Raw genomic sequence first — 71,119 nt, 5'->3', positions numbered from 1 at the left:
CGTTCCCGAATCCATCCTTGTTTAATAGGTTTCGGGAAATCCCCATCCCCGTCCCCGTCGGGGGACTATCCCCCATATCGGCCTTGAATCGCCGATTTCTTTTTTGCATAAAAAATATTTATTATACATTTTAACATTAAGTTTCATATTAAATTATCATTCAACACATCCAAATGAACTATAAAGTTCAACTCAACTATTCAAAATCATATCAATATGAAATTCCATAGAAGATTAGGAAGAATTAGGAGATGGAGGTTAACTTAAGGTTAAACATAAATATTATAATTATATACATATTTATTTATTTATTAAAATATAAACATATATATTTTCGGGTCAGGTTCAGGGATGGGGACGTCAATACCATCCTCTCCCCATACCTGTTGGGGATTTTTCAAGTTCGGGGATCCCTATACCCGATACCCGTTTGGCCCCGAAATCTCCCCCCGTTAGAGCATTTCCACCAGTTAGCCCCTTGCCATGGCAAGGGGAGCCATAGGGCAGCTACTATTCATGTGAATAGTGGCTGCCCTAGCCCCCCCAGCAAAATGTGTTTCCAGTAGTTTAGGCTTGCCATGGCAAATACTATTCATTTTTTTTGTTTTTTTTTTCACAACTTTGTTTACTTAAACAATTAATTTGGATAATATTTTCGGATAAGATTTTGGGGTTCCTACGTGTCAATACTATTCATATCGGATAAGATTTTCGGTTTCAAATTTCAGATAAATTTAAGATACATTTCAAAATTCAAATTTCAGATAAATTCAAAATGTCAAATTTCAGATACATTTCGAAATTCAAATTTCAGATAAATTTCAAATTTCAAATTTCATGTGAATTTCAAATTTCAGATAAAATTTTCACCCTCTAAGATTGCGCCGCGTGTCATATCTATCTGTCTACATTTTTCTATAAAACCAGAGGTTCAGCTCATACCTCCCACACCAGTTCTTCTCTACATTTCCATTTCTCATATTTTAGATTTCATTCTCCATTCTCAATGGCAGACATGCAAGAGGTTTTGGAGAGGCAAGAGCGAGAAACTAGAGAAAGAATGCGTAGACGAGCTGCAAGCAAAAGGGCGCAGAGAGAACTAGATGAGCAACTTGGCATAGCAGTTGCTTTGCTGGAGGAAGAAAACCAGAGTCGCCGTGGTTCACGAGAAGGCCGTGGCCAAATGTGGACAGACATAGACATTCTCGGGGTAAGAATCTTATGGAAGATTATTTTGTCCCACAATCTCTGTACTCTGATGTTCATTTTCGAGGGAGATATAGAATGCAACCCCATTTGTTCAATAAAATCATGCATGATATTTGCAATTATGATGAATATTTTGTTCGAAAGAGAAATTGTGCTGGAAATTTGGGACATCTTCCAGAGCAGAAGTTCACAGCTGTGATACGAATGTTAGCGTATGGGTCATCTGCTGATTAGGTGGATGAGATTGCCCGGATGGGGAAGCCCACTATTTTGGAGAGCTTGGTGCGATTTTGTGATACAGTGGAAACTCTGTACACCAGAGACTACCTATGCAGACCTACGCCCAGGGACCTGCAACGGCTTCTCCAAAAAGCTGAGTCTCGAGGATTTCCCGGCATGATTGGTAGCATTGACTGCATGCACTGGCAGTGGAAAAATTGTCCAATTGCTTGGCAAGGGGATTACGGAAATAGAAAAGGGCAGAAAAGTATCATCCTGGAAGCAGTTGCTGGTTTTGATACATGGGTTTGGCACGCCTTCTTCGGAGTTGCCAGATCTCAAAACGATTTGAATGTCCTAGGTCAATCCCCGGTGTTCAATGATGTTTTGAGAGGTGAAGCCCCAAATATCACATATGAAATTAACAATACCATCTACCAGAACGGGTATTATCTAGCTGATGGCATCTACCCGACGTGGACAACATTTGTGAAAACAATTCCACATCCCCGATCCCATAAGCAAAAATTTTTTGCTCGTTATCAAGAGGGATACAGAAAAGATGTTGAGAGGTGCTTTGGTATCCTTCAAGCCTGGTGGGCTATTATCAGGGGCGCGTCACGTCTATTTGACGAGGAAGTGCTTAGGAGTATAATGATGACTTGTATCATCCTCCATAACATGATTGTGGAAGATGAATATGATTACGATGCTGATGAAGTGTATGAACCAAATCCCATGGACACGGCCCTAACACGAATTTATGACAAACCAGTGGGGCCAAATGGAGAACCAGTGCAGCATGAACCGTTGGTTAGAGATGGTAGTTTCATGCCCCGTATGATTGATCGCTACACGGAGATGCAATCGTCGTATATTCATGAACAACGTCAAGTTGACTTGATGGAGCATTTATGGGCGATGAAAGGCAATGAAGGTGAATGAAGTGAAGTAAAGATGTTTTTTTTTTAATTTATTATGTTTATGTTGTATTTTTAGTCATGCTTTGTTTTTTTTTATGCTTTATTATTTTTAGTTGTGGGTTGTTTATTTTTTATGCTTTGGTTGTGGGTTGTTTATTTTTTATGCTTTGGTTGTGGTTTGTTTATTTTTTATGCTTTGGTTGTGGGTTGTTTATTTTTTATGCTTTGGTTGTGGTTTGTTTTTTATATATGGAATGTTTTGAATAAAAAGGATTTTTGTTGAATATTTTCTTTATTCACTAAAAGAAAAGCAATACAACTAATAAAATAAAATACATGAATTAAACAAAACAAAAAATACAATGAAATCAAAGGCAAGTAAACTAAGGCATGAAAGGCAAGTAAACTATTTTAATGGTTTTCATCATTTAACCAATCCGTGTTGCTAGGTCCATCGTCACGAAAAAGTCTTCGTCTCATAACATCCCTTCGTTCTAGCTTCCAAAATTGTTTTGTTTCAGGGGACATATGGCTTGTATCCATGGCCATGGTTTCCCGATCTTTTTTTTCAATGTTTTGTTCGCGTACATACTCCCTTTCTTTGCGTATATACTCCCTTTCTTTTGCATATTCGACTTGAATAGCCATATCGTGCTCTTGTTGTTTCAAGTCCATTTCAATTCTCATGGCTTGGTGCTTTGAAAGTTCCTCCAAAAATTTAGATGCATTCTTGCTAGAATTACTCCCTCTCTTCGCCTTCGCCGCCTTCCTCCCAATAGGCCTTCGCTCCTTTTCAACGGGTGAGTCTTGACTCATCGGGGAATCCATAGGTGAATCCGATGCTGGCGTCTCATGAAGTGGAGTCTCGTTCAAGACTACCGTCGGACCGGTTGGAATAATTTGGAATCTCTTACAAGTCTTCATCATCTCCCAACAATGGGTATGGTTGAAACTTTTTTTCCCTTGCCCAATAGCACCAAACCACATTTGTGCTTGCATAATCTATACAAAAAATTAAATGGAAATGCAAGAAGCTTTAAAAAATATTGGCAATGCAATATGTAAAAAAAAACTAATGCAAATTCAATAAATTTAAAAGAAATGCAACATGTATAAAAAAAAACTAGAGACATATTAACAAAATATATAAATTGCAAGAAACATTTAAATAAAAATTAATATGACATAGAAATTAATAGAAGGAAAATGACAAATAATTTATGCAACATGTAAAAAAAAACTAATGCAAATTCAATAAATTTAAAAAAAATGCAACATGTATAAAAAAAAAAAAAAAAACTAGAGACATATTAACAAAATATATAAATTGCAAGAAACATTTAAATAAAAATTAATATGACATAGAAATTAATAGAAGGAAAATGACAAATAATTTACCTCACTGCTAAGGTTTTCTCCGCTTCGATGGTTGTCCATCGCTTTTGCTAAGGCATTTCTCCATTTCGCCAACTCTTTATTAATAACTTTCCACCTACTGGATAACGTCATTTTTGTAAGTGTAGACCCAATTGCCCTTTCACAAAATGAGAAAATTTAATTTCATTGCCCGTTACGGGACAATGACTAACTTGGACCCAAGCCTCACACAAGCTAACATCTTCCATCATGCTCCATGGCCCTCCATTTTCAGTAGAAGAACCCATTATATGATAGACAAAAATACAACTTGAAAGTGAAAAAATATTGAGTAGAAAGTGAATAAATATTGAGGAGAAAGTGAATAATAGTAGAAGGAGAAGAAAATGTAAGAGGATTTGGTGTTAAAAGTGAAGAGTATTGGTTGGTATTTATACAAAAAAAATTCAGTAATTTATGGGTATTTTTTTAAAAAAATTTCAATTGTTTTTCAATTTTTTATTACAGAAAAATTGTCTGCCGTTGGATTGAAGGAAAAAAAAGAATCGGAGAGCTGGAGGGCTGCCACGTGGCATGTAGCCGTTGGCGGCTACTGTAACGCGTCGTTTGAAATTTTTTTAACGTTGGCGTGTGCAATGCACCAACGGTAAAAAAAATTTCGAACGCTGAAGGGCTAACGCCAGCCTGACGTCAGCCATGACGTCACCACCCTCGGGCGCGAGCTCGGGCCGAAGTCGCCCTCGGGCCAGCCCAGTCTCGGTGGCCTCCACCACTTGCCCGGGCTGCCTCACACTGCTGGAATCCCATTTTTTTCCCAAACCCCCCAGCCCGACTCTGCTGGACTTGCTCTTAGGGTCTGGGACCTGTCCACGTGGGGATTTTTGTCATCCCTACTTGGAAAGATCAACCTTCCAGGCAATAAACCCTTTCTTCCCTATAAAAATTCAGAATTTATGCATAAGCTCTTGGGCTATTAAAATATTATTTGTTATTTGCCTGCCAGGGAAAAAATTTAACTGGTTTGGGCTGATTAAATTAGGCATAAGGGGTCTGAGCCGAGTCACAATAATTTTGGAGATAACTTTATAGAGAGTGTAACATAGGCTAATTGGCCTAAACTAAGCCATTGAGATAGGGCTCTCTACTTTAGGAACTAAGGTGATCAGAGTATCATTTAACCCCTTAAGAACTTTACACTCCTCAAACACCCTAACACCATTGCAAAAATATCATTAGCATAGACATGCCATTGATTTTGAAAGAAACTAGCAGGAAACCCATCTACACCAGGAGCCTTAATGCTTCCAATATTAAACAAACTTTCTTTAATATCCACTAGTTCAATATTTATGTTTAAAGAACCAATATCCATAGGAGCAATATTAGGGAAAAGATTAGGGAGAATAATGTCATTCTGAACTGTTTGCGCCTGAGAGAAGAGGTGGGTGAAATACCTAACAGCTAGAGCTCTATTAGCACCAGCATCCTCAATCCAAGCACCGTCTTCACCTTTAAGCTGCTCAATTCTATTCCTTCTTCTTCTTATTAATAGTAGACATATAGAAGAATTTAGTATTCCTGTCACCCTCTTCCAGCCATTGAATTCAGGATTTCTGGTGCTAAAACACAGTCTCCTGATCAAGTAAATTATTGTACTAATTTACCAATTCAATTTCCAGATTATTCAAGAAATGATTAGGCCCCTGACATAGAACCCTCTAGATGCCCTCACTTCTACCAAGAAGCTCGGATTTCCTGCATTTAAGGTGACCAAAGATAGTAGTATTCCACTACTTGAGAGGTTCAACTAGCCCATAAGATTTCCTCAACGCTGAATCGGATAATTGAGACCATCTCTGCTCAATAAAATCTGCAAAACCCCTCATGCTTCATCCACATAGCCTTAAATCGAAAAGGTCTATTATTAAGGGAATAGCGGAAACTAGAAGTCAACCCTATCTTGATAGGATTATGATCTGATTTAGTTCTAGGAAGACATTGGACATGGGCCTTAGGAAATAGACCCCTCCACTGCAAGTTGCTAATAGCCCTGTTAAGCCTTTCGAAGACTCTTTTATTTGTCCATGTATATTTGGGACCATGAAAGCTTAGGTCCACCATCCCATGATCATTAAACCACTGTCGAAATCCTTTTAAATGATAATGAGGAACTCCCCAACAACATCCCCCTCCCCCCCAAATTTATCATTATTATGCAACATTTCATTGAAATCACCCGCTATCAACCAAGGCAAGTTATGACAAGTAGCCACAAAAGAGATATAATACCACATCTGAATCCTCCTGACACCATTGGGGTTAGCGTAAACATCCAAGAAGTTGGACCCATACCATGTGTTTCCCTCTTTTCGGCCGAGGTGGCCGACATAAGGAACTTTTGGTCCTTCTTCTTTTGAGTGCGTGGCGTGCCACCGCCAAACCCCGAATTTGGGCTTAAATGGAATGTGAGTAGATGGGTGTGTTGCGTTTCTAACTTCTGATCAAAAGATTGATCGGCTAAGCAAGGAACCTCCTCTTGGCCTAGGTTCTTTCACTTCCTCGGGCTCAAGGATGGTTAGGCTTCGCACGGATGTGTTTGTGATTTTTAGAGTTTTAAGTAAAAATAATGCAATTAAACTAAATGTGCGTTTAAACGTAAAGACAAAAATTAAGTGGGACAAAATAAATCAAAGCGATAAGTAAAGCAAGAACGAAATAAAAGCAATAAGAACTATACGAACGATAAAATAAAATAAACTTGGAATTAAACTTAATTGAAGTGTGATAACAATGAAAATCAAAGCAATGGAAATAAACTTGAATTTAAATGACAAGAAAATATAAATTGAACAAGAATTTAAACTTACACTAGAAAAAGGAAGAACTCGCTACACTAGGTGCGTGAAAAGTAAAATCCTAAGTCTAGGAAAAGAAAAGTGCGAGATGAAAGATAGGTTTGTCTGTCTGATGTTGTGTGTCTTCTGTCTTCGTTTGGTGAGGTTTATATAGGGCACCCGTTGGCCTATGGGCTGGCCATTGAATGGTCAAATGTCAACTCTTTTAAAAATCTTTCCTTTTGAAGCCCCCTAAATCAGTGGGATTGCATTGATGGAGATATTCCGACATGCTTGATTCTTCTTTGCTTTGGAACATTTTGAATTATTATCAACCTCCTTGATTTCTTTCCTTGCAAGGCCTCCTTCACGTGCATATAATCCTCTGAAAATCCTGGGCTCGAAATTGTGTCTTGGGCTTAGACCTTTGATCTCTTGGCATGACATGAGGGTGCCCTTCATGACCTTTGAATTCCTAGAGCTCTAAAATTGGTCTGCCGAGGAACCAAATTCAATCTTTATATTCATTCATATATATTCATATATTAAATTACGCATGCCGGCCCCTCGATTATTGAAGCCAGCCGTACAAAACATGAATTTTTACATGCACAAAACATGAATCTTTATATATATATATAGAGACAATATTAGACTTTTACCGTCAAACCTTCAACCCGACTTGCAAAATCCCTACAGACTCCAGCCTTCACAAAAACCCACAAGACTCCTGCCCAGAAAACTTGTAGCTTCTGGCCGCCAAAAATTGGGCATCGACCGCAAAAAATCCGACGACATCTTCCAGGACAGCCCAATTGCCAAAGCCCCAAGCCTCCTAGCGGACTCGGTTGCAGCAATTCTTCGAAACCTGGCCAAGATCTCCTAAATTCTCCAGCGGTTCCGGCCGCCTTCTGGCATGCCATAGCCTTTCCGACCGTGCCCAGCCTCATCTCGCTGCAAGTTTCACTGGCTGCCCTGCGATTCAAGGCTCGGCCACAATTCCACGAAAACTCAGCCCCATCTCTTTGGGCTCCATCCATCGAACCCCGGCCGCACTCTCTGAGCACCCAAAATTCAGCCGCAATATCCTTCAATTCGCGCTCCCAATCTCAACCACGAAGCTCCTTCCAAACTGGGCTCCAAACCTTGGCTGCGAAGTTCCTTTAAGCTGGGCCCCAAACCTCGGCCACCAAGTTCCTTCAACCCGGCTGTGATTTCCACCGGCTGTGGTTTTCATAAAATGCCTGAATTGCATGGATTTGCACCACCCCCAAACACCATGCACACAAACTGTAATAGTCTGATCGGTAATACCAAGAACATCAATGCTTACTTTATCATTTTTCCAAAGTAACCATAGACCTCCTGAAAACCTAGTAGCATCAACAATCTCATAACAAGGGAAACCAAGAGACTTCACCATAGAAATAGCTGTTTGGCCACAGATTCGAGGTTCACATAAAAACAACAAGCCTATATTGTTTCTATGATTCAACTCCATAAGATTCACTCTAAACTTGGTGCTAGTAGCACCTCTCACATTCCAACATAACATATTCATAAAAACAGAATATGAAATACAAGTAACCTTAGGGCTACACCCTATAATCCAAAAGTCATATCTCCAGTTGTAGTGAAGGTATTGCTAGCTAACTATCCATGTGGAGCCAGCTCGTGGCCATACAAAAAAGGTCCATATTTTTTGATGGGCAGTCCCTGTCATGAGTCGAATCCCTCAAAGCATCCTCTTCATAATTTGTATCTAAAGGTTCCTCTGGATTAGCACTACTAGTCGCTATATTGGGTGGTTGATGCCCAAAAATGTAAGCCTCTTCTCATGAGATGCATTTTGCCCAGAGAACCAATTAGCCAACTGTTCTGTCACTAACACCTTATTCACAATCCTCTTTCCACCAACAATCATCTTTCCTAAGAAGCCCAACGACTAGCTAAAGACTCGCCATGCCCAACCCCTTTCTTGGACCCAACAATCACAGAGTTTTGTGCTTGCCCATTTTTATTCGATATATCACTCAACCCCGTGCCTAGTCCCAAATTTAGCTGCCTTGGATTTAGTCCAGACTTTTTGCCCAGCACCCTCACCTCTAGTAGGTAATTAAGTAGGCACAATAGCCTGTTTATCACCCCCATGCCCAGATGCCTCAACGTCTCCAAAATTCTCTCTTACTTGCCTCAACTTTTCAAACCTTAAGCCCTGGCTCTGGCCTCCTGAAACCTTACTGTCTCCATATTTAACCACCACCTTGGACTTCCTGCAAGGTTGAACAATCATCCATGGCCCCCTTAGCTCCTCCATTGTATCCACAGAATCAACTTGCCCCATCTTAGCATCTGGACCTGTTGGATTATGTCCTTTGGTAGACCCTTCACCAATGTTAGGAGCAGAGACATCAGCTTTCAGCTCATAGTTCTCCCTTTTGTGTCCATACTTTCCACACAAATAACAGATATCTAGAAGCCCCTCATATTCTATGTTATACCATTCATTATTGATTTAGACAAAGGCCTTTAGAGGCTTTGATAAGTCCAATTTAACACATAGCCTTGTAAATTTTCCCCTGTGCTGTGCAATTGTTAGAGCATCAATTTTCAGAAGCTTACTTAGTAGGTTAACAATTTTCTTCAAAGCACATATGCCAAAGCATTCCAGTTGAATTGCAGAAACATGAATCCACGCCACCATTCTGGTAATAGTTGCAGAAGTTGGACAAAACCCCATTTCAGCATCACCAAATACTGGCCTGCAACGATCTGCAACGATCCAGGGACCGCCAGTCAATACAAAGTGGAGATCCTCTTCTAAGTTGAACTTAACGACAAAGTAGTCATTAACAAGGTCAACCAATTTCCATCCCTATTTTAAGCTCCACTTATGTTGCAGACATGCATGGAGGTAGTTATAGGCATGAGATCTACCAAGAAGCCTAATAATTAGAGCATTCTTACAAGGTTCACAAAGGTGTGACGTAGCTCTATCTGAAAATTGGATGCTAGGGCCATGAACACCTCTCGAAATCACCACATCTTCATCATAATTAAAATCCTCATATTCAACATTCAAAGAGTTCACGTTAGTACCAGCGTTCTTGGTCAAATTAACCTTCTGCATAAGCTTGTCTCGAAAAGTTCCAGACCCAAGAGCCTTTGGGAACGCTTGATTGTTATCCAACTCAATCATCGGACTCAAATCACTCTCAGAAGGCATCGAGTCCTCTAAGGCTCGGCTCCATTTGTGCATCCCAAAATCCTTCATAAATACCTCTGGCGAACCTTCTGTCATGACTCACAGATTGCAAGAACACCAAAATCGAACTTAGGCGAGCTGATTTGAGCCTAGAAACCACCAGCATGGAAGCTTCGAGCCAATGACTGTTTCGCACCCTAACTTCCTAGAGAATATCAAGAGCGTGTGGGCATGTTCTGTTTTAGAGAGTTCTTTATGCATAGGCGGGTTCTATTTTAGAGCGTTCTCTCTTGAATAAATACTTGGGGATGCCCTTATTTCATTCTTGTGTGACTAGGAATACGCACAGGAGCTTGGTAGAGTAGTCCATAAAAGGTTGGCGTCTTGGAAAAGTTAGTTATTATCCCTTGCTGGTTGAGCCACTATGATCCAGGCTGTCATTGCTGCAATCCCTATTTATGATATGTAAACTGTGAGGCTACCTATGAGTACTTGTGAGGAGCTAGATCGCTTAAATATAAACTTTTTCTGGGGAGGAAGTGACAAGAAATAGAAAATTCATTTATGCCAATGGGATTTGGCTTGTCACCCTAAAGCTAAGGATGGTTTGGGATTTAAGAGAACAATTGCTATGAATCAAGCTATCTTGGCTAAGATTGGGTGGCGCCTCCATTGTAAAAACCAAGGGTTATGGGCAAATATTTTTTAGGTAAAATATTTAAAAAGCTAGTACATAATGGATCCTTCCTTGAAAGAAAAAAGAAAAAGAAAAAAAAAAAAGGGGCGTTCTGCTACTTGGAGGGGGATTCTATATGGGGCAAAGCTTCTTGGGCAAGGTGTGACATGGAGAGTGGGTAAAGGTGATATGATCAAGTTCTGGAAGGATCATTGGGTCATTGAGAAGCCCTTATTACATTAGGAGGGTGTATTGAATTCTCATGATTTGGAATGTATGTGGATAGCTTTGTGAAAGATGGTTGATGGGACATTGACAAGCTTCATGGTGCTCTTATTGATGAGCTTGTCTAGAAAGTGATTGATACGCTTGTTCGGTTTAATAGCAATTTGCAGGACATTCAAATTTGGTGATCTGCGGCAAATGGGATATTTACTGTTAAAACAGATTATGAGTAGTTGGTTACTAGGCATGGCTGAAGCGACCCTCTAGGAGCATCTTTGGAGGTTGAAAGTTCCCCATAAACTAAAATTCTTCTTATGGTTGGTTTGCCAAGGGAAATTCTTTCTAATGAGTAGAGGTATAAAAGACAACTTACTATAGATACCTCCTACAGCATTTGTGCTGGTAGTTCAAAGACAGTTCTTCATATCCTAAGAGAGTGCCCACAACCTAAGGAGGTATGGAGAGCTATTTTGCTTCCTTTGCAAGTCCCTCATTTCTTCCAGTAGGATTTGCAGCTTTGGTTATCTTGCAATATGTTTAATAAGAACAAAGGTTGTACAGGCCTGCCTTGGAATACAATTTTTGGTTTTACTTTTTGGTATATTTGGAAGTGGAGAAATCATTGTGTTTTTAATAGTGAGGAGGCTCTACCTTATTGCCCCCAAAATACTATTTTTGGAAGCTGCTAAGGAGTGGTTATTGCATGCTTATGTGTCTCAACCTCAAAAACTGAAAGTGTTGGTTTCTCTTGCTTGGGTTCCACTTGATGTGAGATGGTTCAAACTGAATGTGGATGGTTCTCGAAGATTTTCTAGTGGCACTATTGGGACTGGAGGGGTACTTCGTAACTGTAATGAGGATTGGGTTGAAGGTTTTACTGCTAATTTGGGTCAAGGGTAGGTTTGGGATGCTGAAATTTGGGGTCTATTCTTTGGTCTAAAGTTGGCCGTGGCTCGTAACATCTCTCATCTTATTGTGGAGATGGACTCTGTTTTTTTTTTTTTTTCTTTTGGGTCAACCAAATGGACTATGCTTTAGTGGTGCATCTCATACAAATGACTAATCCCATTCTTTTCCATCCTGTAGCTGGTGTAATTATGGTCTGTAGACATATATGATGGCTTAAATGGGTCAGTGTCAGCTTCATCATATCTATCGTGAGAAAAATTGTGTTGTAGATTGCTTGGCTAATGAGAACTTCAATCGAGATTTGGGCTTCTGTATTTATGATGTTGCTCCTAGTTGGGTAGCTTCTTTGTTAGTTGATGGTGTGTTAGGGGTGTCTTGAACCCGTTTGATTTGTTCTGAGTCTGTTTAGTTTGCTTTTGGGGTGTTTAACCCCCCTTTTTTCACCCAAAAAAAAGGGGTGAAAAATACCATATATGTTATATTTTATTTTGTCAAGTTTCCGATATGGGACTTTATTCTTCAACAAATTTCAATAATTAAAACTTACCATAATAAATATAATATTTGAATTAAGTTGATTCCAAAACCATCGACCCTTAAACCAAGAACCAAAACTATAAATGAAACCAATATATGTAGATTTGGGCTATAATTAGTTGGTCAAGGGTCCACCTTCTTGCCCATGAGTTGGGATCCCCTCCTCATAAATTAGAATAGTTTGGAATATTATCTTGCGAAATAAAAATAATAATGAAACTCGACCAACCAATATAAGGAGGTGTCTTGTGTTCGAATCCACAAAAAAAGAAAAAAGAAAAAGACCAAAACATAGCTAGCCCAATTCAGCATTGTGGCTCGATAATTAGAGCAAGTCCAACGCCCAGGCATGAGGGGCCCTAGGCCTGGAAGGCAACTCCAGCGGGCAAGACCCAGCCCGGGCAAGCCCACGGAGAGATCTGGCTCTTCGTATTGCCTTCGGGCAGTTGACGTCAACGCAATAATTTCAAAAAAATTATACCTTTGGTGCGTGGAATGCATGCGCCAACAGTAAAATTTTTTTGAAAATCTTGTCCTGACACTAGCTTTGCGTCAGCGCTGCCAGAAACCAATAGCTATAAGCCACGTGGCTTTTCCTGGAGGCTGTGATCCGAAAATATCCTCCAATCCAACGACAGCTTGTTTTTTGGATTAAAAAAAAATCAAAAAAATTTGTAAAAAATGTTATTTAAGGCAAAACAAAAAAGAGGAAAATCATTACACATGGCTCCTCAAGTGAACAATGCACACAGTCGGTTTCAGTGGTGCGTTTCGTGTAGGAAATAATGACATTATTGCGTCCTCCGAATGAAAATACTCCCCCATGCCGTGATATGGTGGAATTGCCTCCGCCAATGATTGAGTCGTCCTTGTACTCGATTGTGTCGGACTATGTCACTATGAGGACCGGGAGTATTTCAATTATATAATAAATGAGATATGAATTTTATAATAAATATGGACACATGGCAACTGAAAGTCTTATCCGAAAATTTTATTTGAAATTTGAGATGTGAATGTTATAATAAATATGGATACATGGCATCCGAAAATCTTATTCGAAAATTGAATCTTAAAATTTGAGATGAGAATTTTATAATAAATAGTGACACCTAGCAACTGAAAATCTTATTCGAAAATTTATCAAAATTAATCGTTTAAGTATAAAAAATAAAAAATAAATTAAAGTGAATAGTAATTGTCCTTGCCCATACGGTTAGAAATAAAATTGCAAGAACTGTCACTATTCACGTGAATAGTGATAGCCATTGTCCACAGGGGTGGAAGTGCTCTTAGGTCCATTAGTTTGTTAAACAACTCGTTACGCCTATTGATCCACAACTGACTGGCGGGTAGGATCGGCCCAACCCAATCTGTTAGCGGGTCCTGGAAGGTCGGGCTTAAATTTACCCGCAGCTCGTCAAGCCCGTTGAAGAATGCAAGGAAGAAAGCAATAGGAGGGTGTTTTTAAAGAGGAAGAATCTCCGAGACTCGGACCGAAGAAAAGAAGAAGAATCGGGTCGGGCATGTCAGCCGCTCCGAATTAACTGAAGAAATCTAAAATTGGTTGAAGGAGGGGGAAGCCATGAAAGGTCAGGCGTCGAGTTCCTACAAAGGCGCTGTCAAGTTCAGGATGTGAGTTTCTTGCATCTTATTCTTCTTCTGTTCGTTTCCGTTTTCTCTCAAGTGTTTTGGTTTTCTTCTACGAATTATTGCCAAATTTTCCTTATGTATACAAATTACAATGGACAGGCCGACAGCCCAGAATTTAGTACCGATTCGCTTGGACCTCGATGTCGATGGCCAAAAGTTTAAAGACACTTTCACTTGGAACCCATCTGGTAGAAGTTGGATTTTCTTCATTTTTTAAAATTATATTTTTTAAAATTTGACTCTTGCCCAGTTTGCAGAAGTTAATTATGGGCTTTGTTGTGTGGTGATTGATGGCAGACCCTGACTCAGAGATTGTGGTGTTTGCGAGAAGGACAGCAAAAGACTTGAAGCTTCCTCCGGGTTTCATTACAGTCATGGCTTCTGCCATTCAGGTTGGCACTTCAACTACGTCAAATTTTCCCATCAAAGTTTCTACTGAAAACTAAACACTGATAGCTTATGACCATGTTCTCTGATCAGTCACAGATTGCAGACTTTCGGTCGTTGGAAGGCCAAGATATGTACCCGGGCGAGAGGATTGTGCCAATTAAGGTTACCCCTTGTCATATTATAACTTGATTATCTGTACTGGCAAGTGGCAAACTTTCAATGCTTTTGGCTTATCAACAAAACTGTGATGTGTTATTCTCAGCTTGATCTTCGAGTGAACCATACTCTTATTAGGGACCAGTTTTTGTGGGTGAGCTTCAACAGTCGTTTGTTTCATCTTATCTTTTCAATACCTCCTGCTCTTACACTTGGGTTCATCCGTTTCGAGGGATTTCAGGACTTGAACAACTTTGAAAGTGATCCTGAAGAGTTTGCTAAAACATTCTGCGCAGATTTAGGTATTCAAGATCCTGAAGTGGGGGTAAGTCATCATATCAGTTTTTTCAACAAATGCCAAGGCTTTTGGTTTGTGGCAAAGTTGGAATATTGATGTCTTTCCAGTTTGCTAAAAGAAGCGATTCTCTTTTTGCAGCCTGCAATTGCCTTTTCAATTAGGGAACAACTGTATGAGGTTAGATTTTGTTGCTTCTTTGAACTATTATGCGTTTATTATGCTACCTTTATATGAGTTACATTATGCAAGTCATGTGAATGAACTTTTTTATATGGATTCACTTACTATGGTCTTTTTTGTGTTTCATCTTCTAGATTGCAGTTCAAAGTGTAGCATCAGCAAGAGAAAACAGAATAAGCAAAAAGGGACGCCGAGGGGCTGAGTATACTCCAGTCAGGTTTGTGTGTCTGACTTTTAAAAAATAAAATGAAAAATGAATAAAATTTATTTTTTGCCCCCTCCTTGCTGTTGAACACAATTTATTTTCGGATAGGAAGAGGGTATATGCATTGTAAAGCCTACATGATAGTATATATGTCATTAACTCTCTCTCTGAATCTCTCTCTCTCAGTAAAGCAGGTAGTACTGGATTGGACCTGGTGAAGTTATTCGGTCACAAATCTAGTGTTGTTCGGTATGTCTTCTAACTGTGCTAGGTTTTGGGAATTTCTTAAATTGGAAAGCTTCATTGTTTATGCTAAAAATGCTACCATTGCTGTTCTTTGGAGTTTATGTTTGTCTTGTGGCCACTGATATTTAGGCCCCTCTTCACTCCATAGGTTTGGTTTTCTAGTTTTTCCATTAGTGTTCAGGGACGCAATTCCCTAGGGATCTTCATTAAGGTACAGACACCTTTTAATGGCCTTCCGGCAACCAAGATCATATATTTTCAGTAAATCTTCCTGGGATAGCTATACTATGAAATTACCATTTATTCAAAACACTTTTTCTTTCATGAATATTTAAAATCAATTTCCCGTGGCATATGAGATGCTACAACCTTGACCTAAGACAGAAGATATGTTGGCATACTTAATATAATTCTATGGGTTAAAATCATCTTCCACCCATTACAGATCCCAACAGCTTATCTTCTTTTAGCACAATCAAGAATAGTCTTCTGTGTTTGGCTTGCCAGAAGAACTTAAAGGTGAATGAATCTTCACGCCTTACATTTGAAATTCACTGTTAGTGTTCCAATAGCAACAACTTTACTCATAATCACCAACTCACTCTTGTTTCTATCTAATTCAAGGAGAAAAATGCTTTGACAACAGGGCAATGGGCCTATGTTCTGTATCTTACTTATTTCGAAAATTAAATTTTGGTTCATCTGCATATAGCTACTTACTAAATTGTCTATCAACCACTCTGTAAATTTAAAATATTAAAGTCCCCATAAACAGTGGAAAAATGAAACCTTCATTCTCATACTTTACCCCCCTTCAAAGCTCTTGAAGAAACTAAAGTCAATACTTTGCTTGAATGGGTTTAAACCTGTCAAAATACATATAGATATTAAATTCCTACATGCCTTTCCAAACTCATCCTCGTAAGTGAAGAAAAAAAGTTCAAGGTTGAGCTCAATGTTACAAGTACTTCCCAATGTAGTGCCCCTATATTATGTGTTCAATATCAAGGTTTTTACTTCCCCTCCATCTCTTCAACATCATTTATTTCATTTCAACCCTCTGATTATGATTAAATTCAGTACTCTGTGCTTAACTTTTTTTTCTTTTAGTTGATAGAGTTGTTAGAAAAAAGTTAAAACTGAGATACTGATAGTGGTTTGCCACTTTGCTCCTAAATGTATCAGGAAAAGGAAGGAGTGGGATGTATACGAACCCATTGTTGATCTTCTATCTAGCGAGGAAGTGGATGCCCTTCAAGCGAAAGAAGAAAGGCTTACTCGGTGAATGAACACGACTGTGAGGGGTTTTACTTGTAGTTTGTATAGGGCACCTGTAGGTGACTAACTAGGAGTCCAAATTCTACGACTAATGAAATAGGGTACTTTAGTTGACTCGTGAGATGACTGGATTCTCTGCATAATGAAAATTCGCCAGTCATTTTGACACTAATTCTGGTTCTCTAAGTTCATTTCTCAAAGCCTGCAAGGTGCCCCCCTACATATGAAGAAAATCTTCCCTATAACCATTGGATACACTGGATCTCTCAAATCCATTTGTCCCGTGATCGGCACGTGAAGAGTTGGATGTAAGAGGCCTATTGTGTACAATGGTTGCAGGAATTCCCATAATTTGCATTGTGAATTTAAATGCATAAAAATGCAGTTTTGCTTGCGCCCTTGTCTTCTAAAGTCAACCCTTGGTGCATTTACTTTTCCTATCATTCATTACCAGCTTTGAGATATCTTCATTTGTCCACTTGCCACAACAGGACAATTTGATCTTTAAAAGGAAGGAGATGAAGAAGAAGAAGACAGATTCATTCATATCCATCATGTCTTGGTGATGGTGGTTTTAAAAAGAAGAAGAAGACGAAGGTAGGTGGGTATTGTTTATTTACCAGTGTGAAAGTAGTGACGATCCAAACCCCCAATAATGCATGGACTTTGGAGCCTACCCATAGCTAAATTTCCTTGCTTTTGACTCCTGAATTGGAACCTATAGGGCCGTACACACAAACCAACCAATGCAAATTTATAGTCAATTTGTGTGACCCTTTGTAAGGGCACCGACTTTAAGCCTGACTGGTCCAGTAAGTGATCAAATATGGGGAGCTGCCTGACTGGACGTTTTTGAGGACGGCCTTGTTGTACTGGGACGTACCTTTGTTTAATAGATCCAACTGGTACATTTTCTTTGCTCCACCAGTTTCCTCGAAAATTCTGCTTCACTGTTCCTAGCTCCATTATTTATTTTGGACAGATTATAAGATTAATAACAAATGCAAGGTTCCCGTTATTGTTTTTCGTGTAGTTGCATGACAAATGGGTTATAAAAAAGAAAAAATGGTTTTTGACTCTCATCTTCTTTTTTCTATCTCCATCAACTCTTACCTATCCAAAACTTCAATGTCTTCAAATTATCGAAAACTCGAGCTTCAAAATCAAAATTGTGCCTGCATCAAAACCAATGTTAGAACATCGTAGACTTCTTGTCATTTTGGGGGGTTGGATTTGAGGTTGAGGATTTGAATCACAAAAGTAGTGTGCATTTGATTGTGAGATTTTCTTTTTGTTTTTGGTGAAAATTATCAGATATTTTTGTCATACAAGGAAAAAGATAGGAGAAAGACTTTCATAAAACGGTGATAGCCCAACTAATAATGCTATGACATGCGTGATAATAAAACAGTGTTATACCCATCGAAAACTGGAATATGTTTTTCTCATAAGGCAGATTGTAAATGAAGATGAAAACCAAGCATTAAATAATATTTTTGTTTTGTGTGGCAATAATAATAAACAACTTGCCCCATCATCTCATGTTTGGCACCGTGAGTAGATGGGAAATTTTTGGTTTGGCTTATTAAATTTGTTTTCTAGCAGTCACAAGAAGCACATCATATTTATTACAAAAGCAATGTGTTGGATTTTTATTAAGCAGCTGAAAAAAGTAGTTGGGAGCTTTCTGATTTGTTCATAGAATCCCATTCACTTTGTTTGATTTGTTCTGTCAATTATTGCCCACACAAAAACTTCTGACTGTTACTCTATTCGAATTAGTTATCTAACAAATAATCTGGACTATATTTCCTATAAAATAAAATAAAAAAGGACTATACAGTAAAACAAGTCAGTTCACCATGCAAAATTGTGACGCTGCAAGTCTTACTTGAGGACCAGAAAGGAGATGAGATGGTAAACTACAAAGAAACAAGAAGAAGAAGAAGAAGCTGATTAAATTTTTTTTCTTCTAAAAATTTCCATTAATAAATCTCACTGTGATCTTTAATCACAGGGATTGCCTAGTTCATTCATTTAACAATTACAAACTAAAAAAACTTTCTTGAAATCCCCTCCCCTCCTCCCCCCTTCCCCCCCTCCCCCTTTTTTTTTTTCTTGATAGTTTTGAACAGCTGAACAAGTTGATCATCCAACACCTCTATTTACAAGTAATTAATGAGAGCCAAAATGATGCAAGCTAGCATGACCCAAATGGTATACACAGATATGCTAATTGCTGAATTGGGTCTTTCTTTCTTCTTTTTTCGGTTTTTTCTGTTTTGTTTTTTTTGGGATGGATATTGGCCTATTTTTTTAGCCATAGCCATCCATCTGTGTTAAGAAGCAGTGATGTTGCAGGCTGAGGGCTTGGACTTGTCCAGAATAGACCACATCACCTGAACATCTTCATATGAGCATGCCATCACTTCACCATGCAGAGCCATCACACTACTTTCATTCCCTGTTCATAACATCATGGAAGAACACATCACTCACTATGTTCCATATTATGACTCATATACAATTGGCATCAATACATCATTATCCGATAGACTTGCTTGTCAGACTGTGAATTTGAACCACGTATTCTAATAAGAATTAACCATATCATTGGTCCAGATTCATAATCCGACAACATAAACGTCTTATTATATTGTCAACGTAAATTTGACAAGAGAACATTTTCTCATATACAGAAAAGTGGTAATATTAATATGTATCTACCTTGCAGCTGGGATTTCTTCTGATCTCTGCCTGGCTGCTGGTTGAAGAAAGTGCAAGCTTTCCTGAATGGAGATGTGATGGTTTTTTTCCAAGAAGGCATGTGTGCTTTTCAAAATTGGTGTTCCAATCAATGTAGAAGCTGATAATGTTGCACAGCAGTAGCAGAGTTTAGAATATTTTGGACCCAGATGACTTGAATCTCTCAACGCCTTTTATGCAGAGATAGAGAGCTGGTGTGAACAATTTATATAGTTATATTATATATATAGGAGGTGGAGAGAAAGAGAGGGGCAAGATCCGTGAGATGGGCTTTTTGAGATTAGAGGAACATCACTCTTTTTCTTTTTTCTTTATAAATTTTTTATTTTTCTTATCTCATCTCACCAAGGTCGCCGACTGCACCAAAGCACATGGCGCACGCTCCCAAACAGGCCCTTCCCTTCCCTACCCTTTAGACCCTTAACACGTGAACCCCTTTTACTTTTCTGAATGTGACGTATATTATGGGATTTGCCCATCTCACTGTTTCTCTCTTCTTTCTTTGTCACATAATAAGCTAACCAAATTGCCTTTTCACCAAGGCTTTTAGACCACATCACTTAAGTGACTTCGCTCACCTTTACTATTACATTGCATTGCATTACAATCTTTTTGTTTGATGATGATGATTGCATTTCATGCTTATATGTCCCCCCTTAGAAGTAATGCAATTAGCCAATTACTTTGCTCTTTTCTTGGCTTGTCGATTGAGAAAAACTTGGGTGAAGACGTCCTCACCATATGATAAGATGAGGGACAATCAATATCATGTTAAAACGTTGCATGTATATTGTGACCCCAAGTTACCATGTGAGTTTTGCCATCACTTAATTTAGGATTTCCTGCAAAATATAACATTTGTTACAAATTTGTATATATGATTGAGATTCTATTATACATGTTATATGTTTTGACTGTACAGTTTTTGTCACTCATCTTAGTCTAGGGCAGAGAAATTCAAACCCAAGTGTTTATGCTAACATTTGTGAGTGACTAAGTGAGCCCATAGAAACCCCACACATCCTCCCCCCACCCAAAACCCAATGCTGCAAATTCTTGGCTTAGTAATGTGAGATATTTTATACATGATTATGGAACGGGCCTAATTATCCATCATTAGTATTATTATTATGTCCCATTTATATGACCCCCACATGCCTTGGTAGGCAGAAAGACTGACCAAGACAGCCAAATCTATTTGCAGTCTCTGTAAATTATGCTCTCATGACATATACCCAACCAAACCATGTTGTGTGCTTATAACTAATTAAACCCATTAATCTATGCTTAAATTCAGTTACTTAGATTAATGGATCCATCGGGCATCAAACCGTACTTTGATTAATATAAAAAAAAACTGGATTAGTGGTGCGTTGATTTTAATCATGGGTTGACAAAAGCATTCACACACTCCATAGGCAAACATGATTTAATGTCACAATATTACTCTACCATTATCAAATTGATAAATTGTGGTCTCAAGGCAGCAATATTTGCCCTATTAGCGGGCACATGATCTTCTTTGCATAATGTGTTTTTCTAGCAACCCAAGAGGGTCATGTTGCTAACATTTTAAGAAAAAGAAAAAGGGTTTTAAATTAAGTCAAGGTTTAGCAATTCCTTGGACTCTCAACAACCCAATAGATTAATATTTGTTTTAGAAACTTAAAATGCTCTGTTATGTCTCTGAGCTGAGCACTTGTTCTCTTGTAAAATTTTCATGCAGTGTGAAAGTGCATCCCCCCTTTGATTTTTTGCATCTCACATGCTCACAATGGCAGTTTACCCTCTGATAAAATATTGTTTTAATCATAGTTTATGAGTGGATCTTTTGATTAAACAATAACTGAGAAGGATGATTGGTGGGCAGTTTTCACATGTAGACAGAGCAGGTGCACTAAATTGATGGTCGGTTTTTGTTTTTGGATTTTTTCTGAAAACTTTTCAATGGATGGTGTTGGTTTTTGCCGATCTATGTGCATGTCTTTTCCACTTCTTGGGGCCTTTTTTTTTTCTTCTACTTTAAATATGCTTGTCCCTTTTTTCTCTTGGATTTTTCTTTGAAAAGACTCATAGGAAGCACCAGACGACCCACGTAATAATTGACACAAAGATTATGATGATAATGAGTGGTGGTGGTGGGGAAGAAGTTGCATTGCAAAAGGCTTGTGAGGTCTAAGTTTGCAACTGAAATTGAAATTGGATTTTGCACAAGTGCAAGAAGAAAATAAGCAAGAAAAGGAGACTTTGATTATACGTACAGGCCAACCAACTAACCCGACCCAAGTTCGTGCAAGATAGTACAATTCGGGTTTGGTTTGGTTCGTTGTCTCAACTTTTAGGCCATCACAACTCTGAGGCTCTCAGCTGCTCCACACAATCATGTGTGTGCGTCTCTCAAAGCAATGGAAAAGTAGCCCCCACATACTTTCATATTTGTAATTTGCTTCAATCAATGCCCATCCCTCTCACTTCCCACTTGGGTTGGGTTGGATTTTCATAATAATGTAAGGAGTTTGTAATTCAGTTGGTTAAGAAACAGTTATTTCTACGATTAAGATTTTGTGTTCGAATTTTTTCTTTCAATATTATTTGTATGAAAAAATAAAAAAAATAATGCTCTTGCTTGACTAATTAATTAATTGGAGCACAAGGGCGATGAGATTAAGCATTTTTTTGGGTCATTATGTATTAAGAGTGTGATTAAATTAGTCTTATCAGATGTTGCTTATGGATATAAAACATATAATTTATGATTCCTTGTGATAACTAGATAGAGAACAAATTTAATACAAGAACATGTGCAAAACCTAACAACTAGAAGGATTTTATTTAATCTTCCAAAGACTCAGAGTAACTGAGCATAGATTAAATTAGATAACTGTTTGTGATTAATAGCTTATTTTATGTTCTAAGTTATAACCATAAAAATTCAAAACCTAAACAAGAAAGTCTTCAACCAACAATTGAGAGCGATGCTTTTAGAGAATGTGGTATAGATGTCAGCCTCCAATGTTGTTTCTCCACCTCTATTACCTCTATTTGGCAATACTGATATGTGCATCCTGTGATTTTCTTCTCCATCTTAATTAAAACAAAAAATTGAGAGAGATTAAAGGGAAAGCTTTAGAATTTTATGGGGGCATTGACCTCTGACCCCAACAATCAGCCTCCAATATACGTGGTTGTTGTCATATATTGAACTTGATTGTGCAAGATGGTCTTAAAGTTTTATCTTCCTCTATTGAATTTACTGTTTTTAAGGGTATTTTGACTGAAATGAAAGTGAAATTTGATAAGTATTGGGCTGAGTTTCCTATTGTTTTCTGCTTTGCTACTATTATGGACCCTAGGTTTAAATTATTTGCAATTGGTGAATGGTTAAAGATGATGGCATTGATCAATTCAAAACTTTATGATTTCAATTATTTGATATCTATAAGAAGAGTGTAATGTCTGATGTGGGTCAAAATGTGCAAACTTCAATTGTAACTTCGAGTACCTTGAGCAAAGCTCTTGGTTCTGTAGCTGTCCCTATTATGAGAAATTTCTCTATGCAACACTTGGAAAGGGCAAAGCTATCTTCTTTTTTTTTCTTCTTCCACTGCTACTTCTGAGTTACAATTTTATTGATATACCAACAATAGAGGTTGATGATGAAAATCAGTTTAGTGTTTTATGTTGGTGGAAAAGCAATCAATCACTATATCCTATTGTTTCCCTTATGGCTCGTGATTTGCTAACTATTCCAACTTCCATTGTAGTATCGAAATCATGTTTTAGTGCAGATGGTAGAGTTGTATCAGAGAAGAAGGCCAATTTGAGTTCAAATACAATAGAATCATTAATTTGCTTGAAAGACCGGGTCTTAGCAAATTTAAAGATGCAAGATGCAACACAATGAGCAATGCTCCGAAGAATTAATGAACAATAGAGCATCATGACCAAATTGGATGACAGCTAGTGAAGATGTTAAAAGTGAATGTGATGAAAATTTGACAAGTCCAGGTTGAAATGTTATGTAATTGAAAGCCGAGCCCATGGGGGCGGCCCTGGACTTTTATTTTTTGGTGAAAGGCTAGCCGACCCAAGCCCAATAATTTTGAGTAGGGTTGACCCAATCCGGCCCATTAACGAGCCCTATAGTAGCAAAGCTTTTCAAATTGCCACGTAGGTCAACAAATTTCAATTGAAAGAGTTTTGGCTAGCTACTACCATTGGAGATGCTCTAATATGGCTTAAAAGGCAGTGTTGTGGGTTTAATTTAGATCATAAACCTTGGGGATCTTCCACAATACTCAATTAACTGCTAAAATAAACTTGCATGTTGGAGTTTTACCAAAAATCTAAAACCGCAAAGGACTTGTAACTCAAGTAGTTAAGAGTATACTTTTGATTTCCTCTTCCTCAATATCACTTGTATTAAAAAACAAATAATCTCAAAAGCCAACAATTTTTTCTTTTCCTAAAAACAATCATAACATACAAGACCAGTAAAGGCCGTGGACTTGATTCTCTTCAAGTGTTCAAACTTTGAACTTTGAAGTTTGAAGCCTCTTTTTATTGCGCGATCCATTTAAAATGATGAAAGAATCTTTAGCAAGTCCAACCAGACCCGTAGAGTGTTAGACTGAATATGAATTGAACACTAAAGTAATGGGAAAAATCGCAGAGCACTGCCCAAACTGATGGCTCTGAGTTTTGATCTGCCCTCAATCGCAGGTTAATTGTAGAGTGTAGACTGATTTGTCTGGGATTTAGAACCCCAATAGAATTAAATATTTCACCAAACTTGAGCATCATTGTGAACCATGATTTAATATAAGCATAGCTATAGCGTTTCAATGTTTCATGCAGGTGGTCACAATTTGACCCAAATAAATAAATAAATAAATAAATAAATAAATAAATAAAAGGGACATCTTTCATAGAGAAAAGGGTAACTTTTTGTTCTTTATGCAAAGCATCAACAGAGTGGATAAGAAGTTATATTTAATCCTATGGACTTTTTGTGTGTATGCTAAATGGTAATTTCTCTGCGGGCTATATGGGTTCTGTGACCTCTTGGCCCAATGCCATGCTCTCTGCATTTGTTGCATTATTGGGGAATCAACCACTTGGGTGTTTGTGGGTATTTAGATTTTGATTTGGATAACCTAACCAAAAGGTTTGGGGATTCAGGTTGGGCCATCCATAGGCCCTCGAAAGTTCTAGGTATTTTTATATCAATTACTTTGTTTTTCTATAGAAAATAGTGCTGGAATCCTGTTCTAGTAAAACCATGTTCTAAACTCTTCCCATAGATCTTAACCTAGTTTGATCCCAATCACAAGTATAATGCCTATAATTTGTGATTTACATCTCTCCCTCAGGATATAAATACTTGAATGAAAACTTCCCTGCTGTGTGGTAGGATGAGTGACAGACATTGTCCAGTTAAAACATAACACACAAGAACTTCATACAAGATTACTTACATCGATAGATCTCATTAAAACTGTAGTTACTTATGGGTTATTATGTTTTCATGCATAAGAAATAATAGAAAAAGATAAATACATTCAAGTTAACTAATCACATATAGTGGAGTAGAAAGGCTTTGAAGACAATATACCGCTTTAAAGATGCACATGTTAGAACCACAAAAGGGTCTTCATAAAGGGATCTTTAGACGGTCCAAATGCATTTAGATGATTCTCCTATCATGTAGCTGCGAAAAAGAAACAGAACCCAGTGAGAGTTACTTTTAGCCTGGCATGCCATTGCCTAGCATTTCACACTGATTGCAGCTTCTTTCACCTCAATGGAAAGAGAGAGAATTCAGAAGAGGAGTTAGAATCCTTAAAGAGCAAGTAAAAATAGCAAAACAAAAAACTTTTATATTGTCTTAGACACTTTTTCAAGGTGTTTGGTTTTTTCTTGGACTAAGCCATGAGTTGGAAACCACAGGCATTAGGTTCCTGTTGCCATTTTAGTCTCTTAGACCCAAAACCAGAGCTCTGTTTATTCTTTTTTCAATTGGAAATTGGCAGCACATCTCACTTAATCTCATAGTTAATAACTTAATTTCTGTGATTAAAGACATCAACTATTCTGAGTAATGTGGGCTGTTTGTTTATGAGTACGTAAAACTCACGGCACTGAATTTAGCTATCTTCTCATGCAAGATACCAGACAGTGCTTTGTTGTTACAAGGGATGCCAAAATTATACATATTCCCTGCAGGTACACTATGTGGTACATATCATTGCTCACTTGGAAGTGGACAAAAATTCTTTTTTCCCTTTAGTTCTCTTATGGGAAAAGAAAAGTTGGCAACTTTAATTCATTATGATGCTAGCTTTTGATGTGGATTTTGATTTTGATTTTCACAGCTGGGGACCAAACTTATTTTGCCAAATTGACATTAATTTAGCAGCTGAAAAACTGCCTGATATTTGGACATTAAGGAAACTTCTACCCATTTTTTTCAGTTTAAGTTTTTAGATATGTGGCTTTAAGAATAGTAAAAAAGGAGGAGAAAGGGAGATATACAGAGGGAGCCAACCAGAAAGGCAAAGGAGCAAAGTTATATATAATCCAGGTGAAACTGCACTCTAATATGTATTGATTTGATGGTGAAGATGCAAGCAAAAGAGACAATATTCTCGGTTTTTTCGATCGCCTGCTGTTCAAGATGAAAGAATAAACAAACCAATTTTAACTAAAACAAGAAAAATAAAAGAGAGAGAACAAAACAGCAGTTAATTGTTTTGCTGCAGAAATACCAGACTGTCCGTACATGTTAATTTTCTTCAATATATTCAACATATAGTAAAATGTGTTGGCACCTGTTGCATGTATTTCTCTAGTAAAATGTGTTGGTTTAATAACTTTGAATTGTAATTGATGACAGGTTGCTAATACTTCAACTGTTTGATATAAAGATTATTTTGACGGAAATATAAGCAACCAAGTAAGAAAAAAAGTTTAAAGGAGGAAATTAGGTTGTAAATTTTTATTATCTGGATTTTATTGTAACTAAGTCACAGATTACATGCACACTTCCAAGAAAAAATTACAAGAGAAGCAGGAGGGGATGGAGGAAGCATGGCAAAAAATTGAAGTACAATCAGCTGGTCTGATCAACCACTACTACATCTCTAGCTTAATTTGATCAAACAGCAAAGGTTTGGCACTCGGGATCGGAAACATGACTAGCGTAGAATCTGGTAATGAAGTCAGAGGCTTTGCCGTCGATGCCAGGCTCAGCAGTCCAACCTCCTCTGTCTTCATCGCTTGGACATATTCTTCTTCTAACATAAACACCACCGTCGTCAGAGTAGGTATCGTCTCTGTTGCTGCTAGAAAAGCAGGCCTTGAATATGTTGCAGAAGGAGAAGATTGAAGAGGACTTTCCCATCTTGTGCTTAATTGGTTTCTCTAGTTTTCTTGACAAGCAAGGTTTAAGGTTGGCTAAGCTATGAGGGTTTTTCTTACTAGTTGCAATGGCATGAAATATCTGTGTCTATTTATAGTGGAAGAAACCAAGTAGCTAGCTAGGCCTTAACATGAGGCAGGAAAGTCCAGCTAAGTTGGCTGCTGATTTAAGATGATATGGAGGGTCAGGATTCAATGATATGACTTAGTAGGAAAGGATATGATGGTTGTAAAACTAAGAGAAAGCATAAGTGTTATTGTCCTCTGCTTTTGAATTGACCCAAACAGTTCTCCTTGGTGGTACAGTACCCAACTTTTTCTTTTTCTTCTTGCCATTTTTCTTTGGCCCAAAAGATGCCCTCTAACCCTTTAAAATAATGCCTAGGGAAAACTTAGATTGGATTTGGAGGCACTTGTAATTTAAAATGTATCTCTCAGAAAGCTGATGCATGGAATTTAAAACTAGACAAGTACTGTTACTGAAGTGAAAAAGGAAATCAGAACATGCATAGCCCCAAGGAAACCAACACAAAATCTGATCTCTCAGATTATCTTATGGTACTGTAAGGTCCATTGCACCATCAGAATTAGTAAGATTTAGAGAACCATTCACTTATTTTGCTTCCAAATCAAACATAAAAATTGAGAAATAAGACCAAGTATTTCACTGAGAGTTTAGACGTGTACTTAATCAAATTCTTGGAATGGCATAATTGGTTACCATTTTAAAAATATTTGGTAGCTTGATAAAGTCGCACCGCATATTTTGTACCTAGCTAAGAGTTCTCTTAGAGGAAATCAAAGGGAAGGGTTCAGAAAGATCAAAGATGGAAGCAGAAAAATCAAAAGCAGGCTTTTGAATGTGCAGTGCTTTTCATTACTTAATTTTTGTAAGGTTAACTTTTCGGATAAGCATCGGCTGTTAAGGGTTGGGAGATTGCTAAGAAAGTCCCCCCACAGCCCTTCACAGCTACAAGCAAGCAGTGCGTTCAAGCTGTCTAGCTTTGTGGCATCTCAAAGAAAACCCTGCACTGGAGCCAGAGTTTGGTATGCATTTCTCCTTTTCAGGGTTTTTCTATTCAAAGTTCAGGACACAAGATCTCTGCCTTTAGCCTTTAGTTTGTTTCATTAATCACTAATTAAGTATTATATGTTTTCTTGTTGTAATCACATCTGCTGTGTTATGTCTCAACTTTATGCCCTTGTGTATATAAATATATAATTAGGCAGAAGGGTTTGATGATATTATATACATGTATGTATGATCATATCCCAAATCCAGCCATGTGGCGGACCGACAGTCACCGAATATATCATATATGTAGAGGGTTAAGTCTACAAGTTTGCAAGGCATATAATCTGTGCAAGTAAAGACATTCCTCTCCTTATAAATTCAAAGCTACAATATTAAACTGACCAAAACCCTGTTCAATAGTCACAACTAAAACTACACCATCCAACTCAGAACCAAAATATCAATCTACTTAAGACCATAATTCTCCTCATGTCATTGTCTAAGTATCTGTTTCTTCGAAGGTTCCAATTACTTGCAGAGCACATGTTCTCGCTAATCTACTAGCAAAGTCTCACTAGTCAAAAAGGATTATAGAAATATTACTTTGACTACTTTGACATGTTTTCAACTGCTTCTAGCACATGAGGCAAAGATTTTTAAGTAATTTCAGATTACCTTAGTCTTTGGATATTTGGGTTGGACGTTGGAATTAGAGGCGGCTTGGGCTACGCCTCACAAGAGAGAACTCCGTAATTTTGTGACCCATTTGGATCTGGGGATTGGACCGCAATAAACAAACTGGGCCAAAAGAGCATTCACTTGGATTATAACCCAAAAAAGGTAAAATTTACCAAAGGAGGGGTTTGAAAGAGTCCTTCTATAATGAGGGTCTTATATAGCATTTAGGTGATTCCCTTTCTCTTAATCGTTGGAAAAAGAGAAAAGAATGAGAGATGGAGAAATTTATTGGGATAAGAGACAGGGAACACTATTGAAATTGCAACCCGTCACCCTACAACAAAACATCAACCAACAAAACTACAGATCCACAACAAAACATCAACCAAGAATGAGAGATGGAGAAATTTACTGGGATAAGAGACAAGGAACACCATTGAAATTGCAACCCGTCACCCTACAACAAAACATCAACCAACAAAACTACAGATCCACAATTTTGGACACAAATAACCTCCCCACAAGTAAAACCCCAAATCCAATAGATGGGGAAGGGGAAAAATAAGTACGAAGGTAAGGAAAGAGAGAGGGAGAAAAGAGTAGAAGCAGGAGTGGCCTCCTTCCCCCCTCCCCGGAACACACAACGCAAAAGATGTTTAAGAGAGAGAGAGAGAGAGAGAGAGAGAGAGAGAGAGAGAGAGAGAGAGAGAGAGAGAGAGAGAGAGAGAGAGAGAGAGAGAGAGAGAATGCAAGCAAGGATTTTCTAATTTTAAATTTGAATAATTTCAAGACTGTTTTTTTTTTTAAAATTATACAAAAATCTAGGATTGAATACATAATTTAGTCAAAAAAATCACTAGCCACAAATGACCAATACAAACTAGTCACAAAGGGCCATTACAATTAGTGCTGTTTTTGGTTCGATAACCGCATCGATATCTGGCAACCGGCTACCTCCAGACCCTCATCGGAATGGCCTAAATGACAACTGTGACCGGTTTCGCAAGTTGCAGTTTACCACATCTTTCACGGGTCCGGTTCAGTTGTGGGCTTACTGTGAAGTCTAATTTTTTTTTTTAGTTACTCCCAGTTTTCAAGCCCATTTTTGAAGATCTTGCCCAGTTTTTAGAAGCCTTTAGAGGCCATTTGTTTCAAGCCTTTGTTTGTATAAGTTTTAGGCCACTTAACTTTTGTCATTCAAAATTTTTGGTCATCATGCATCATCATATCATCAAATTATGATACATAACAAGTAAAAGTTAATTTTAAAAAGTTACAATCCAAATACAAAATGAAGTGCAATGAAAATTTATTTAAAAATAAATTACAACTCAAATATGAAATGTGCAATGAAAACTTAAATTGTTATAAACCATGGTGTCTCTCACAACTCAAGAGTAGGTAATGATGATGTGGAAGCAAATTGAAGAGGTAGTGATGTTGTAGAAGTTTGAGTACCGGCCAAATCTAGTAGTAACAAGTAAAAAAACAAACATGAATGTTAAAAAAAGAAGTTACAAACATAATTTATTTAAAACAAAATAGTAGATATGTCATACTTGCTTCAAGTGCTTCAAGTTCTGTATAGAATGCAAGCTCTTCATCCATTGGCTCCTTGTAGAAGCAAAATTCATCCATCCTAATCCAATCACTAGTATATACTAATGCCTCTAATGACAGGACCCGACCTAAATTTTACTTTGGAATCCGTGTTGAACCCCGTGTGTTTCCAACACCTAGCACGTGTCGGGCATGAATGACCAAAATACCCTTCTTGGTCTAATCCCAAAAACTGCTTGAGGGTTTGACTTCTACTGGAAAACCGACAGAGTGTTAGTATTGATTTTGTGATTGGCATTCCCTAGATATCAAATAGACTAAGTATAGATGGTAAATTAGTTGTGATAGAAGAACAATGGAGGTTGTCAAAAATTCAAGATATGATTTGAAGGCACATATGTCAACCAACGATCTCTAAGATAAATTATTCATTCAATCATGCATCTTGATTGTGTTATTTCAAGAATTATTTCAAACTCACAATCTGATTAACATTATGGTTAAGAAGACTTTTTATTTAAAGAAATATTGATTTAATTTATAATCTGCTTTCCAGTTTTGAATATTAAAAGTCTTCTTTGATTGGAAATCAATTAGTATGATTTTAAAAATTAATCTGTTTGATTATGAGCTAATTGATCTTGTTTCTAGTTTAGAAAACCATTATAAAAGCAAGGCTTGGTTTCATTCCTTAACACAACTTTCGACTACTAGAGTTTTCTTGAGTTTTCATATAAACAAAAGAAAGTTGCTGTGCATTATTTTCCAGAAGGATAAATCATCAAGAGTAAGATTATCTTGGTGATTTGTCTTTGCATTCATTTGCATAAGTTACAAGGTTCTCATACCTCTGGTGAGCTTGGATCGATCTCGTCGAGAATCGGATTCAACATAAGGAGAGAAGGAGAAATCCTGTGAGAAGTTGAGTTATGAAGAAGTTGGTACATCGTCTAGAGTGTCTAGGACAAGTTTGTATACTTCCTGTAATCGTCGTTCTATAGTGGATTTGCCTTGGACTATCAAGTCCCGTGAATTTTCCCCAGAGGTGGGGTTTTACCACATAAAATACTTTATGTGTACTTTTTGCTTCTACGTTATGCACTGTAGAGGATTGATACATCGTATCAATCCCTTTGGTGTGTTTTTTGTATTACCATTTTACTCTTGACTACTCAAGACGCAGACCTTACTCTTTTGTGTTTTAAGCCATCCTATAGGTATTTTCAATTGGCATCAGAGAAGGTTGCTGAACATTCTCAGTAGGATCCGACATACCTTAGGATGGAGCATGCCGTAGGCTCAGTTGTGCATCCACCATATTTTGATGGGAAAAACTATGGTGCTTGGAAGACTAAAATGAAGTCTTTCTTATGGTCTATGGATGAATGTGTTTCGAATACTGTGGTTCGTGGATTTTTTGAACCCATAAAAATAACTGGAAAAGGAGATGAAGAACGCACAGTTCCCAAACCTAGAGAGGAATGGACAAATGCAGAAGTCACACACAGTACCAAAAACCAAAGTGATAGGACCCGCCCTAAGTTCCTAGGAATCCGTGACGGATCCTGTGGTATTTTTGACATCAAATTGATGCCGTGCCTACTTGCTAACAATATCCTCTTCTATAAATCAAAGGAAAGGAGGGTTGAGACTTTCTGCTAAAATTTCGGCAGAGTCTTCCCTGAAAAACAGACTTTTCCCAAAAAAATTTAACCTGTCAAACATATTTAAATAATCCCAACAGCAGCATGCACAATGTAAAAGCACACAACTTACATATTAGACCTCCACCCTTACGTTCAACCCTAACATGGGTAATAGTAGAGCAATTCTAAGAATTTCAATTTACAAACAAAAATAAAGTTCAACGAAATAGAAACAAGTAAGAGTTTGTCCTATAGGAGCTCGGGGCTCGGAAGTTCAGGGCTCTATTCAGCCGCTCGGCTCAGGTCAACTACTGCCCGGGGGGCACAAAACAGAAAACTTGTGGGTGGACAAAAATAAAGTCTTCATATAGTTAAAAACAACATACTAACCCCACCGTTTAGAAAATGATGCCGAAAACATGCAATTGTAACCCGATATATTCGTATATAGTCCATTAAAACTACGGTAAGAAACATATATGATAATAGTATACTAATACTCAAACTCACTCATCACCCTTCCCTTTTTCCCAAACCACTCTCACCCAAAACACGTGCCCATTGGCACCGTGAGCGAGGAAGGATCCTCACCGATAAACAAGGACGAAGGTGTATATATATATATATAAGTATGACCACTACCAAACTTGTACAAGGAAACAATCCAACCGGGGGATTGATTGACTAGACCACATGGAAGAATCCTCAATTGACCATGTGGCTAGGAAATGACCCTTCTAACTGAGGGATTGGGCTCATCAGCACGCACAACAGAATCCTCAATACTCATACGCCTGTGACAAGTCCTACATGAGCCAACTAACCCCGCTAAGGAACTACGAAACACCCTCTCAAGGGTGCCCAGGTTTCGACATATCCAAATATCCCATAATTCCAAGTATCGAATCCAAGTATTCCAAAACCGGGGAGGTACATAGGGTAGTGCTAATAGCACTCCAAACTTACATAAACTACAACCCAACTCACATTCCATAATCTCTTTTCAACAATCCCATGTACCCAACACACATCCAAGTATAGATAGTAACTCTCAAAAATAGCATATATCAATTCAAAATAATCACAATTTGCAAATATCCAAATATACTTCCAATACTTTCATAACAATATTATATTTCAACATTTAAATATATAATAAACTCAATATTCAAATAACCCATTATGCATAGTCTTGCGTCTTTGAAAGTAATGATTATTAATTAAAAACAAATCCACTCACAGATAATCCAAAGCTGCTTGACGTTGGGAGGGGTTGAAGAAAGAAGCACCAATCATTCATATTCATTGGTTGTTGAAATGTTGATATAAAACGAAAGCTAATAAAAACAAGACATAGAAGAGGAGGAAGAAGAATAAGAAGAAGCGAATTTGGATTGGAGTGGTATTCTAGGATAGATGGGAAGCACGAGCTGTGCTTCCATTTCCAACTTGAACTTCATTCGTAGTCGCAGCCATGTACCCTTGAGTCGTCCCCTAAAAATAATGTATAAAAGGATCAGGCATACCTCAAAAGACTTGGAGCCAAAAGGCAGGGTAAGGGAACTTGAGTAGTTCTTAACTTACCGGTTGAGTACGCTGAGCCGGAGTATCTATTGAAGAATACGAGGGCTAGATCAATTAAAGTACTTTGAATGAGAACTTTAAAAATAAACTCCTAGTTTTCCCGGAATTCAAAGTGTGTGTACAATGAACGGGGAGTTCTTAAGGTCCAACTACGTATTTCGAATGATGGAATAACCTCGGAAGACGCTCGGTCAACCGAGTGGTCAAACTTCCCAAATTTGGTCAACGGAGCCCGCGGAGCCCACCACCTTCTATTTCCAATCTGAAAGTTCCTACAGATGCAACAAAGTTTATTAAACACGTCCTGCGATTTTGGTCCAGATCGAGTGGTTTGATCACTCGTGATAGCAATATCGGACGGTCACAGTTTTACGTAATCTTTGAATCATTGATTCGGAATACCAGGACTCCGATTCTCAATCCGCGAATTCCTACATGATCCTAGAGCTACATAGATCAACATATTTGGGAATGGAGTCAATCTAACGGTCTGAACATATCAAACTCGGATAACGCCTAATATGCGTAAATTCGATTGACCACCAAATGGTAACCAAATTCAAATCCAAGCATATCGTCATGCTCAAGATGATATAGGGAACATTTTAGAACCAAACGGGCCACCCAACCATGGTCCAATAGCCGCCACACGTCCCGGTAGCGCGTGGGTGGCTTGAGAAAATTTCGATGACACGAAAATTTTCAAAACACCGATCAATACCTATACTTACGTGATCAGGACAACTAGTGGATCAACCTTTGTTCTTAGGCAACGGCCAAAAAGTGGCCGGAGCTTGTTGAAAATTCAAGCCAAACTGAGTTTCAAAAAGTGCCCAGTCAAAACTTGGTTTCAAACTGAGTTTCAAAACTTCAAAATCGATCCTAACCAACCCAACCATTAGCTAGATCACGTTGAAAGGATGAGAAAGCATACCTGGATCGACAAAAATGGTGGCCGGAATCGTTGGAAACGATGCCGGAAATTTTGAAGAAATTCTGTCCTATTTCGAGCTGTTTTCAGTGGCAGGGGCTGTGGGTTTCGCCGGAGGTGGGGTGGAGCAAAGAGAGGGAGGTGGGCCGGTTTGTTTGGGACCAATCCTGTCTCAAATGATGGTCAGATGAGGGTGTTGTCTGCCAAAACAGTGGCTAGTTGGAGGTTGTTATGCGAGAGAGAGAGAAAGATAAGGTCGGTTGGGAGGGGGGGGGGGGGGGAGAGAGAGAGAGGAATCAGATTGGGTTTTTAAAATCCAACCTCAAAATATTTACGGTTGTGCCACCTAATCCTCAACTACAAATTCAAGGTATAACTCTTCTATTGATCTTGTGTAGTTTTAAGGTTTTCTCTGATCATCTTCACCTTTTTCGTTGTTTCTTGAATACTTTCTATCTTTTACAATTTTCCCTCACCCACCTCATTCCAACATATAGGAGTTCTATACTGCCTCCCATATAAAGCTTCATACGGAGCCATTCCATTGCTTGAGTGATAACTATTGTTATAAGCAAACTCTGTTAGAAATATGCCCTTAAAGCCAATTAATTATGTAAAAGTTAAGAGTTAAGGACATCTTTGATAAAAGACATATTATGTTATCAATGGGCAAGAAATGTTGTTTTATACATTAAATCATCCTATATTATCTTTCAATATGTAGAACAACCATAGTTCAAGGAATACACAAGTGGATATGAGAGCTATGTAATGAGATTGTATACATGGAGACTTCTCATCATCCCTAAATCCTGAATATGTTCCTAGTCATAGGAATATTGATTGGGCGTCAATATTCCGCAAAGACCAGTACACACAATATCGTCTCTATATGTAGGGAATGGCAAGGTCTCAAGTCATTAAGTGTGGAGACACATTGATATATATGAGTTACAAATACACTAAACGCGATCCAACACATGAGTTACAGCATGGAAGTCTTTACTCACATGACAAGCTGGAACTCATAAATTGCAATGGTGCAAACTAATCCTTAAACCTGAGGCATCATAAATGTTTTGTGGCTAATGTTGTTAATCTTGGAGGGCACTATACGGTCATGCTAAGTTAGGCATGGCTTAAAGGTGCTCATCAGGATTCTCAATAGAGTCATGAAAGCAAATGAATGTACAACAAGGAATCTCTACTCTAAATAAAGGAGAGAGAATACTCCAAGATATGATTGGTCAAATCTCTGCATAGAGTAGTAGATAAGACTTGAAAGAAGAAGTTTTCAAATCTTACCAGGATAATCATATAAAAGGCATTCACATTAGGATATTGACAATCAGATTCCATGATCTAATAATGTGAATAAGGAGTATTGACATAAAAGAATGATTCAATTGCACGGTCATTCCAATTGGAATAGGTTCTTTCCAACGTCTCATTTAGCTCAGATAACCGTGACTTCCTGCTAGGTGACAACCATGGTTTGTGGATGTCCTAAAAGGTTTCAATTAACCTTTATTAATAGGAAGAATTAAATTGTGGAATTTAATTCATAGATCATCTCTGAGGAGTTGAGTCACCTCACTACCTTGCTAAAGGGAACCTACGGATCTGCACACCCAAAGAATGTGATTAGAGGTACAAATGAGGAGAAATGAAATGAGGAGACACAAGTCAATGGTTGATAATCAAATGTCAAAGTAAACGGTCAAAAGTCAGCATGTTGACTAGAACAATTGACCAAAGTTAAATAGTTTGACCGAGTCAATTGCGTAAGAGTATGATAATAATTTAATAGTTAAATTATAATTAAAAGATTAATTATGGAATTAATATTGACATATAAAAATATTGGATTGGGCTTTTAAATATGATTTAAAAAGAAAGGGACAAAATAGCCCAAAAAGCTATTGGGCCCATGGGATAAGTGGCATAAGATGACATGACCCATGGACCAAATGGAGCCCCAATACCCACCCAAATCCCTTGCCTTTTTGTGTTGGCCTATATAAGCTAAGTGTTGGATAAAACCTAGCTAGGGTTTTTGGTTTCCTACTTTGGTTGATGAGTGATCATCTTTGTATCTCATCTTCCATAAACCAAAAATTGATCCAATCAAGAAGTAGACTAGCATCCATGCTTCTTGATTGCATTCTCTTCATCTCTAGGAGCATTTGGTGTGGTGAGGTAGAGGACTCCAATCTTAGAGCCTTATGGTGAAGGAGTCAAAATCAAGAGAAACAACATGCCTTTCCAACAAAGGTGTTCATTCTTGAGAAACCAAGAAAATGTCATCAAGGGTAGATGTCTATTCCCTTTTTCCCTTTTCTATTTGTGTTCAAAGAGACTAGGCTAAGATACTTGGTTTAAAATGAAAAAGGTTTAGCTCAAACAAAATGAATCCGCCATTTAGAATGTTTTTGTTGTATAGGTTGCGGCTAAGTTCATTTCCTAAGCATTAGATGCATGTTTCCTTCAAATGGTATCAGAGCCAAGTCTAGTCTCTTTGAGCTTTTTATTTTGGTTATTGGTTTTAATATGGGTTTGTTTTCAAACTTATGTGATATATGTGTTAGATATTATTTTTCATGTCACTTATTCATAGGATATGGGATATAGGATGAATGAGTAGGAGTATGAAAATAAAAATCAAGAGATGACACCAATGGGGGTGGCAGCAAGGAGGGTCTTTTTGGGTCTTATGTGTGTCCATGTGTGAAATGTTTACATGGTTGTGTTAGTCTTGAAATTCTAAGTATGGATATGATTTTTGCATGAATTTAGGATTTTTGTGTGATTTGTGAAGAGTCATAAAGATTTGAAAAAGGTTCTTGAAATGTTCTTGGTGTTCATGATACGTTCATAAGATTCTTGTCAAGCATGCTTTTTGATCTTATTTGATACGTGACATTTGTATGTTGAATGTTAGTAAAAAATATTTTATGACATCCTATGACATTTTCATATAGTATATAGTTTATGTCCCCTAAAGTTTTAAAAAGAAACCAATGAAAATGAAGTTGCTTTTTGGGTACACATTGGCCAAGATAGGATCCAAAGGACGGTCAAATAGGGATACCTTGAATCTTTGGGTTCAATCCCATGCCCACTTGTGAATCATGTCTTCAAGGCAAAATGTCAAACTTGCCTTTTTCAGGAAAAGGGGAAAGAGTCACTGAGCTTCTTGAATTAATCCACACTGATGTATGTGGGTCATTGTCAACTACATCAAGGGGTGGCTTTTCTTAGTTCATTATGTTCATCGATGATTACTCTCGGTTGGGCTCCGTATACCTAATACAGTATAAGTCCGAGGCCTTTGAAAAGTTTAAAGAATTCAAGAAGGAAGTTGAAAAGAAAATAGGAAAAAGTATCAAGATTCTAAGATCAGATCGAGGAGGAGAATACTTGAGTATTGAGTTTCTTGAATATCTCAAGAAACATGGCATCCTATCTCAGTGGACTCCACCTGGAACTCCACAGCTTAATGGTGTCTCCAAGAGGAGAAACCGAACATTGATTGTTATTGTCCAATCAATGAGGAGTTATACTGACTTGCCAATATCGTTTTAGGGATATGCACTTCAAATTGCAGCATACCTACTAAATAGAGTACCTTCCAAATCCGTGCCCAAAATACCATATGAAATGTGGTTTGGGAGGAAGCCAAGTTTTAATCATCTTAAGATATGGGGTTGTCCAGCTTATGTCAAGAAGCATGATATTGACAAGCTAGATGCTAGATCAGAAATGTGTAGATGCAATGGATATCCAAAGGAAAATACTACTTCTACCATTCAAACGAACAAAAGGTGTTTATTGCAAGATCTACAAGATTTCTTGAAATTGATTTTGCATTGGATGGCACCTGTGTGCAAAAGGTTGAGCTTAAGGAAGAGTCTGGAGAGCCTCATGAACCTGAAGTAGTCTGATCAAGTCAAGAATCCAGTCCCTTTACCCACACTCACCCAACCTTCACATAGGTCTGAAAAGATTAGTAGAGCACCTGATAGATATTTGGGCTTACACCAAGTTCTTCTCATGAGGGACGACATGGAAGATCCTGAAATCTACACAAAGGCAATGTTGGACATTGACTCAAAGAAATGGCAGGAAGCCATGAAGTCTGAGATGGATTCTATGTATGCCAACCAAGTCTGGACTCTGATTGACCCACCCGAAGGTATTGTACCAATAGGAAACAAATGGGTCTTCAAGAGGAAGAAGGGCTCAGATGGCAAGGTGAAGACCTATAAAGCTAGATTAGTAGCTAAAGGCTATAGACAAAGAGAGGGAATTGACTATGAAGAAACTTTCTCTCCTGTAGCAATGATAAAATCGATCTGCATACTTCTCGCCATCGCAGCATATTATATGTAATGACCCAAACCTAAAATTCATATTTAATTAGTAATTTATTATGTGGAAAGATAATTTTGTCCTTGGAATAAAATATGAACTCAAAGTTGACTTTTTAACCGAAAATGAATTTGACAATTCCACATACGCCGTTGCGTAGAGCACGACGACACGAGTTCATAGACACGAAGTGAGCTCGAATCAGAGTTTTAACAAAGAAAATAGGATTAAAACATCACGAGGGGCAAAATGGTAAATTAAAAATCAGAATTTTTATAAAAACCTCAGCTTCTCTCTCTCTTTCTCCCTCTTCCGTTGCCTTCCTTAGCCGTCACCTTCCAAGCACCATAACTCCCGCGCACTGACCACCTCTGCCCCTGCCGTCGGCGCCAATAGAACCAGCTCGGTTCCGGCTTCAAGCCCCGACCACTCTCCGCTGCCAGCCGCCGCTGTAGTCGTCGGATTTCGTCCAAAAACGAGTCGGTTTTGTCAAAACTTCGAACCGTTCGATTTGTCAAGTAGGGTATGGATTTCTACCTATTTTCCGTGCTCTAGCTGATGGTTGGGTAGGTTTGCATCGATTTTGACCGTAGCTAGCTCAGTTTGCAAATTGAAATTCGGCCGACTTTCAGCCTCCTTGTTCGGCCACTTCCGGTCAGTTTTTGGGGTTGGTCCAAGAACAAAAGTGGTTCCAAATATGGTGTTATACCTAGGATAGGAGTTTGGAGCCTTGGTTTTGAGATTTTCCGGCGATGGGTTATCGCTTTGGACACCCATCGCTGCCGGCGCGTGCGGCGGCGCGTGGGTGAGGGTGGTGCCATGACACTGTGTTCTGATGCAATCCTTAGGTTGTCATGAGCGCATAGGAATTCGCGGATCTCAATTTGGATACCGTTTGAGCCTCGAACGGATTTTCCATATTGTGCGATTACCGGGTTCAATACTGTCGAGCCGTTGGATCGTCGTCAATTGTAAATATGTTACTCTAGATAATTTTAGAAACGTGTAAGATTCGACGGATCTTGAATCGGAGTCCCGGATACTCCGAAAATGCGAACACTAGGGCGAGGGTTTAGAAATTATGTGATTACAGGATTGTGATTAATCCGATCGTCCGATCGACACCAATACCCTCGGGACATGTGTCCTAAATATGTTGGACCTTCTAGCGGCATCCGGATCATATTGTGAGGTCATGGACCTGTGGGGTTCCGGATTGACTGTTTGGACTTTAGCGCTTTTTGAGTCCCAAGATATCGCTAAACTATCCCACGTGGAAGGAAAGCTATTATGGGCATAGGAATCACTTTAAATTGACGCACGTACTTTTAGGAGCCGGGGGTAGGGTTTTTAATTTAATACTATATTGTATTAATAGAATATTTTGGTCATTGAATCAGGCACCCGGGCACCAGTTGACCCGCAGGAGGGACCTTCAAGAGGTCCAGCGAGCTCAGACTATCAGTGAGTGGACTCTTTGTTTTTATAAATGAATTTAAGCAGTTCAATTTCAGTTATAAGTTGTTTTATGCTGTTAAATATTTTATGTTGCATGCTGCCGAGTGAAATTTCCTTTAAAGCATACAGGAAAAGATATTCTCGTTAATTATCAGATAAATGGCAGCAGAATTTTAAAGGTTACAGAAAGTTAATGATTTAACAGTTTTGCTTCAGAAAATTTATGTTTTCTTAAATCACCTTGTACCCAGAGATTAAATGTTGCCTTCGGATTATATTTGTTGCCTTCGGTTTAGTTAGCATGCTTGACAGTTGCCCCACGAGTTCCTTGGTACTCGAACTCGTGTGGAGCGAGTAATGCTGATAAAGGTGGACTACGGTCCCCTGAATCCTGCGAGTTGCGGCTCGGACTGACCTGTGTCACTGAGACCTGCGAGTATGCGTCACCCATGGTGATGTAAGGAATTGACGGATACAAGGAATTGACAGAAATAGGGTGCACCTCGGTGATAGTTTTAAACTGTTTTCAAATGTATAGTTATATACATGCATTGATTTCAGAAATAAAGAAAATAAACTAGTTTGTATAACAGTTTTTACAGTGGGGTTAGTATGTTCATATGGTATTTTCTAAACTTTGTTTTTGGGTCCACTCACCCTTTTTGTTGTTTTGCGCCCCCAGGCAGTAGACGTGCACAGGAATCCATCACCGGGCCACTTCCCATCTTCCGCGCCTTTCTTCTGATGTCGGATTTTGTTTTGTAAACAGATTCACTCTTTTGTACATTTAGTAGTCGCTCTGATGTTTTGCCCTAGACTGAGATTTGAACTGTTGGAATGTATATATACATATGCTGGCTGTTGGTTGTATATATGTGTACTTGTTTGGCAGGTGAAAATGTTTTGGTATTGAGCCAGTTACAAGGGAAACTCTGTAGGTTTTTCGGTAGAAGTCAACCTTGTTATTTTATCGTGTTTTGTATAGAAGGGCAAATAGGTCCTTTGTGCCCGACATTTGCCAGGTGTCGGACACGCACATGGTTTGACTCGGATTCCAAAGCGGAATTTGGATCGGGTCCTGTCATTATGACTATGAGATATGGCAAATGGATGTGAAAACGGCTTTTCTGAATGGCCACCTTTAGGAAGAAATCTACATGGATCAACTTGAAGGATTCATATCTAAACATGAAGAGAAGAAAGTATGCAAACTTCAAAGGTCAATCTATGGACTGAAGCAGGCTTCAAGGAGTTGGAACATTCGTTTTGATGAAGCCGTTAAAGGTTATGGTTTTAGCCAAAATGAAGATGAACCTTGTTTATACAAGAAAAATAGTGGGAGCGCAGTCGTATTCCTCGTACTATATGTAGATGACATATTAATGTTTGGAAACGACATAGGCATGCTGACCTCTGTGAAAATATGGTTATCAAAGACCTTCTCAATGAAGGATCTGGGAAATGCATCTTACATACTGGGTATCAAGATCTATAGGGATAGATTGAGAAAACTAATTGGATTATCTCAATCCCTGTATGTGGACAAGGTGCTCGGCAGATAACAAATGGAACATTCTAAGAAGAGTTTTCTACCAGTCAGACATGGTATTCACCTGTCTAAGAGCATGAGCCCTAAAACCCCAGAAGCAGCGATACAGATGAGCATGATCCCATATGCCTATGCAATTGGGAGCCTAATGTATGCCATGTTGTGTATGAGGCCTGATATCAGCTATGCTGTGAGCATCACAAGCAGATATCAATCAAACATATGATTTGAACACTGGAGTGCTGTAAAGACTGTGTTAAAGTACCTTAGAAGGACCAAGGATATGTTCCTAGTCTATGGAGGAAACCCAAAATTACTGGTGGAAGGATATACAGACTCAGATTTTGAATATGATGTTTATGATCGGAAATCCATTTTTGGATATGTGTTCACATTAAATGGAGGGGCAATCAATTGGATATGTTGCAAGTAGAGCACCACTGCAACCTCCAGAACTGAAGCAGAGTACATAGCTGATTCGGAAGCGATTTGGATAAGGAAGTTCATTACTGAACTTGCACTACTACAAAAAAGCAAAAAGACGACGGTAAATCACCGTCGTGTATTTGGTTTTTCAATGGTCGTGGAATCCACCGTCATCTTTTCCCTCATAAACCACGACGCTAAATAACCGTCGTTGTTAAACAATACAACGTCATCAAAAAATACAAAACGACGTCTTTGTACTGCAAAAAGATCTAAAAAAAGCAATCGAGGATGATAATAGACGACCAATTCTCTAAAAAGACCGTCGTTAAAAAGGGAAAATATGACACATATTAAGAGAACAAGGCCGCAAGATAGACATACAACGACGACAATAAAAATACGCCGACGTTAAATATAATTTTCACGACAATAAAAAATATGACGTCTTTAAATACATTAGAAGACGACGTTATTGATACCTACTACGTCGCACATATAAACACAACCGTCGTACAATTAATTTTCCACTTCGATTTTTCGATAAAAGATGACGTGGAAATAGTTGTCAGTGTCATTATTTACGACGTATGTGTTTCTATAGTAGACGTTGAAAAACTAAACAACGTCAGTTACAAATATATGAGAGTCGTATTAAAAAATTTATACGTCCTATTTTCAGAAACAAACAACGACCATAAATATTAGACGTTGTTAAATACAACAACGTCGGAAAACAATAAAAACAGACGTGTTTAGTCTGCTAAAGTTCTACAACGTCTCTTATTTACAAAAAACCGTCGTGAAATAAATTTTCCACTTCGATTTTTCTAAAAAAGATGACGTGGAAATAGTTGTCAGTGTCATTATTTACGACGTATACATTTATATAGTCGACGTTGTATTTATATGTATTCATTACTCACGACGCACTTAATAATATAGACGACGTTGAACGTCTAAACAACGTCGGTTCCAAATAAATGAGAGCCGTATTACAGAACATATAGACGGCGTAGATTATGATGGGAGCCGTATTACAAATAACGTCGTTTAATTGTTATTAGACGGCGGTTATAATGAATTTCCGTCGGAATTAATTTCGTTCCTCTTCGTTTATAAAAGAACTTGCGACGTGGAAAATGTATGATGACGTCGTATTTTTTAACGTTCAGATTATATATCTCGTTTTTTAGACGTCGGTATTATGGGATTGGAGTCGTGTTATTTTGAATTACATGGCGGTTCTTTATCCTTCACCGACGTGATATCCTGAATAATTGCTTCACAATAGCGTCGTGGTTCTTCATTGTTACGTTGCTTTAAGACGTCGGTAAATATGCTGAATAACTGATTCACAATAACGTCGTGTTTTATTTGAACGTAGAAAGTGAAGAAATCACATTACAATATATTACAAAATTAATGTCATACACTGCCAATTACATAAGCATCATTCAATCCATATATCTTCACACCCATCTCGAATATTTTGACCGCCTAACTCACCTACCAGTTCATCAAATGTGTCAACATTTGGCATCCCTCTAGTAAATGGCTCACACTCAATTATCACATCACCTAATACTTCATCACCAATAACATCATTATATTCTCTACTAGGCATTGATAACACTACCGACCAACCACGATGCATCGGGTCGTCAACAAAAAATATTTGTTTGACTTGAGAAGCCAAAACAAATTGGTCATTCCTATGTCCAATTTTACTCAAATCTACAAGGGTAAATCCAAGTTCGTCGACTACAAGACCAGAACTATCTATCCAATCACACCTAAAGACTGGGATTGTAAACTTTTGGTAGTCAAGGTCCCAAATTTCTTGAATGACACCATAGAAACCCATATTTGAGAGAATTGGGTTTTTATCCTTGGCACTAGCAACTTGCATGGTATGTGCAAGTAAATAAACTCCACTATTTTGAGTTGTCCGCACATCATCTTGTGCCTTGATATTGAATTTAATACCTTTAATAAGATAGCTCCTATATAATGGCACTGACATGTTTGGACCAGCTGCTAGCCACCTTAAATTTTCTGATACGCCATGATTGTCTTCCTCAAGTTCACTTTGAACCTGCAAATTAATCATATCTTAATTCATCCTAACATATAAATAAGAAGAAAATTAAAAGAGAAATACGTTATTCAACAACATATACCTTGAAGCGTAGCCATTGAATGAAAGTGCTATTGTGCTTATCCTGCAGCCACTTTGTTCTCTTTCTAAATTTTGGATAAGCAGTCTTGATGTGGATCATATGTTGCCTACATGACACGAAAAATTCAAGCATTACGGTCCCAAATATATAAGATAAACATAAGAAATAATTTTAAATGGAAACTTAAAGAATAAAACTCATACGTACTCGATATAAGGTAGGACTTCCTCCGTATTCTCCAAGACATATAGATGTGCTTGATTCAACAGGTCCTGATCAACTACGCTCACTGTGCAACCTGATAATGGCTTTGAAACTCCCATCTTTTGGCTTGAAGGCACTCCAACTGTACTAACATCAGATAAATGCTGAGTACAAAACTCTACCGCTTCTTCAGCTATATACCGCTCAGCAATGCAACCTTCGGGACGAGTACGATTCTGAACATACCCCTTCAGCACTTTCATATATCTTTCAAACGGATACATCCACCTAAAATATACTGGCCCACATAGACGAACTTCTCTGACAAGATGTACTACTAGATGAACCATGATATCAAAGAATGAAGGGGGAAAGTACTTCTCAAGCAAACACAGAGTAACTACTACATCTTCTTCCAACTTATCTAGCTTGGAAACATCAACAGTCTTTGCACATATAGCATTGAAGAAGAAGCACAAACGAGTTATTGCATACCTTGCAGGCTTCTCCAAAACAGAACGAATTGCCACAGGGAGCAATTGTTGCATTAAGGTATGACAATCATGTGATTTAAGGCCAAGAAGTCTTGAATCTTGTACAGATACAAGATTTTTAATATTTGAAGAATAACCTTCAGGGACCTTCATACCATAGAAAGAATTGCAAACCTCTCTCTTCTCTGCTCTTGACAAATTCCAAGGCCCAGGAGGCAAACGAGTACGTCTTTCTCCATACTCGGGTTGCAAATCAGTTTTGACCCCCATGTTCAATAAATCTAATCGAGCAGCAATCCCATCTTTATTTTTTCCAGGGATCTCCAGCAATGTACCAATGATACTATCGCAAACATTCTTCTCAATGTGCATAACATCTAGGGCATGCCTCACAGGAAGGTATTTCCAATACTCGAGATCAAAGAATATTGATTTCTTCTTCCAACAAACTCTGTCACCATTTTCAACCATATGCAGCACTTCTTCTCCGGTTAATGGCTCTGGAGGTATGCCATATTCAGGTTTCCCATTAAAAGCTGCACGTTGCCTCCTATATGGATGATTGATTGGTAACCATTTTCTATGCCCAATGTAACAAATTTTGTGGCCATTTTTCAACCTGTGACTAGGTGTATCATCGCCGCATATTGGACAAGCTTTATATCCTTTAACAACACAACCAGATAAGTTTCCATAGGCGGGGAAATCATTAATTGTCCACATTAATGCAGCTCTGAGTGTAAAGTATTCTCCATTATGTGCATCATACACTCCTCTAATCCCAACCCACAAGGATTTTAAATCATCAATCAAAGGCTCCAAGTAGACGTCTATATCATTTCCGGGTTGTTTAGGACCGGAAATCAATAAGGTTAACATCATGAACTTTCGTTTCATGCACAGCCATGGAGGGAGATTATATGTAACTAAGATAACCGGCCAACAACTATATCTGCTACTTAGAGAACTGTGGGGATTGAATCCATCAGATGAAAGAGCCAATCTCAAGTTTCTCGGCTCATTACCAAACTCAGGCCATTTATCATCAAGAAGTTTCCAAGACGGGGAATCCGCCGGATGAGACATCTGACCGTCAATTGATTTTCTAGCAACATGCCACCAAGTCAAACTCTTAGCTGTCTCATGTGATTGAAACATCCTTTTAAACCTTGGAATTGGGGGAAAATACCACACCACCTTCGCTGGCACACCCTCTTTCAAGATTGCATCTTTGCCTTCCTTCCACCTTGAGATACCACAAGTAGGACAATTAGTTGAATCCTCATACTCCTTCCTATACAAGATGCAATCATTGGGGCATGCGTGCATTTTCTCATAACTCAGCCCCAATGCACACAAAGTCTTTTTAGCCTCATACATGGAGGTTGGTATTGTATTTCCTTCTGGAAGCAAATCGCCTTGAAGTATCAATAATTCTGTAAAACAGACATCACTCATCCCATGTTTTGCCTTCAAATTATACAACTTCACTAATGCCGATAACTTCGTGTACTTTCTACAACCAGGGTACACTGGTTGATCTCCATCCCCAATCACATTGGCAAACTCATACGGATCCGAACCAAAATCACCAAAATCATTATCATCCATATCAATTTCTTCAGACACAAAACTGTACCTACTATGGCCATCATCTTCTTCAACATTTCTGCTAGCATTAGTAGTTGCTTCCCAAGGTTCTCCGTGAAATGTCCAATTCTTATAGCTTTGGTCAATTCCATTAAAGTATAAGTGATCCCTTATAATTCCAACCCCAAACAACTTCAAATTAACACATTTAACACATGGACAACGGATATGTGTTGTAGTTAGAAGATTTTCTACAGCAAAGTTCAAAAATGCTTCCACCCCAAACTCATATGCCTTCGATCTTCTATCCGAGTGCATCCATGACTTATCCATCTCCGACACTATAACCTATTATCTATAATAAAGTGAAAATACAGGCAATGACCATCACTATAGCAGATTATACAATGATCTAATCGCAAGTAATAAACAACAGAGACGACGGGTTTTAATCAAAAACAGACGTATTTGGCATATATAGACGACGGATTTTCAACAGACGTCGTCTATTATACGTAATACAAACGACGGTTTATGAAAAAACCGTCGTGTATAAGTAATACAACGACGGTAGTTTAAAAACACCGTCGTGTAATCGTCGTCGTACGCCTTAAAATTCGTCGTGATCTCAGTTTATTTTCAAGAACACAAAACCCATTAAGAACACAACATATATATGAAACCAAGCAAGAAACCAACATATACATGAAACCAAGCATGAAAACAATAAATCCATTCCCAATTCAACATAACATAGGGTGATTAAAAGATACGACAAAATTAAATCCATTCCCAATTCAACATAACAGATAATGTAATCCATGAACCCATTAAACAGAAAATCCATGAACCCATACCTATAAGCATTGGTGCACTTTGCACCTTCTCCAGAGCGGAAAATGACAAGATCAAATAAAGGTGTCCTTTTGCTGGAAATCATTTGGAAGTTGGTGATGTGTCTTTTTGTGTTGATTTCCAGCAAAAGTACACCTTTATTTGATCTTGTCATGAACCCATTAAACAGAAAATCCATGAACCCATACCTATAAGCACATTATTAACAGATCGCAAAGCATAAACCTAAAACCCTTTAACAAAACAACCTAATATCATTCAATGAATTTACAAGGGGAAGATAGGGTTTGTACTTACAGGTTGGACGAGCTCACAGATTCGACGAGCCTGGAGAGTGCAACTTTTAATTAGAGCAGAAGTGAGAGAGCGAAATGTTATGTCGCGTGAAATCTGAAATTTTAGGTTTCAGGGATCGAAGTATAAGACTAAGAGCCAAATCTAAAAAAATTTAGGTCGCGCGAAAATTTTTAGAGCGCGCGTTATAAAACGTCGAAAGAAAAACCAAGGCGAAAGTTCTACAAGTACCGACGTAAATTTAATATTCCACGACGGAAACTTCATTTTTCGGATTAAGAACGTAAGGCCGTTCATTTTTCGGATTAATTTTAAATTTATTTTGAATTTTTTATATAACGACGACTGAAAAACCACGTCGGTGTTAAGAAATTAAAGACGTTGTAAATTATATAAACCGACTTACATATTAAAATAACGTCGTTTAAAGCGTAAACCATGTCGTATGTTTTACTGTACGACGTAAAATATGTATTCCACGACCCAACCACCGTCGTTAAAAATTAATACACTAAACCCATAAAATTAAATTATACAATTTAAAAAATTAAGTTTATAAAAGGTTTTATGGTTTTAAAGCCTAACATATAACATAGACTACCCAAAAATTATACTTTAAAAATAAACCCCAATAAATAACAACACTAATCTCTAAACCCTAGACTCTAAACCCTAAACCATTAAACTAGAAGTGATTTTATGACTCATCAAAACAATTTTGTTTTGGATGGTCATTTTAAATTTTTGTTATTCAAAATGAATTTTTTCAAGGTTTATGTGGAAGAAAATATATCAATGACTTCATAGGAGTTGACTTTTCAATTTTCTGATTTATTTTATATTTATTTTGAATATTTTGATATAAAAATAATAAAATATTCTTACCATACAACAAACCACGTCGGTGTTAAATAAATTGTAGACGTTGTAAATTGTAATAGACTACTAAGTCGTTAAAATGACGTCGTTAAAATGAGAAACCACGTCGGTGTTAAGAAATTAAAAACGTTGTAAATTATATAAACCGACTTACATATTAAAATGACGTCGTTTAAAGCGTAAACCATGTCGTATGTTTTACTGTACGACGTAAAATATGTATTCCACGACCCAACCACCGTCGTTAAAAATTAATACCCTAAACCCATAAAATTAAATTATACAATTTAAAAAATTAAGTTTATAAAAGGTTTTATGGTTTTAAAGCCTAACATATACCCTAGACTACCCAAAAATTATACTTTAAAAATAAACCCCAATAAATAACAACCCTAATCTCTAAACCCTAGACTCTAAACCCTAAACCATAAAACTAGAAGTGATTTTATGACTCATCAAAACAATTTTGTTTTGGATGGTCATTTTAAATTTTTGTTATTCAAAATGAATTTTTTCAAGGTTTATGTGGAAGAAAATATATCAATGACTTCATAGGAGTTGACTTTTCAATTTTCTGATTTATTTTAAATTTATTTTGAATATTTTGATATAAAAATAATAAAATATTCTTACCACAACAACAAACCACGTCGGTGTTAATAAATTGTAGACGTTGTAAATTGTAATAGACTACTAAGTCGTTAAAATGACGTCGTTAAAATGAGAAACCATGGCGGCTATTTAACTATACGACGTAAAATATATATATCAACGACTTAACCGCTGTCGTTACATAAACGTCGTCGATGATACCCTGAACCCTTAAGAAATTGAAGATGTTGTAAACCATAAACGACTCAATTGTTCAAAGAACGTCGTCTAACTATATTTTTACGTCGTAATTGTTTAAAACACGAAACAACAAAATACGACGGTTTGTGACTTTATTAGGTCGTTGGAAAAGTATTACACGTCGGTTAAGCAATTTGTATGTTTGTTTTTTTTTTAATTTAAGAAAACCTCAACAAATTTTTACATTACATATTATAGAGAAAATTTGTACATTATACATAAATATCAAGTGTTCAATAATTGCCCTGTTTAATAATTTGGAAAACAAACTCTGCCCATTCATTCCGGACTTCATCAATGGCTTCTTGGGGGTATGAAGCTTCCTGGTTTCCCTTGGCATACTGCATAAACAATGACTATTAGGGTTTATAAATAAAAAGAAATTCAATCACAGACGACGATATTTTTCATAACCGACGTAGTATATCCATTCAACGACGTTAATTTTACACGACCGTCGTTGATAATACAAAAAACGACGTGAAATGTATGAAGGTAATTTCTTCTTACCTTATTCTCAAACCCCAAGGAAGGATCCGTGATGATGTCCCTCATGAAGCGCATTACATAATACCCGCATTCGACATTGCTGGGTTGCTTTGGTGTGCCTGAGAGAGTTTTCCAAATTACATTTTTACGTCCTGCTCGGGCTATGTGGGTATTATATAATTTTAAAGCACTGTTCACGATGTTTTTGGCCTCTTCATCGACCACACGATTTCCTGGCAGAGGATCCAGAAAATAGACGGTTTCTCTCTTTGCTCTTACAATCAGCAAAATCCAATGACGGCTGCACAAAATTAATATAAAAACGACGGTTATTTACAAAAACGACGTATTATAGTATTTCACACGACGAAGTAAAGTAGCTAACGACGACATTATATATTTATCACGACGATAAATAAATACCGACGTGGTTAGTAGTTTCAAACGACTAAATAAAATAAAACACCGACGTGGTTAGTTTATAAGCTGTCATTTATTGAAAATCATAAAAACAAAATCCTAAGGAGACTAATCCTGGATTGTAAGGCATCATGAAAATCTGTTCACCGTCTGTCTTCTGAAGTCGAGCTGCTACCAGTCGTGATCTGGCAGTTATTGTGCCAGAGTTGGCACTAACTGTAGCAGGGTCGATAAAGCCAACCATACTGCACATATTGGCTTTTTTCAAAACATCGTGTAAGTACCTAAACAAATAAAATAATATAAACAAGTCAGCACACAAAACACGACGGTTATGTATAAAACAACGACGTATTATAATATTTCAAACGACGTACTGAAATAGATGAGGACGTTATAATATATTTATCACGACGGTTGTTAGTTAAGACGACGTGGTTAGTTAGTTAAGACGACGCAATATATAAACCAACGAGTTATTATTTTAGAAGTACAAAGCTCATATATACAGCCAATACAGTAGCTCCAATTTCTTCCATGCCTGCAAATTGTGTAATATCTTCAGGCAGGAGGAAGGTATCGCGCTCACCACCAAACACCTCCTTATCAATTGTAAATTGGACTGTCTTATCCTCAGGCAGGAGTGTCGTTTCCACAAAACGACAAAGGGTTTTTAAAGAAGATGGCGCCTCCATTTTTGAATAAGCACCAACTTCAATAACCTGTTTAAAGAAATAAAAAAAATGACGTGGTAATTCAATAAAGACGACGGTTTAAGGAATAAAACGTCGTTTTAAAAGTATTTAAACGACGGTGAAAAAATTGTCGTGGTAATTTAATAAAGACGACGGTTTTATGAATAAAGAGTCGTCTGAAACCTTTTAAACGACGGTGAAAAAACCGTCGTTTAAATATTTTATTACGTCTTAAAAAAATTCCGCCGTCTAAGTTGTAAACAAACGACGGATTAAATAAAAATATCGACGTCTGAAATTTTGAAAAACAAATAAAAAAGTTATGTTAACATACCTTGTCGTCATGCTTTCTTCATCTTCTTTCTCCTTTTCTTCTTCCTTCTCTTCATCTCTTTTTTCTTCTTCCTTCTCTTCATATCTTTTTTCTTCTTCCTTCTCTTCATCTCTCTTTTCTTCTTCCTTCTCTTCATCTGGCTGATGTTTCCCCATTTTGGCAGTATCATCCTCCAAATGTAGGGATCTCACATCACCTCCAGAGCAGCTAGCTTTGTCAGACATTGGATTTTTGGGGCTTTGGCTAATTCTTGGTTTAAGCATGCTTGGATCAAAATTGGGAATTAATTGGGAAAGCTGACTCAGGAAATGCTCCCTCTCAGCCTCTAACAATTGTTTTGTCCTAGCCTCCATCCTTAAGGCCTCTTCCCTTGCCTTAGCCTCCATCTTTTTAGTCTCTTCTTGAAGGAGAACTCTTAAACTCTCCTTCAAACGGTCGTCAAAGCTCACCCTCTGTGGTTTGGGCAAATTGAAATATTGCCTTGGGGAAACACCAGCACCAGCTCCCCTCACCCTGCCTGGATGCTCGGGGCCCAAAGCCATGGTCAGCACATCATTGCTGCCATCTACTCTGACTTTGCCTTCCGAGACTTGTTTCTGCAATTCATCCTAAAACAAAGATAAACAAAAAAACACACGACGGTTATTTATGTACAAACGACGTATTATATAATTTCACACGACGCAATAACATATAAAACGACGTTATTATAACTTATCACGACGGTAGTTATACCGACGTGGTTATTTATTTAAAACGACGAAATGAATAAACAACCGACGTCTTATGCTATAATTAAAGAAAACAGAGTAGTGATTCCTATTTAGACCGTTAACGACGTTTTTAACAAAGTTTCGACGTGGTAATATCATTCACACGACGAACAATATAACACACGACGTAATAAGAATAATTCACAGTTTAATAAAAATTTAAAACAGAGTGATAGTAGGCTTACAATTAATTTAGCTTTCTCTGCCACCTTTGGATCAGGGATGTTACCATGTTTGTCCTGTCTAGCTCTCTTCCATAAGGTAGATCGATCAATTTCTACCCCAGGCATGGTTTCCTCCAATTGATCCTCCAATCCAGCATATCCTTTTCGAGACAATCGATGATTGTACTCGAGTTTCTCCCTAATCTGTGCATGTTGAGAATGCACAGACTCAAAATCTTTGGATAGCCTTGAAGCTACAAAGGCATCCCATTGTGCTTTCTCTATGAATTTATATGTTTCAGGGGGTTGGCTTAATTTCTCCCTGTCATTGGTGTATGGAAGGATATAATGCCTCGTTAGTGTAGACTTGAAATCCTTCCATTTCTTGGAAGCAGAAGCTAAAACAGAGGTCTTGCCCCCTTGGCCTACGACAAAAGCCATGTCAACTGCTTCCCAAATCTGCTCCTTTATATCCTTGGGGATTTGGGACCATTTCTTGTCCACAAGTGGGATCCTGGAGCGTGCCAACACACCAATATACGACTGCATCTCAATATGTGCTTGGCCAACACCTTTCCCCCTTTTATTGTACTCAACAATTGGCCTCAGTTTCTGAAGCTTTCTCTTCACAACACGAGGCATTGTGCTCATACCTCGACCAGTCTTTGAATCATCAGAGATTGTTGTCTGGCTGGTTGGTTCTGTCTCAGCAGATGATGAAGCAAACTTCATCTTCTTCGAAGACTTCATCTCCTTCGAAGACTTGTCTTGAGGAGCTACCATTCCAAGCTTCTTGGAGCCAGAATCCTTAGTTTGTTGTTGAGAAACCATTTTAACAGACAAAACTGCAAGTGAAAATATTTCAGGAAAACATTAAGAACACAAACGACGGTATTAAAAAAATACGACGTATGATATGATTTTAGACGACGCAATGAAATAATCTCAGACGTAATAAATGTTTAAAACCATTATTTATATAACGTCGTGGTATATATGTTCACACGACGTCAATAGTAATACACCGTCGTGGTAAACTATTAATTATATAACGTCGTGGTATTTATGTTCATACGACGTCAATAGTAATACACCGTCGTGGTATTAACATTCACACGACGTAAAACAATAAGATATTTTGTCGTCTATATTAGATACCAACCCTAGTTTCTTTTTCTTTATATTTTATCAAATAAGGGAAAAACAAAAACCATTGTTCAGCGAAATCAAACCTGCAATTAAACAAGCATATAAAAAAAGACTATTATTTTAAAAACAACTTTGTCAATTTTCAGACGACGCTAGAACAACTTACGAACCGTCGTGGTCTACCGTCGTCTTATTTAGTTGAGGTAGTTGTCTTCAAAGTTGGAAACTTTCCCTCTTTGTCTGTATATTTTATCAAACTTGGAAAGAAGTAAAATGATTTTGGCCAGAAAAAAGGTAAAAAGATTTTTCAAACAAAAAACGTATGAGCATGCAAAACAGTAACCAAAATAGTGAAAATGAAAGCTTACCTTTTGCGTGCAATGAAAGCAAGAGGAAGATGATCGATGTTTAAGTTCAAGGACGACGAAGAAGACGAGAGGAAGACGATGAGAAACTCTGACAATGCTCTGACAAGGAAAAGAGACGAAAAGGTTTCTCTGGAGATTGAAATTTCTAATCGGGTTTGGAAACAGTGCATGTGTAAGTCCAAAAGTTGCTTACATATAAAACCATTTCAAAAAAATAATACGGCGGTTACATTTAACTACGTCGTTTTTAACTAACACGACGCAATATTTTTAGTTCGACGTGGAATCATTTCATTTAACGTCGTTAGGTTTAATATAACAGACGTGGATTTTAATTTTTAAATTATGAATAGAATTTTTTTTCCCGTGACCTTTCAGTTTATTTTTCAATTACAGTGCGTTATAAATAGAGTTTTTTTTCCGGAGGAAATTTAAAACGAAGGAAATTAATATTCTGCAATATGTAAAGTTTCTTTTTTGGATGACAGATTTAAATAAAATAAGAATATAAAAACAACTAATGTGTAAGTCAAGTAGACGAAAAGTTGCTTACATATAAAACCATTTCAAAAAAATAATACGGCGTGGAGTTCTGTAATGTACGTCAGTAATACCGACGTTGATTTTACAATTTAAACGGCGGTTTTTTGGTAAGGACCGCCGTTGGTTTTAAAAATTTATTCTATAAATTTGTCGCTTTCATTCATTTTCGCGGTTTACATTTAGGGTTCCAAGTTCTTCCTCTCTCAGAGACACTGTCTCTCACATCTCAAAGACAATAATTTGGAGGTCTTTCTCAAAGAGAAATTGAGCTTACATTTAGGCTAGTTGACAAGAAGAAGCTTGTCAACTAGCCTTCTCACTTCCTTGATCAAGCCTGATAGGACACTTAGTGCTTCTGAATACTCCTTGCTTTCCATCAAAAGAAATGCAAGCCTGGCCTCCACTCGCTGTCGAAGGAAAGTTCGCTTCTCAGGGAAATCTGAAGATCAGATGTGCCTGATCCTCTGCTTGATTTTTTTGACTAAGAAGATCCGTCAGATTTGTGATAGCCTCTTCCTTTACGTAGAGCTTCAGAAGAAGAAGATGGGTTTCAAGAATGCGATAGAGAATAGAAATGGCTTCAGATGGCCTCTAAAGCATGAGCAATCGAATCAGTAGTTGCTGGGAGATATGATGAAGACATTGTCAATGCTTTGAACTATACAAGTCCTGCAGAAAGATAAAGGACCAAATTGTTAAAGAAACTGAAACAACGGCGGTTTTCTGTTCTACCGTCGTCTTTTCTAGTCGTCTATATAAAGGTAAGATGGCGGTATATTTATAATTACCGACGTAGATTATTTTGTTAAACGTCGTTAAGTGTACTACAACCGACGTGGATTTTATTTTTAAATTATAAATAGAGTGTTTTTTTCCCGAATTCTTTCAGTTTTAGTTTTCAATTACAAAGCGTGATAAATAGATTTTTCTTTCCCGAGGAAATTTCAAATGAGGGAAATTAATGTTCTAGAATTTGTAAACTAACACGACGCAATATTACTAACCCGAGGAAATTATAAATAGATTTTGCTTTCCCGAAGAAATTTTAAATTAATTCAGTTTGAAACAACGACGGGTTTTTGTTATGACGTCGTTTTTAACTAAAACGACGCAATATTTGTTTTGCGACGTGGAATATTTTCATTTAACGTCGTTAGTTTTAATATAACCGACGTGGATTTGAATTTTTAAATTATGAATAGAATTTTTTTTCCCGTGACCTTTCAGTTTATTTTTCAATTACAGTGCGTTATAAATAGAGTTTTTTTTCCGGAGAAAATTTAAAATGAAGGAAATTAATGTTCTGGAATATGTAAAGTTTCTTTTTTGGATGACAGATTTAAATAAAATAAGAATATAAAAACAACGACTGTTTTTGTATTACTGTCGTCGTTTTTCGTCGTCTTAAGTAAGACTAAGACGACGTAATATATTTGTTTAGCGACGTTGATTTGTTTTTTAAACGTCGTTAGGTATAATATAACCGTTGTTGAAAATTGTCTCTCTGATTGCAAATTTGCAACGACGTTAGGTATAATATTTGTAGATACACAAACGCACACACATCATCAACTTCCAAAAAATTGTCTCTCTGATTGCAAATCTGTGTCATCTGTTAAGATTATGATGTGGAACAGAGTTCCATCTGGTAAGATTTCGTAACCCTTGGGATCTCAGAAAAATCTGATTATGTCGGCGGTTTTCTATATAAACCGTCGTGGTTATTTCAATTCTTGTCATTAAGTAGATCTACCGACGTAGGATAAGAAAATCAAAGAAAAAAATTGTTAACAAAAATTCTTATTAAGACGACGTATAAAATGAATAAATACGACGTTGAATTTTATAGTACGATTTAAAGATAACGTCGTAGAACTATACGAGAATGACGTCGATATATTTATATTTTTCGTCGTTGTACATTAATTTAATACGGCGATATTTTGTATTTTAAAGCCTTGGATTTGTTTGTAATTATACGGCGTCTTATACGAAAACCTCGTCGTGTTATTTTATGAGTAAAAACGGCGGCTTTTATTGAAATCGTCGTCTTTACTTTCTACGTCGGTCGATTCATAACTTCTGCCTTCTTTGTTGGTTTTGATTTTACACTGCCGAAATCTGTTTCAAATAGACGTCGGTTGTTTAATTAGGTACGTCGTTGTTTTTGAACAGCCATTTGAATCTCCATTTTTAGTTGTCTAAGGTGGTATTACACGACGGTGTTTTTAGAACCGTCGTCTTTTTAAAAACCACGACGGTTTTCACCTAGACCGTCGTTGTTTTCTGGTCGTCTTTTTCACTTTTTGTAGTGGTGTTGGAGTAGTCCTAAGCATTGAGTCACCAGTCATTTTATATTGTGACAACAATGGGCTATAGCACAAGCCAAGGAGCTAAGGTCTCATCAAAGATCCAAGCACATTTAGAGGCGCTATCACTTAATCAGGGAATATGGTATTGATGGAGATATTAGTGTGTTCAAGGTTGGTTTAGCACACAACATAGCAGATCCACTCACAAAGCCTATGAGTCAGCTTCAGCTAGACCGACACATGGAGAAGATGGGAATTAGATATATGTCAGATTGGCTTAAAAATGCAAGTGGGAGATTGTTAGAAATATGCCCTTAAAGCCAACTAATTATGTTATAGTTAGAGCTAAGGACATCTTTGATAAAAGACATATTATGTTATCAATGGGCGAGAAATGTTATTTTATACATTAAATCATCCTATATTATCTTTCAACATTTAGAATAACCATAGTCCAAGGAATACACAAGTGATATCAAAGCTATGTAATGAGATTGTATAGATGCAGACTTCTCATCATCCCTAAATCCTAAATATGTTCTTGGTCATAGGAATATTGATTGAGCGTCAATATTCGGCAAAGACCAGTACACACGATGGCAAGGTCTCAAGTCATTAAGTGTGGAGACACATCGATATGTGTGTGGGTGCTTGTAGAAGAACAAGTACACTGAACGCGATCCAACACATGAGTTACAGCATGGAAGTCTTTACTCACATGTCAAGCTGGAACTCATAAATTGCAATGGTGAAAACTAATCCTGTTGGGAAATCAAGCACCTGCTCATAAACCTAGCTATGTCACCCTTCATATGCGGCCACGGGTAGTACTCATGTAGTGTCCGATACATCTTGGTAATACCTGCGTGCATAGAATAGGCAGAACAGTGAGCCTCCTCCATGATTTCTCTTTTTAAGTCTTCGTTCTTTTGTACACAGAGACGCGTTCTAGTTACTAAGGCTTCGTCTTCTCTCATAGCATAATCTGTCAGCATACCATTCTCTACTTCCTGCCTTATTATACAAAGTGTAGGATCTTCTAATTGGGCTGCAATCACCCACTCAACCGAAATAGGCCTCACATGCAAACTAGCGAGTAGTCCACCCTGTTGATTGATTCCTAGTTCTACCCCATCTTTCTGCAATTCCACCAGTAATGAAAGGTAGGCCATTCTAAGGTTAGCTAGGCTTCCACAAGACTTCCTACTCAAAGCATCCGCCACAACATTAGCTCGGCCAGGATGGTACTCAATCTTACAATCATAGTCCTTAATTAACTCTAGCCAACACCTTTGTCTCATGTTCAACTCCTTCTGGGTGAGTACCTGAGGCTTTTATGATCAGTGAAGATCTGACATGTCTCTCCATACAAATAGTGTCGCCAAATTTTAAGGGCAAACACCACTGCAGCAAGTTTCAAGTCATAGGTAGGGTAATTCTGCTCGTACTTCTTGAGTTACCTCGAGGCATAAGCAATCACCCGATCATGTTGCATCAATACACATCCCAAACCTTGTAATGACGATCACTGTAGATCACAAAATTTCCCGTGTTATCGAGAAGGGCCAAAATAGGTGCGGTAGTTAATTGCTTCTTAAGCTCTTGAAAACTCTATTCACACTCCTCAGTCCACACAAATTTAACTCCTTTCCTCGTTAACTGAGTGAGAGGTGCAACTATCATAGAGAAACCATCCACAAAACGACGATAGTACCTGCCAACCCCAGAAAACTCCGTACCTTCGTCACATTAGTAGGTCATACCCAATTCACTACTACTTCCACCTTTCGAGGGTCCATGTAGATTCCTTCTGCTGAAATTACATGTCTAAGGAAGTCCACTATATCCAACCAAAACTGACATTTACTAAACTTGGCATAAAGCTGCTTTCTCCTCAAAGTCTTCAATACCAACCTTAAATGCTTCTTATGAGCCTCCAAACTCCATGAGTATACTAAGAGGTCGTCTATGAACACAATCAAAGTAAGGTTCATGAGATCCATAAACGTTGCTGGGGCATTAGTCAATCCGAAAGGCATCACCACGAACTCGTAATGACCATAATGATTCTTGAATGCCGTGTTAGGAATATCTTCTTCTTTGACTCTGAGTTGGTGGTATCCCAATCTTAGATCAATCTTGGAAAAGTACTTGGCACCCTTTAACTGATTGAACAAGTCATCAATTCGAGGCAAGGGATATCAGTTACGCACTGTCACCTTGTTCAGTTGTCTGTAATTGATACACAACCTCTGATAAGTCCATAAATATACTCATTTATGTACTCTTTTACATAGGTTTTGTAGGAGAATTAGATTTAAGAAGGGCTTATTACTTTACTTTTCTAATTTTCTGAGCTCTTAGAAGGTTTTTAAGGTAAATCAACTTTTTGGAGGAATTTTAGCGCAAGGCCAATTGGAGATGCAAGCTAACATCTTGAAGTTCAATCCATAATTTTTCTAGAATTTTCTGCCAAGCCAATTGGTACAGTATTACAAGTAAAGTTAGCCCTTGTGCAGACAGGATAGTTTTTTTACATGTTACGTGAATGTGAAGAAACAGAAGCCTTCCCGAATTTTCCAAGTTACGTGCTATATATAAATGGAAAGATAAGACATTCATCTTTCTAAAATATATTTTTACTGATTTTTATATAGTGCCGAAGATCCCCAAATCATGTGACAATTGGGCTGAGCTGTATTTCCTTGTGGAGTTATTAGGAATTGTGATCTTTACTTTCCTATTTGGATTCCTTGTTTACCAAGACTTCTTGGACTACTTTTTAGTCAATTTTGGGGTTTAGGACTCTAATATAAGTCATATAAAAGGCTATCGAACGCCCCCATTGTAACATCCCACATCGACTAACGGAGAAGGGGTGATGTGCCTTATATGTACATGCCTGCCTCCATCTAGCACGAGGCCTTTTGGGAGCTCATTGGCTTCAGAGTCATGGGAACTTCAAAGTTAAGCGAGTTGGTGCTAGAGCAATCCCAGGATGGATGACCCATTGGGAAGTTGCTCGTGAGTTCCCAAAAATAAAACCGTGAGGGCAGAGAGAGGGGCCCAAAGAGGACAATATCGTGCTACGGCAGAGCCGATCCCGGGATGTGACAATTTGGTATCAGAGCCACTCTGCTGTGCGGTACGAGTGTGCCGACGAGGACGTTGGGCCACTAAGGGAGGTGGATTGTAACATCCCACATCGACCAACGGAGAAGGGGTGATGTGCCTTATATGTACATGCTCGCCTCCATCTAGCACGAGGCCTTTTGGGAGCTCACTGGCTTCAAAGTCATGGGAACTCCGAAGTTAAGCGAGTTGGTACTAGAGCAATCCCAGCATAGGTGACCCACTGGGAAGTTGCTCGTGAGTTCCCAGAAACAAAACTGTGAGGGCAGAGAGGGGGACCCAAAGCGGACAATATCGTGCTACGGCGGAGCCGATCCCGGGATGTGACACCCATACAAGGAATTCACATCTTAAGGAGATCAACTGCGCAAGAGGAGAAAGCTGCCAACGAGTTCTTTCTCTTCCTTGCTTCTTTTAATTTTCAGTACTTATGTATTTATTTTTGAGTTCATCCATGAACATGAGTAAGTAATTTCTTGTTAGTTAGGGCTTAATATTGGAGCCCTAAACATGATTTCAATTCTATAAACAAGTTTGAATGGATTTTTCAGTTTCTACAAGAGTGATGATTTTGGTTTCTCTATGTTATGTGAATTCTAATATTTTGTTTCTTTGAGTAGCTAACTTGAAACATGTATTGGAATTAAATTGTTGTAGAGTCAGTAATGGCAGTTGAAACTTCCACCTGGATAATGGATTCAGGAGCTAGCAGATACGTTTACAATATATTGCAAGGTCTAGCAGATCATAGGAAGTTGTCAAAAAGGGAAATAGTGCTACGGGTCGGTAATGGTACCCAAATATCTGCAAAAGCAGTAGGCACTTTCCACCTTAAGCTATCACATGAGGAGACACTTGAACTTAAAGAATGTCTTTATCTTCCAAGTTGCGTAAAGAACCTAGTATATGTTTCAATTTTGCTGAATGAAGATTACACTGTCACATTCAATAGAATGGGATGCTCTTTACAACAAGACAATCGAATCATATGTAAATGTACTATAATCGATGGTCTCTACCAAATTCAAATTGTGTAAAATAGAAATTGCTTGATTGTGATTCCATGACCTACGAGGCCCAGAGAAGAACTCAACCCAACTCAAGTTTGGCTCCTAAAGTTAGGACACATTGGCCAAGATAGGATCCAAAGAAAAGTGCGAGAAGATAAAAAGGTTTGTGTGTATGACAATGTGTGTCTTCTCCCTCGTTGAGCAATGTTTATACAGGGCGTCCGTCAGCCCATGGGCTAGCCATTGAATGGCCAAAGATCAATTCCCTCAAAATTCTTTCCTTTTGAAGCCCCATAAATCAGTAGATCACGTCAGTGGAGATATTATGGTTCCTTGATTTTCTCTAGTTTTGAAAAATTCTAAATCGTCATCAACTTCCTTGATTTCTTTCCTTGTGAGGCCTCCATCACCCGCACATCGACCTCCGGAAATCTTGGGCGTGAATTTGTGTCTTGGGCTTGGACCTCCGAGATTCCATCTAGACATCTGGTGGAACCTCGTGCCCTTCGAATTTTTAGAATTCTAGAGTTGGTTGATCATTCGCCAAGGTGGGTGGTATGGGAACTTCAAATATTTGGATGTTGGGGTTTGCCCCATGTTGAACTATCTTTGAGTTCTCAAAATATTGAATATTGGGAACTCGGCAGACGTACCTCCAGTCGAACTTCAACTCCCTGAGCGAAAATACTTCCCGCTAACTCCCTCGGCGGAAATACCTCCTGCCGAACTTCAACTCCCTTGGCCCAAATTTGCTTGCCCGAGTGTTGCGAGGAGGGCACCCCTGTGCATAAGGAGAAAATCAGCCTTGACCCAGCTTTTTGTAAGAGGAGTGGCCGACCAAGGTATTTAAGGAGTGGCTCACTCAACTTTTTGGGAAGTGCCCGGCCTTTGAAGAAAACACCTAGACTGCATTGTTGAGAAAGCACCTCGGCTGCTAGGAATTCTCGACCGCTAGGAATTCCGCCTCTAGGAATTCTTCAGCCTCTAGGAATTCTCGGCCGTTAGGAATACTCGGCAACTAGGAAATTTGGGCGGCTAGGAATTTCGCCACTAGGAATTCTCGGCCACTAAGAATTCCTCCTTGGCGGATTGGGTGAATTTTGACCACCCCCAAACAGAAGCCAACGGCAAACAATCCTAAACCAAATGGCAAATCTCTCTTTTATCAATTATTTGGTATTGAAAAATATTAATCTGTCTTTCTTAAATTTCTGTGTTTAACTTATAACAACGCAAAAGCAGTCATCTAGTAAACTCCAAATACTGCATGAATTTTTGTTTCGTACCCTTTTATTTTTTCAACTGGTGGCCGTAAAATCTTTTCGGCTTGACAAGTGGATTTGAGATAACATAATTGAGGGCCAAATTAAGCTGGTAACAAAGTCGTCCTTTTGGTGTGTTTGTGCGAAGGCGTGTCAGCTATTACGGTCACTCCTGGCCATGATAGCAATGAGTTGGTGTGGTGGATGGATTGATTAATAGGGCTTTGGATCCTGACTTCGTCTAGCGACTATGGCCAAGTAAAGAACACGGTCTCAGCCGTTGAGTTCTCAACTTTGGTAGCAAATTTGTTAATGTCGTATGCTCTGAGTCGAGTGCTTGTACGACTGCCATGTTCGGCAAAGAGTTCAACTGTCAATTTGATCTCTCAAGTCTTCTTTGAATTATAAACTAAAACAAAGATTTAAATGAGAAATCATGGTGGTTTAGATGGTGCTCAAACGAAAACTTTGGTAATTAAAGCTGTTTGTTGATATATTTAAAGTGAACGATCACAATGATGGTGCTCAAGAAAACTTTGAATAAGCCACAAAGTTTTCTTGGTGATATGGCTACATGGTTCCTAAGAAAGCAATAAAATTCTAAAAGTCTGATTTTAAAAACATTTGAGCAACATTTTTGGTTGGTTTTGTTTGAGACGTCGAGAGTGTAAAAAATGAAGTATAGGCCTCCTATTTATGGACAAATACTTGCTGACTTCCAAATATGCCACGCTTATAAAAAAAAATCGAACTTGGGCGAATGATACCATGATAACATAGAAGAAGAATTTGGGATTTTAGGGCTTCAAAAGAATAAGGAAGGGAGAATCTGATGTGATTAATTGCAAGTGGACAATATCGCTGAAATTAGTATAGTAGAAAACAGAGTATCGTTCCAACAGGGATCAAGTTATTCTATTAAATACTAGAGTGATTTATTTCTAATTATATTTGAATTAAACGATAAGAGAATTAAGATGATGAAAATGTAACTAAGCAAGTAAAATAAGAATAAGTAAATAATGTAATAGATGAAACCAAAGAATGACAATGCACTGGAACATCGATTTAACCTAACTAATCCCACCCAAATCCTTCTAGCTTGTTGATCCTAATTACCTCACATGTTTATAATCGTTTTCTTTTACCTCACCAATACTACCGAGTTATATTAGTTGTGTTCTGTACTGTCAACCCACTCTATTCCTAGGTATGGATTTAGATGGCTAAGACATTAAGAATTACGAAAAACATTAAAGACTGCACAAATCATAACCTAATCTTCGAAGTTGGCTGTGTAATTTATGGTACTTGTTACAAGAAGCTTTTTATTAAGAATCTCCTTCTGGCCTCAACCCAATTCTCCAAATCATGCAATTAGTGGTCAATTAATTGAAAGAATTAAGAGCGGTAACAAGCACTCAACATGTATAAATAAATAAAATTAACAATATAAAATAATTTAAGTATTCATAGCTAAGCTACATCATAGCCCTCATAGAAGAAATTAGTTAATGAAGGACTTATTGAGAATCATGATGGTTGATGAAGACATGGATGGTACTGAAGTCTCCAAGTAGAACGCCAAGGTTGCACAAGCACTCTTCGTATTCTCCTTTGAGTATTTCGGCGATGATTATGAATGTGTGGAATTCGATGGTGGAGGATCCTTTAATCAATGGCCGAAACTTCCTATTTATAATACTCTAGAAATTCTAAGGTATCATTACAATTGTTATAAAAATAGGATTCCTTCTAATATAAGGTCTTCTTTATTTCTCCTTATTTGACTTGGTAAGACTTGAACAATCTTGAACTAGGAAATTTGACAACACTCTTTTTAACAAAAGGAATGACTTGGCTTCTTTTTTAATTAATCTCCAATCTTCATCTTCTTGCCCCTTTTTACCTCAATTTCTCATATTTCACAATTCCTTCACCAATCTCACAAAACAAATTAAACAACCAATTTAATCAAAGAAAATTAACAAATAAATAAGTAAAGGAGGCATAAAATATATATAAAATATAGGCTTATCAAATACCCCCATACCTATCTTTTGCTAGTCCTCGAGCAAAACTAAAAATAAAAAATACTATACAATAAACAAACTAAAGTAAACCACTTTCTCAAGTAATCTCGTGGCACTTAGCATGTGCCACAAGCCTTTAAACATTTAGGTGTTCCTAGTAGAAGGAGTTGTGTCTCATGAGGGTTTAGCAGTCATGACACCCACAAACGCTCCTTGGAAAGCAAATTCGTTAAAGCAATACTTCCAACAAACTAATAATAACCAATGAATGCTAATCCCAATTTCAAAACTAAAGTTATGCCACTATAAATAAAATGCACCATAGTGTAAAGTGTAAAGCCAATACTCCAAGCATTCTACCTTAAAGATAACCATACTCGGTGTGTGTCCAAATTAGCCTCGACTGTAGGCCTCATTGGATAGCACTCAAGCCACATATGCATCCAAAATGAATAAAAGGCAATTTTTGGAAATAGATCTCATGGAAAGGAAATCAAATACTAAGAACCATAAATTAGGTACATACCTCCAAAGATTTGTTTAGTGTTTATTATGGTTGTAATGTAGGGCTAGGTTATGTGTTATGAAAGAAATGATAGGGAATACTACAACTTCAGACATACCAAGACATTTACCATGTTATACGGCTTGGCTCTTCAATTTTACTTCACAAAGGCGTCCAGAATTTTTGATATGCTTCACTTTTTGTTGTTGAATATATTTCTCTCTCTTTTTTTTCTTTTTTTTCTTGAACTTTAAGCACATATTTTCTCGGCACACGCTACCTCTTTTGTTGATGTAGAGCTTAACCTTCATTCTTGTTTTCATGTGCCATGGCATCTCCCAAGTTATAGGGTATGGCTAAAAATAAGGTGAAAATGGTAAGGAAATATTGTGAGTGGTGAAAGAAAATGCTAAGTGTTTGGCTTCAAAGGGGTAATGGCACACACAAAAGTAGGACAAAAGGCTTATTGAGTGGTTAGAACATGCGTAGCCTAACATCATCTCTCAAGGTCAATCGAATTCAAAAGTGAAAGCATAGGATGATTCGTACAAAAAGAGATTAGTTCTTAGTATTCAATTCAAAAGCCTAATTGAGATCAATCTAAATGAGAAAGAAAGAAAATAGTGAATAAGAATAATCCCAAATACCCTCTTAAGAAATGGCAATTTGGCCCCAGCATCTCACAAGGGTAGTCTCCATTATTTCTCCACAATCATCCAAGTATAGCTACCTTGTCCATCAAAATACTTAAAGCATGGCTAAGTGAAATGCTATAATTATGATGCCTAAACTTTCATGGCAAAGAATAAAGAAATTGCTTAAGAATAAAGAAATTTCATCAAAAGGAAGAGGACACAACTGGAATAGCTCCTAGAAATCTCTGATCGCGGATGGAATGGATCTGAATTGATTTGGATTGGAAAATTAAACTTTAGCGATGAAAAATCTGATGAACACCATCGCTGAAATGCTTTAAAGACAACAAATCTTCAAATTTCTGGGCAAACATCAGCTGGGCTTTTTTGGGGTTTAGGCCACTTTTTCAACTTCAAATCTTCCTAAAACGTCATGTAAACCACTTGAGACCCCCAAAACTGTTTCAAATCATCATAATAACCATTCCAACGTTCTGTTGTCTTTTTCGGAGTTGCCATGTCTCTTTTGAGTCCTGTAATAGGCAGTTCTGCCTAAACAGTTTGTCTTCTTTTTATCTATTATGGCCAGAACTACCAATTTTGTATTGTGAAAAATTGTGAAGTCCTTACTAGTCTGAGGCACGAAAAGAACTTACTTGGGAGATATTCCTCACCCAAATTCACAATTGCTTGTTTAAGAATCAGTAACTTGGGGCACAAGTTATCCATTTTTTAGAAGTCTGCTAGGATTTTGAACTGCTAGCAGTAGCACTCTCACGCACAAAAAAAAGTTGACTTGTTGGCCACCAATGGTTGTCAAGCCAATAGGGAACTTTACCCTACCATCACAGGATTAAAATCGAAACGGGTGAACAATTTGGCAAGCCCAATGGCACTTCTCAGTATACATACTCCTAGAAAACATCTCTTGGTGTATGAATATTGGAAGCACTAGCTAGAATCCACACTTTGCCATGGACAGAAATCAAGTAGCTCTCCAGTAAGGACATGAATAAGAGGAGAATGATGTTAGGCATTCATCCCATGATAGCACCAGGAGTAGAAGGATTAACCAGATACAGGATGTTGTACTCCGACAAGAGGCTGCAGTACAAATGAGCCAGGATACTCTAAATAACATGACAGCCATGATGCAGTGGCAACTCAACAGACAGTTCAGGAAGGATTGTGAGGTGCTATTGCAAGAATTCCAAACCCAGATGTTGTGGTTTAGCAGCTAGACCTCCTTTTTGGACCTCTACCAGGATTGGCACGGCCATACCAAGAGAATCCTCTTATCGCTTAGATAGCTGGAGTAATAGGATAGGGAGAAATCTAGGCTGGACAAAGAGGAGGAGCCTTCCCTGTCTAAGAACACGAAGCCTAGTTCCTCCAGAAGGCCCTGCACCGGTTCAAGTCCCCAAGAACCAGCCAGAACCTCCACCTATTCCATGACCAGTGGTCCCATGCGATCAGCCAATAACACTTATGCCTGAGCAACCAGCCGTGTTGCCTTACAGATCTAGAAGGATAAACCCCAATCCATTTCCTCCACTAGCAAGAGGCAGAAGAGGCAAATGGGGAATCAACCTTTTTGCCAATAATGACAGGAACAGGGCGGGGGCAAACTGGAGAAATCATCGAGATTTCGAAGAGGAAGAGCAACATAGGGAGGAAGTCGTGCCTAGACCATATAGAATGGAACAGAGGGCTGAACACAATCAGCTAGAACCAGGTCGGAATCTACATCTTGTCAACGCCTTAAAATGACATGGGAGCATTACAGAGAATGATCAGAGAAATGATGGAGCCTGAAGCCAGAAGAGGAGAAAGGCCAACCTACAGAAAGCCATATCCAGCTTATATTGATCAAATGCCTATATCCCTAGGATTTAAGGTACCAAACTTCACTTTGATCAACGGAGAAGACACCCATGCGTCATCAGTTGAACATATAAACAGATTCTCTGTCCAGTGCATAGCCATAGAGAATAATCCTTTGCTAAAACTCAGGCGTTTTGGAAATTCTTTCTTTGGACAAGCTTTTACCTGGTACACTAACCTACCAGCCAACTCCATTCAAACATGGTAACATATGGAAAACGCTTTCCATGACTACTATTTCAGAATTCAGCCAGAAGTCACCATCAGTGATCTTGCTGCCCTCAGACAGAATGAAGATGAGCCTACTCAAGACTTCATAACCAGGTTCAGAAAGCTCAAAATGAAATGTCGGATCCCTATGGAAGAAAGACACTTCATCCAAATGGTTTAAACCGCCCTCAAGATTTCTCCGAGGAAGAGATTTGATGGGATGCTATTTGGAGACCTGGCAGACCTGGCAGAACTGGCAAACAAGGCATCTAAATATGAGGAACTGCTTAGGGAAGAACAACAGAAGAGAAATCCTCAAAAGGCACATATTACAAGACATAATCTTCTTCAGTACACTTGGTTGAAGTTGAGGCAGAAGAAGGCACATAAAGTTCGAAAGAAAGAGAAGTTGCAGTGGCGAAAATGGCAAAACCACCAAACGATCAGAAGCCACCACCATTTACAGCAGGATTTGTTCCAAACAAACCAACAAAGAACAAGGTCTATTCTTTCGATTTAACCAAGGTTGACGCTTTGTTTGATGAAATGCTTCTCCAAAAAGCAATAGAGACATCTCACAGATTGCCCAAGCCAGAGGACCTCAAGGGTAGACAGTATTGCAGATGGCACAACTCTTGTAACCACTCCACCAATAGTTGTGTTGTTTTCAGAGACGTCATACAAGAAGGAATAACGGTAGGAAGGTTGAAACTAGCTAAGACGCCCCCCACAGTAACCACAGACCCTTTTCCCGAACCTCAAGTTAACATGGGCAACTTAAATTGGCCAAAACAGGAGAAAGGCAAGTGGGTAGCAAAAGTCAGCCCCAAGATAAACAGAAGAGTCACAAAGGAGGCAAACTAGAAATCAAAGGCAACCATCTCAGCTAGGGTAGTTCTGTGAAGCAGATGCAAATGAGAAAGTGAGTTGGAGATAACTCTGGAAGAACAAAGGCAGCCTACAACCAGTGTTTTTGACAGAATTGGAACGTCATACCACTAGAGCTCGGTCCGGGCCCCATCCAGAGACACAACCAAACAGAAAACCTATCAAAGGCCTGCCAACGCATCAGAAAGGTGATTGAGCAGACAAAGAAGGAAATACCAATTAAAATGCCCGAAAATGATAAGCCTTTGGAAACTATCATAGAAGGCAGATGGTATTCTGTGGGAAAGAGTGGCAACTTTGGAGCTAACCAGAACACAGAACTGGAGAATCCAGAGGCAATACTGTACCTTCCTCAAGAACAGGGATAACACACAGGTGCTTCTAGATGTCAGTTCTGCCAGGAATGAGAAAAAGCCAAAAGCAGCTTTTCAAGTTGAACATGCAACATACCAACCAGAGGAGCCGACAGAAATAGAAGTCCCAAATAAAACCCCTATCCACCAGCCTTCATTCTCGTAGTTGGAACCTTCACAATCACAAAATCAATATGGATCTGTTCCGGCAGAAGATCAAGAAGATTGGACTGGAGAATATGAAGGGGAACAGTTGGATTATGAACCATCTGCATACGATCAGACTGGATTCCTCGACACAGCTGAGCAGGAAGATTGGACAGAGGAATATGGAGAAGAGCAGATTGAATACAACAGAGAACTAGATGAGAAAACTCAGGCTTTAGGTGCAGAACTAGAAAGCCTGTTAGAAGGTGATTTAAGCATCAATATGATGTTTATCCTACCAGAAGAGTTTAGAGCAGCAAAAGGGCAAGAAAGCACTGTGGAAGGAGACGTGTTTTCCTAAGAAGCTTTCGAGTGCAGGTTGGCAAAAGTGGGAGAGGGACCAGAACAGCAAAATCCTGCAGCCAAGACAGTGGAACTAGCTGTAGAACAGCTGTGTTTTTCCAATCCTACCAAGGAAATGGCCAATCACCTCAGGCCTTTGTTCATAATTGCAAACTTTGGGGGTGTTCCTATCCCTAAAGTAATGGTAGATGGAGGTGTAGCCATCAACCTTCTGCCTCATAGGTTGTTGGTCAAAATAGGCAGAACAAAGAAAGATTTAATCCCAACACGCTTAACGGTCACCAATTTCGCAGGGGGGAGCACCAAGACTCATGGAATACTAGACGTAGATGTCATAGTAGGGACCAAGAAGCTAAAGAGTGCCTTTTTTGTGGTAAACATTACTTCTACCACTTATAATGCACTGCTTAGGAGAGATTGGATTCACCAGAGTCTATGTGTTCCTTCCACCCTACATTAACAGTTGGCCCTCTGGCATGAAGAGGGATTCATGGAAATAATGGAGGCCGACCCACAACCATTTCTTCCATCTACATTATGTTTTGAGGCCAGGTATTATCATGATGACCTTGGTTCTTTTACTTTCTGTGGAGTTGACCAGAACGGCTTACAAGAGGACTTCTCCATTTTTGCAGCCAAAGAAAGAAGATCAAATCCCATTTTTATATACAGAGAAACTCTACACCAAAGTAGGTGGCCTTTCCAAGAGATAAGCAGACCAAGTTTTCAAGAGATAAGTAGGGAGCAAGGAGGTGACTCACCAGAAAACGCAAACTGACTATCATCACAGACTGTGTTCTTTTTTACAAAGAACAAACATGGAACAAAGAGAGTTGGTTTTCTTTCAGGAAAAAGCAAGGAAAAGACCACCGTGAAGACTGACTGTTGATGGTTCTTCTCTGCCAAAATAATAAACTTCCCTTTTCATGGCATTTAAAAAGAAAGATCTTTTGTAAGATCTGCCGCCCATTATTAAAAGATTAAAAATCCCACTCCAGCATTTCTTATAAATATGAAGAAGAGGTGAACATATCAAGGATAACAAAAAAAAATCAATCAAGACAAAACCTCTCAAAGTCACAATTGACAAACTCAAAAAGATCAAACTGATCTCAAAAGCTTTCAAACCTTAAAGCAACCAAAAAGCTCTTTGATCCACAAGAAACAAATCAGCTAGAATTCAAATCTCTAGTTTCAGTTTAGTTCAGAGAAAAGATTTTACAAAGCGAGTTTTCTCTCGTTACAAATTTGGTTCAGCACAAAGCCAAGTCAAGCAGAGTCCGGGTTTTTACAAATATGAAAACCTCAACAAATTTGCAGAAAGCTTTGGTCATGCAGAACAGGCACCAGAGTGCAGCTCCAGCTCAGTGATCATCAATCTAGCCACTTCTGTCCTCTCCAGCCTAAAGAGGCCTCAATTTTGCTCCTTCAACAAGCCTTCCATGGCTCAAAATAAATTGAAGCTCTGCCAAACTCAAACAATGGTATTGATTTCTAGCTAAAACTCATCAGTTAAAGGTGTTGACCTTTCAATCCAGTATGGACCCATCCAATCCAGCCCAATTTAGAGGCAGCTACCCAGGCAGAAATCGAAGTCCAACGTTCTGTTGTCTTTTTCAGAGTTGCCATTTCGCTTTTGAGTCCTGTAATAGGCAGTTCTAACTAAACAGTTTGTCTTCTTTTTGTCTATTCTAGCCAGAACTACCAATTAGGTACTATGAAAAATTGTGAAGTCCTCACGAGTCTGAGGCAAGAGAAAAACTTACTTGGGAGATATTCCTCACCCAAATTCACAATTGCTTGTTTAAAAATCAGTAACTTGGGACGCAAGTTATCTATTTTTTAAAAGTTTGCTAGGGTTTTAAACTGCTAGCAGTGGCACGCTCACGCAAGAAAGAAAGTTGACTTATTGACCACCAATGGTTGTCAAGCCAATGGGGAACTTTACCCTGCCATCACAGGATTAAAATCAAAACGGGTGAATACCGCCTTTCGCTTCTCTTTCTCCCTGCAAAATAATATGGAGTAAAGGACCACACCCAGAGGGTGTTGGCCAAAGGCCCTCCGATGCCTAAGTTAGTTATGTTGTTTGTAGGAAAACAATAGCTAACAAAAGGGTGAAGATTTCTCTAGGGTGAGAACCGGGTGACCGGAGCCGTGTGTGGTGGCCAGAGCC

General features: G+C 38.1%; 3 protein-coding genes across 5 annotated transcripts; 1 reads left to right on the top strand and 2 right to left on the bottom strand.

Moving 5' to 3' along the window:
- Positions 13,522-16,914, top strand: LOC18792474 (chromatin structure-remodeling complex protein BSH). Of its 3 annotated transcripts, none has more exons than XM_020554207.1 (10): positions 13,522-13,749; positions 13,867-13,955; positions 14,065-14,159; positions 14,248-14,319; positions 14,420-14,467; positions 14,555-14,638; positions 14,750-14,788; positions 14,926-15,008; positions 15,183-15,245; positions 16,428-16,914. In XM_020554207.1, the coding sequence occupies exons 1-10, from the start codon at positions 13,700-13,702 to the stop codon at positions 16,525-16,527; spliced, it is 723 nt and encodes a 240-aa protein (XP_020409796.1). In that variant the 5' UTR covers positions 13,522-13,699; the 3' UTR covers positions 16,528-16,914. The 3 variants fall into 3 exon arrangements, with proteins under 3 accessions (XP_020409796.1, XP_020409795.1, XP_007226071.1); XM_007226009.2 differs by having other exon boundaries at positions 13,576-13,749; positions 14,254-14,319; XM_020554206.1 differs by having other exon boundaries at positions 13,573-13,749; positions 14,420-14,638.
- Positions 18,474-19,778, bottom strand: LOC18790492. Its single transcript, XM_007226064.2, has 2 exons — positions 19,248-19,778; positions 18,474-18,984 (listed from the first exon to the last, which is right to left on the bottom strand). Exons 1-2 carry the CDS (start codon positions 19,345-19,347, stop codon positions 18,860-18,862), a joined length of 225 nt encoding a protein of 74 aa, XP_007226126.1. The 5' UTR covers positions 19,348-19,778; the 3' UTR covers positions 18,474-18,859.
- On the bottom strand, positions 57,277-57,822 carry LOC109946814. The gene has a single exon (XM_020555671.1). It carries the CDS (start codon positions 57,820-57,822, stop codon positions 57,277-57,279), a length of 546 nt encoding a protein of 181 aa, XP_020411260.1.

The sequence above is a fragment of the Prunus persica genome, chromosome G1, assembly GCF_000346465.2.
Source record: "Prunus persica cultivar Lovell chromosome G1, Prunus_persica_NCBIv2, whole genome shotgun sequence".
Lineage (NCBI taxonomy): Eukaryota > Viridiplantae > Streptophyta > Magnoliopsida > Rosales > Rosaceae > Prunus > Prunus persica.
This window is presented reverse-complemented; position numbering and strand designations above follow the sequence as displayed.

Bases quoted from the DNA above. Each gene is read 5' to 3' on its own strand.
- LOC18792474 (XM_020554206.1), top strand. From the start codon at position 13,700: ATGAAAGGTCAGGCGTCGAGTTCCTACAAAGGCGCTGTCAAGTTCAGG. The intron at 14,160-14,247 runs GTTGGCACTTCA...TTCTCTGATCAG, and splicing joins TCATGGCTTCTGCCATTCAG to TCACAGATTGCAGACTTTCG. The intron at 15,009-15,182 runs GTTTGTGTGTCT...TCTCTCTCTCAG, and splicing joins GCTGAGTATACTCCAGTCAG to TAAAGCAGGTAGTACTGGAT.
- LOC18790492 (XM_007226064.2), bottom strand. From the start codon at position 19,347: ATGCCTTCTTGGAAAAAAACCATCACATCTCCATTCAGGAAAGCTTGC. The intron at 18,985-19,247 runs GTAGATACATAT...TGTTATGAACAG, and splicing joins GAAGAAATCCCAGCTGCAAG to GGAATGAAAGTAGTGTGATG.
- LOC109946814 (XM_020555671.1), bottom strand. From the start codon at position 57,822: ATGAGACAAAGGTGTTGGCTAGAGTTAATTAAGGACTATGATTGTAAG.